General features: G+C 40.7%; 5 protein-coding genes across 5 annotated transcripts in view; 2 read left to right on the plus strand and 3 right to left on the minus strand.

Annotated features, from left to right (window-relative positions):
• Positions 1 to 5,473: 5,473 nt before the first annotated feature.
• Positions 5,474 to 13,647, minus strand: LOC133640619 (gastrula zinc finger protein XlCGF57.1-like). The gene is made up of 2 exons (XM_062034142.1): positions 13,405 to 13,647; positions 5,474 to 8,494 (listed from the first exon to the last, which is right to left on the minus strand). Exon 2 carries the CDS (start codon positions 8,477 to 8,479, stop codon positions 6,677 to 6,679), a length of 1,803 nt encoding a protein of 600 aa, XP_061890126.1. The 5' UTR covers positions 8,480 to 8,494; positions 13,405 to 13,647; the 3' UTR covers positions 5,474 to 6,676.
• Positions 13,648 to 13,730: 83 nt separating this feature from the next.
• LOC133640873 (zinc finger protein 569-like) lies at positions 13,731 to 51,037 on the plus strand. The gene is made up of 5 exons (XM_062034557.1): positions 13,731 to 13,853; positions 20,832 to 21,940; positions 39,040 to 39,072; positions 39,146 to 39,365; positions 49,042 to 51,037. Exons 2-5 carry the CDS (start codon positions 20,882 to 20,884, stop codon positions 50,283 to 50,285), a joined length of 2,556 nt encoding a protein of 851 aa, XP_061890541.1. The 5' UTR covers positions 13,731 to 13,853; positions 20,832 to 20,881; the 3' UTR covers positions 50,286 to 51,037.
• Positions 29,944 to 36,920, minus strand: LOC133640612 (gastrula zinc finger protein XlCGF57.1-like). Its single transcript, XM_062034132.1, has 2 exons — positions 36,590 to 36,920; positions 29,944 to 32,229 (listed from the first exon to the last, which is right to left on the minus strand). Exon 2 carries the CDS (start codon positions 32,177 to 32,179, stop codon positions 30,341 to 30,343), a length of 1,839 nt encoding a protein of 612 aa, XP_061890116.1. The 5' UTR covers positions 32,180 to 32,229; positions 36,590 to 36,920; the 3' UTR covers positions 29,944 to 30,340.
• Positions 51,038 to 59,807: 8,770 nt separating the features above from the next.
• Positions 59,808 to 66,950, minus strand: LOC133640613 (gastrula zinc finger protein XlCGF57.1-like). The gene is made up of 2 exons (XM_062034133.1): positions 66,648 to 66,950; positions 59,808 to 62,093 (listed from the first exon to the last, which is right to left on the minus strand). Exon 2 carries the CDS (start codon positions 62,041 to 62,043, stop codon positions 60,205 to 60,207), a length of 1,839 nt encoding a protein of 612 aa, XP_061890117.1. The 5' UTR covers positions 62,044 to 62,093; positions 66,648 to 66,950; the 3' UTR covers positions 59,808 to 60,204.
• A 21-nt stretch (positions 66,951 to 66,971) lies between these two features.
• The window catches only part of LOC133640683 (zinc finger protein 771-like), a 9,488-nt gene continuing 4,370 nt past the window's right edge, over positions 66,972 to 72,089 (plus strand). Inside the window, exons 1-3 of the mRNA XM_062034243.1 lie at positions 66,972 to 67,096; positions 69,113 to 69,145; positions 69,219 to 69,453. Coding sequence (XP_061890227.1) covers positions 69,231 to 69,453 — 223 coding nt within the window. The 5' untranslated portion in view covers positions 66,972 to 67,096; positions 69,113 to 69,145; positions 69,219 to 69,230. The remainder of the gene's footprint in view (positions 67,097 to 69,112; positions 69,146 to 69,218; positions 69,454 to 72,089) is intronic.

Consider the following 72,089-nt stretch of genomic DNA (forward strand, 5'->3'; position numbering starts at 1 on the left):
AAAACTTATTCGGGTGTTACCATGTAGTGGTCAATTGTACGGAATATATACTTCACTGTGCAACCTACTAATAAAAGTCTCTATCAATCAATAAATGTCGTTTTATATAGGCTACCTTTTATTTTGTTTCCCGAGTATCCTGGTTCCTTGATTTTTGTAAGTAAAAATAATCTTCAATTGCGCTGCTGGATCAGTTTAAATTACTGGATGGATAGCGGGAGAAGGAACAATATGTGACAAGGAAGGCTGTGCATGGTGCGAGTCAGACAAGATGCCAAGTGGAACAAACATTTGAACAAAGGGGTTATAGGAACAATGGTAAAAGGGTTATACTTGTATAGTGCTTTTCTAACTTCAAGGTACTCAAAGGGCTTTGACACTTTCCACATTCACTCATCAGGAGCAAGGGTGAAGTGTCTTGCCTAAGGACACAACGGACGTGACGAGGTTGGTAGAAGGTGGGGATCGAACCAGGAACCCTCAGGTTGCTGGCACGGCCACTCTCCCAACCGCACCAATCCCTTTCAGTGTTTTATGCAACTGACTCTGACTTTGTCTTACCTCTCTATTTTTGGAGGTAAAACTCTGGAGCATGGGTGTCAAACTCTGGCCCAACTCCAACACCGGCTGTGTTGTGTTGCTGACTTCCCTCGCAAAATACTCCGCTTCGCACCGAAAACTTTCTTCTTTGCTTGCTCAGCTTCTTTCTCCATAATGCAATGAACAAATTGCAACAGATTCACCAACACAGATGTCCAGAATACTGTGGAATAATGAGATGAAAACAGAGCTAATTTGTATTGGCTCCAATGGGTTATCCATACCTCTGTTTCACTGGCTACGTCACGCGCATACGTCATCATCCAAAGGAGTTTTCAACCGGAAGTTTAGCGGGAAATTTAAAATTGCACTTTATAAGTTAACCCGGCCGTGTTGCAATGTTAAGATTTCATCATTGATATATAAACTATCAGACTGCGTGGTCGGCAGTAGTGGCTTTCAGTAGGCCTTTAATGTAGTATTGAGTGAGGAACTAAAAGCTGTGCATGACTGGACAGTATGTTACACACTTGTCCTTAACACCTCAAAAACCAAAAGTATTATATTGGGGACTAGGCAAGGGTTATCTTGTGACCCAAAGTTGGATTTGAGGCTAGGTATTTCAACAGTTCAACAGGTCAGAAGTGCCAAGCTCCTTGGAGTGATGCTGGACTGCACCCTATCCTGGTCAAATCATATCAGTGATATAGTTACAAAGATGGGAAGGGCTGTTGGTATTTCCAGGAAATGTGCTGCTTTTGTTAACCCACCTCTTCTTTGTCAAATTGTTAAGAGTTTAGTCTTGTGTCATATTGACTATTGTTCTACAGTCTGGGTGTCTGCTGCAAGTGGTGAGATCAGTAAGCTCCAGATTGTCCAGAATAGGGCAGCAAGGCTGGTTTTTGGTTGTTCAACAAGAACCAATGTGAACCAAATGCATGCTTCTCTTTCCTGGCTAACAGTGCAGAACAGGTTGTCGGCTAATACTCTTATATTGCTCAAATCAGTAACCGGTAGTAAAACTCCTGCTTTTCTCATGGCCCAAATAGTTCACAGTAGCACTATACATAATCACAATACCAGGGCGTCCAGTGAGGGGCATTTTGTACTCCCTCGTCCCCGGAAGAATGCTTTGCAGAAATCTTTTATTTATAGATCTTTATCGCTCTGGAATAACCTGCCTCGAATTCTCACCAGCTTTGAAAGTAAACACGTTTTTAAAAAGAGAGTAATATTTTATCTGAGTCTTTAAATTAGTTTGCTCGTTGATGATTTGTTTGGTTTTATATTGTGTAGTTATATTTATATGGTAATTATTATTTTGTGACTGTAAATTGTTTGCTTGTCTTTTTATTGATGCTTTTATTTTTTTAATGTATTGTGTAGTTATAATTATATGCTTTTACTTGTAATTGTATTGAATTGTGGGCCCCAGGAAGACTAGTGCGTTGTTGAGGCAACCAGCTAATGGGGATCCTTGATAAAAATCAAAATCAAATCAAAATCAAATTTTATCTTATCATGTGCTCAAACTGAAATACCACTGTTTACTCAAACCTGATGGTTTGCTTTCTCCGAGATGAATATGAACATTCACCAAGTGTAGAACATGATATGAGTCAATTAATACACTTCATTTTAAATACTCAGGAGTTTGCACTTAACCTGCTCTCTGGAATATTCCCCCGGTGACTGTGTGAGTTTTGTGTAAACATGTTGATACACATTGTTACAAACTGAGAGGAACATCAACTTTTCATAAATATTGTGTGTCTGAAACTGTCTCGTTTTTATGAACAATGTAAAACAATAAGTTCATCATCCTCACATGACAATTCATCTTCCTATATGTTTGGATTGTTTTTGTGAGTAGATTTCCGCAGTAAAAGTGTCATGTCTGTGATTATGTTTTGTTTTAGTCATGTTCGGTTTTGGGTTTGGACTTTTTTTGCACTTTTATTTGTCACCATAGCAACCATTAGTTTCACCTGGTTCACATCGTCATGTCACGCACCTGTTCACGTTTAGAGTCACGCACCTGTTTTCACTGATCATGTCACTATATAAGTTTTTCTGTTTCTGTTGTTCGTCCTGGCGACATCACACATTCACTCCTGCCACTCTGTTCACGCTCATGATCCATGCTGTTCTTTTTCATGTCCTGTTCTCATGCCAAGTAAGTTTTTGTTATTGTTCATAGTTTTTTGCCTTTGTGCTAGTGTTTTGTTTTCATAGTCTAGTTTTGTACTTCCGCCATTGTGCGCGCCTTTTGTTTTCATAATCAAGTTTTTTTTCCTCCGCTGTGAGCGCTTTTTGTTTATCCCCTTTTTGAGCCTTTTTGAGTTAATATATTAAACATGTCCTCACCTGCACGCCACGTTTGGTCCAATTCCTTTGCACCACGGGAGAACAAACCACGCCACAGACGAAGTCTTGACAGATGTCGCCAGCAAAAAAGTTGTCCCGCAAGATTGGACGAAGGAACGTGGGAGGTCCTGCGCGCCATGGAAGCCGAGACACTTCGCTATTCCCCCATGGAGCGCAAGGACCTCATGTGGGGTTCGAACGGCAAACTGGTGCCGATCAGCTCCGTTTGGCCCGGGGACGTTGGCGCGTCATCCCTGTCCCGGAAGCACCGCTCCAGACCGAGAACGTCAGGGAAGGTGAGCGGACAGCACGCGGCGCTCCCGCAAGCTCCTCCCCCTCCGGGCGGAAATGGGCCGCAGCCTGCCCGGCTTACCCAGGATGACATCACAGACCAGGATTTTTTTTTTCAATACTTTTTCTTTTGATCACTCACCTCCAGCAAAAGACTGTAAAAACATGATAAGACATTATCAGGACATGTTTTTACAAATTAGATCCTGTCAGTCACAGTCACCCAGTTTTCATGCCCCGCCCCCCCAGAACTCAAGCCACGCCCAAGTCACACAATTATTTTTTTTCACCCACTCAATCCCAGGAAGAAAGACTTTTTGGACAGTTTGGAGGGGAAGATTCTGCCCCCCTCCTGACCTCCCTCCACCCACCCCAATAGACGGTTCCAGACCGCAGGGAGCGCGTCTGGGATCCGCTCCTTGAGGGGGGGGAGGCTAGGGCTGGGGACTGTTTAGGTGGGGTCGTTCTTCGGTCTGCCAAGCCACAGCCTCCAGCTCGGCCACCAACACCTGAATTTCGTCACGCCAAGCCACAGCCACCAGCACGGCCGCCACCACCAGTCTTTCGACCGGCCAAGCCACAGCCTCCAGCTAGGCCACCTCCACCTGCACCACGCCAAGCTCCACCACGACAAGCTCCACGCCAAGTGCCGCCAGTCGCAGCTCCACGACGCCAAGTGCCGCCAGTCGCAGCTCCACGACGCCAAGTGCCGGCAGTCGCAGCTCCACGACGCCAAGTGCCGGCAGTCGCAGCTCAACGACGCCAAGTGCCGCCAGTCGCAGCTCCACGACGCCTAGTGCCGCCAGTCGCAGCTCCACGACGCCAAGTGCCGCCAGTCGCAGCTCCACGACGCCAAGTGCCGCCAGTCGCAGCTCCACGCCAAGACCAAGCACCCCCAAGCCAAGACCAAGTCCAAGCACCGCCACGCCAAGACCAAGTCCAAGCACCGCCACGCCAAGACCAAGTCCAAGAACTGCCACGCCAAGACCAAGTCCAAGAACCGCCACGCCAAGACCAAGTCCAAGTCCAAGACCAACCACGCCACGACCAAGTCCAAGACCAACCACGCCAAGTCCAAGACCAACCATGCCAAGACCAAGTCCAAGACCAACCACGCCAAGACCAAGTCCAAGACCAACCACGCCAAGACCAAGTCCAAGACCAACCACGCCAAGACCAAGTCCAAGACCAACCACGCCAAGACCAAGACCAAGACCAACCATGCCAAGACCAAGACCAACCATGCCAAGACCAACCATGGCCACGCCAAGCTTCGCCGCCCGACGTGCCACGCCAAGCTTCGCCGCCCGACGTTCCACGCCAAGCTTCGCCACCTGCTTCATCTGCAGTTTCCACGTCTGCCACGATGACGACTCATCCACCTCGTCGGCCATGGATGTGGCCAGTCCATGGGCGTCCGCAACGCCAGGTACGCCGACCTCCTCGTCGGCCACGGATGCGGCCACTACCTGGTCGGCCGCCACGCCAAGTGCGCCCACCTCCTCGTCGGCCATGGATATGGCCATTCCTGGGTCGCCCACCTCGTCAGGTACAGCGGCGGTCTACGCGTCGCCGCCACCTGATCCTGCCCCGGTGGTTTCGGGGACACCTGGTCGGGCGACCCACCGCCATGTCCCCCTCCCGCCATCCCATGACTCTCGATCCTGCCTTGTTTTGGACATCTGGGATCTGTCCCTAAGGGGGGGGGCTCTGTCATGTCTGTGATTATGTTTTGTTTTAGTCATGTTCGGTTTCGGGTTTGGACTTTTTGTGCACTTTTATTTGTCACCATAGCAACCATTAGTTTCACCTGGTTCACATCGTCATGTCACGCACCTGTTCACGTTTAGAGTCACGCACCTGTTTTCACTGATCATGTCACTATATAAGTTTTTCTGTTTCTGTTGTTCGTCCTGGCGACATCACACATTCACTCCTGCCACTCTGTTCACGCTCATGATCCATGCTGTTCTTTTTCATGTCCTGTTCTCCTGCCAAGTAAGTTTTTGTTATTGTTCATAGTTTTTTGCCTTTGTGCTAGTGTTTTGTTTTCATAGTCTAGTTTTGTACTTCCGCCATTGTGCGCGCCTTTTGTTTTCATAGTCAAGTTTTTTTCCTCCGCTGTGAGCGCTTTTTGTTTATCCCCTTTTTGAGCCTTTTTGAGTTAATATATTAAACATGTCCTCACCTGCACGCCACGTTTGGTCCAATTCCTTTGCACCACGGGAGAACAAACCACGCCACAGACCAAGTCTTGACAAAAAGAAGCGTTTTACTCAGCGTCCTGCGCATCTTTGGGTTCCTCTCTACTGTGTTGAACAGCACTCTGACAGAAGGAGTTTCTCCAAAACGCAACACCCTTTGGCTGACAAGTTTGTGATTAAAGGCTATAGATATAAAATCAAAGGGACAAGTGATAGAAAAAATGGATGGATGTACAGTAAAGCTCTGTGGGATGATGTACATTATTGACTTTTCCCTAACATTCCAAACTTTCCTATGTTTTCTGAAATTGTTATTGTTTGAGGGACAAATCATGAACAACTTTAAAAAACAATTGTCATGTGTAGTTTTTTAATAAGAAATGTAGATTATTAAAAATAAAACTATCCTTCATAACCTTCCACATATAATGTTGCCATTTTCTCTAATCTACATATTGCATAAAGGGGACATACATATAAAACAATATTCATATTACACAAGAGAGTAATAAAGACAATTAAAATAATGGATTATTGAGACCCAACAAATGATTCATAAAGTCACAAATTTTAAAAGTAAATGATCTTGTATAAATTACAACTGTTCAAATGATGTATAAAGTAAATAATAATATGCTTCCAGAAGTGGTCCAGAAGATGTTTCAGATGTGAACCAGTAAATATTAAATAAGAGGGATTTATGTGTACTCAAAAGCAAATCTATGAACACATGTAAAACAAATATGTACATCATATAAATGAGTTCATCGAAAACATCATTAATAATTCAAAATTATTTCTGAATATCTCTATACACATAATAAGTATTTGTATCATGTTTTGTCCTGTTTATTCTCACCTTAACAGTCAAAGTGTTGTGTTAATGTTAAAATAAAAGTACACAATGTTGTATATTAAAATATGTACTTGACTGAAAAAAGCAATAATCTAAAATATCTAATCTATAAATGTTAGAATCTATGTGCTGATTTTGTTAGAAGTTAGAGTTAAAGTTTTGACAGTTTATTTCAAATCCTGCATCTTCATTTGCTGCTGCTGTTCTCACCAGCACACTTGTGTTTCTTACACTGGTACTTAGAAGAGAATATTTCACTACACACACTGCAACTCAACACTTTCTCACCAGTGTGTGTTCTCATGTGTCTTTTCAATTGCTGTCTATGTATAAAACTTTTACAACATACTGAACATGAAAAAGGTTGTTCTCCAGTGTGTGTTCTCATGTGTGCTTTGAAATGGTGCTTTTGAGTTAATTATTTACCGCAGATTGAACATAAAAAAGGTTGTTCTCCAGTGTGTATTCTCATGTGTGCTTTGAAATGGTGCTTTTGAGTAAAATCTTTACCGCAGATTGAACATAAAAAAGGTCTTTCTCCAGTGTGTATTCCCATGTGTGCTTTGAAATGGTGCTTTTGAGTAAAATCTTTACCGCAGATTGAACATGAAAAAGGTCTTTCTCCAGTGTGTGTTCTCATGTGCTTTTTGAAATGGTCCCTTCGAGTAAAATCTTTACTGCAGATTGAACATGAAAAAGGTTGTTCTCCAGTGTGTGTTCTCAAGTGTGTTTTGAAATAGTACCTTTGAGTAAAATCTTTACCGCAGATTGAACATGAAAAAGGTCTTTCTCCAGTGTGTGTTCTCAGGTGTATTTTGAAATGGTCCATTCGAGTAAAATCTTTACTGCAGATTGAACATGAAAAAGGTTTTTCTCCAGTGTGTATTCCCATGTGTGCTTTGAAATGGTGCTTTTGAGTGAAATCTTTACCGCAGATTGAACATGAAAAAGGTCTTTCTCCAGTGTGTGTTCTCATGTGTTTTTTGAAATGGTCCCTTCGAGTAAAATCTTTACTGCAGATTGAACATGAAAAAGGTTGTTCTCCAGTGTGTGTTCTCAAGTGTGTTTTGAAATAGTACCTTTGAGTAAAATCTTTACCGCAGATTGAACATGAAAAAGGTCTTTCTCCAGTGTGTGTTCTCATGTGTTTTTTTAAATGGTCCCTTCGAGTAAAATCTTTACTGCAGATTGAACATGAAAAAGGTTTTTCTCCAGTGTGTGTTCTCATGTGTGCTTTTAAACTTTGATATCTTAAAAAACTTTTACCACATTCTGAGCAGGAAAAATGTTTTTCTCCAGTGTGTATTCTCATGTGTCTTTTCATATTGCGACGGTCATTAAAAGTTTTGTCGCAGTGAGGACATGTGAAGTGTGTGTTGTCAGTGTGACATGTCTTATCATCTTGTGATCCTCCACAGTGGTCTCCATCAGCTTCTGTTGTCATGTGTTGAGTTGAGCTGCTGCTTGGAGGCTCCGCCTCTCTCTTCTCTTCACTTTCACCTTTGACCTCATCATCTTCACTCTTCACAGGGACACCAATCACTGGGAACTCCTCCAACCATTCAGGATGCTCTCCCTCCTGACTGATGCCGTGTTCCTCCTCTTCCTCTTTAATGTGAGGGGTCAGTGGATCCACCGCTTTCTCTTTAAAATTGGGTGTCAGTGGGTCCTCCTCTTCCTCTTTAAAATGGGTGGTCAGTGGGCCCTTCTCTTCCACTTTAAAATGGGGTGTCAGTGGATCCATCTCTTCCTCCTTAATGTGAGGGTTCAGTGGATCCACCGCTTCCTCTTTAAAATGGGGTGTCAGTGGGTCCTCCTCTTCCTCTTTAAAATGGGGTGTCGGTGGGTTCTCCTCTTCTTTTTTAAAATGGGGTGTCAGTGGATCCATCTCTTCCTCCTTAATGTGAGGGTTCAGTGGATCCACTGCTTCCTCTTTAAAATGGGGTGTCAGTGGTTCCTCCTCTTCCTCTTTAAAATGGGGTGTCAGTGGGTCCTCCACTTCCTCTTTAAAATGGGGTGTCAGTGGGTCCATCTCTTCCTCCTTAATGTGAGGGTTCAGTGGATCCACCGCTTCCTCTTTAAAATGGGCTGTCAGTGGGTCCTCCTCTTCCTCTTTAAAATGGGGTGTCAGGGGGTCCTCCTCTTCCTTTTTAAAATGGGGGATCAGTGGGTATTCCACTTCCTTCTTAATGTGGGAGGGCTGTGGTTCCTCGGTCCGCATCTGGAAGTTCCACTTCTGTTAATAATAATAATAATGGATTAGATTTATATAGCGCTTTTCTAGACACTCAAAGCGCTTCACAGAGAAGTGAGAACCCATCATTCATTTTTACAACTCATTCATTCATCATTCATTCTCCGGTGTGAGCGGCACCGGGGGCAAGGGTGAAGTGTCCTGCCCAAGGACACAACGGCAGCGATTTTTGGATGGTAAGAGGCGGGGAGCGAACCTGCAACCCTCAGGTTTCTGGCAAGGCCGCTCTACCCACTACGCCATGCCGCCCCCCCTCTGTGAAGAACATCTTCGCCCTGTTGCTCAGGGCGAAGATGTTCTTCACAGACGTCTGCAAGACGAACACACCATCTCTGCTCAGTCACACAATGCATTCAGTACTTTTACATGCACTTAGGAAAAACAAGTTATCGTTTGAACTGTCTTGAAATCTCAGTGACGCACAAACACGCTGCTCTTTACAACATTATTCACAGGAAAAGAAAAACAAACCAGGACGACAGGACAATATGGTTTAAAATTGATTTTGTCATCTATTATTTCATATAGAATTACTAATAGAACCATTTTAAAACAGGCTACACAGGCTCCTAATTTAGTTGCTGAAATATGCAGTAAAATATTACATAATTTCTAGTATTATTGTCTCAAATAAAGTAACCAGATATTAACAGTAAATAAACAAGTACATTAATAATAATTGTTTCGACAAAATAATACAATTAGAAATGACACAATATGTTACTGCTTATATCAGCTGCCAAATTAGGAGCTTTTGTAACCCGCTTTGAAATTATGCTATTATCAATCATATACCAAATTATATATTGTTTTATATATTGTTATTAGGATATAGATTTTAAGTCATATCCCCCATACCAAACATTGGTTCGCCGAGTCATTTTGTTTGGCCCACCAAATATATTTATTTCTATATTCTTCAGATGTGTGTGTATGTTTAAAATGTTGTACTACTGTTCTACATCACGTGGAAGTGTCATGTCATGGGGTTGGTGGGCTTTCAACTAGGGGTGTGACGATACGGTCAGCTCACCAAAGGATACTCGATATTGACTTTAGGAGAACGAGACAATATTTTAGTGGTTAACATGATTCTTACACAAAAACGTGTACTTCATGTGTGTATGAATGTACTTTCCCTTGTGTGCTTAGTTTTACTGTAACTTGACCTGAAGAAAGATGTGGGAGCAGGTACTCATTCACACTCATTCGCACAAAAGGGTTGTTTCTTTCTGTTATTAATATTTCTGGTTCCTACATTATATATAAATATAGATCAATGCAGTCTGCAGGGATACAGTTCGTAAGCACACATAATTGTATTTTTTTATGACAAAAAAAACAAAAAAACAACCCTGGTCCGTGGGACAAATTTTCAAGCGTTGACCGGTCCGCAGTTACAAAAAGGTTGGGGACCACTGATTTAGAACACTTTATAGGCAGAATAGAGTGGCTACCAATGACTCAATTGTTAGCTAACTTTTGCTAAGGTTTATTTTCTATTGAGGATGCATTAACCATTGACCTGCTCAGTGGCCTTGTGGTTAGAGTGTCCGCCCTAAGACTGGAAAGTCGGGAGTTCAAATCCTGGCCGAGTCATACCAAAGACTATACAAATGGGACCCATTGCCTCCTTGCTTGGCACTCAGAGTCAAGGGTTGGGGGTTAAATCACCAAATGATTCCTGAGTGCGGCCTCCGCTGCCCTCACCTCCCAGGGGGTGAACTTGGGGATGGGTCAAATGCAGGGAATAATTTCACCACACCTAGTGTGTGACTACCGTTGGGACCTTAACTTTTACTTACATACTGTGAATGATTCCAAAAAGTGCAGTTCTCCTTGAAATTAGAAAATAGAACAAGATATCATGTGAAGTTAATTATATTTATATAGCGCTTTTCTCTAGTGACTCAAAGCACTTTACATTGTGATACCCAATATCTCAGTTTCATTTTAACCAATGTGGGTGGCACTGGGAGCAGGTGGGTAAAGTGTCTTGTCCAAGGACACAACGGCAGTGACAAGGATGTCAGAAGCTGGGATCGAACCTGGAACCCTCAAGTTGCTGGCACGCCCACCCTACCAACCGAGCTATACCGCCCCAAGTAACAACAACATAATATATTAATAATAAAATGCCTCATAGCAAATGTGATGACTTCATCTTAATACTGTCCTTTTTGGGGCTTTCCCTTTTAACGGGCAAAGTCCTCGCAGGGTCTTTTGTCCTAATGACTGTCTGGTTAAAGTGAAGAGACTATAATTTAGGAAAACAATTTATTTACAAATGGACTAGGATAACTCACTCATTTTTACAGGTAGCTAAAGTCGGGATATAATTAAGATAATGAAGGATGAAGTGATTAAGAAATGTTTAATATAGATTAGAATAGGCCGTGCAACTAATCATATGTCCTGAGTTCCAGTTGAAACTGGGTGCAAGTTCATGCCCACGCACATACACTCTTATCGCCCACATTCTTGCCACAGTTTACGTGGCTTCTTGGCCGATGTCTGAAGGACAACCCAAGATATGAAGTCGGAGTCCAGGGAGAAAAAAGCACCAGTCAATATCGCACAGAAGGAACCTTCCTGGTGTTACCTGACGGCACGACCACCAAGCTGCGACACCACTACAAAGGCTCCTCCATGCTCGTGCTTGCACCACAGCCTGAAGTACCAGCACTGGCTGACATCTACTGGGTACGCCTCCTCTCGGGAAGGAGTGAAGGACAAGGACTGATCCAACTGTTCTATCAGTGAAAGCCCTGGCTGACTGAGCTGCGTCCGTATGTTCCGCCACCTGTTATGATCACCAGTCAGACGACTCATACCAGGAGGCCTTTGACTCCTATATATGTTGGAACTCAGGGTGTGGTTGATCATGTTGACCTTTTATTGCAACAACTAGCATGGTATAAGATGGACACCATTGCTGTCCCACATTGTTCCCTTGCTCTCTGTCCCGCCTACCAAGCCAAAGACTTAGGTCTAATGACGAAACAGGGCGTAGCTGCCGCTGATTGGACCGACATGCAAATATCACATTTTCAAAACTCTCCGTTGTCGGTTAAAAACATAGCTATGGGCTGCACTTTGGACACACCTGCTGTAGGCTATGAGGAGCTAGCAGCTACACAACAGCTAAGCTAAAACAGCACATTTAAGCATATCAAATAATTATGGTTGCTTAATACGTACACAAAGTCTCCAAAACATAAGTCTGACAGAAAGTATCCAGTAACAAACGTGTCCGCATCGTTCAACTTTCTGCGCCATGAACTTGACTTATTGAATTATTGTGGCCACTAGGTGTTGTGAAAGATCAAATTGAACAATTGCAAAAGCATCCGTCATAAGGTTAGTGTTTGTATTATATTTGTGTCAATATGTATAAGCATCTTTAGCCTTCCCGGGAAGGTCTATTCAGGTGTACTGGAGAGGAGTTTACGCCGGATAGTCGAACCTCGGATTCAGGAGGAACAGTGTGGTTTTCATCCTGGTCGTGGAACTGTGGACCAGGTCTATACTCTCGGCAGGGTCCTTGAGGGTGCATGGGAGGTTGCCCAACAGGTCTACATGTGCTTTGTGGACTTAGAGAAGGCATTCGACCATGTCCCTCGGGAAGTCCTGTGGAGAGTGCTCAGAGAGTACGGGGTATCGGACTGTCTGATTGTGGCGGTCCGCTCCCTGTATGATCAGTGTCAGAACTTGGTCCGCATTGCCGGCAGTAAGTCGGACACGTTTCCAGTGAGGGTTGGACTCCGCCAAGACACTGATTCTGTTCATAACTTTAATGGACATAATTTCTAGGCGAAGTCAAGGTGTTGAGGTGATCTGGTTTGGTGGCTGCAGGATTAGGTCTCTGCTTTTTGCAGATGATGTGGTCCTGATCTTCAGCTCTCACTGGATCGGTTCGCAGCCGAGTGTTAAGCGACTGGGATGAGAATCAGCACCTCCAAGTCAGAGTCCAAGGTTCTCGCCCGGAAAAGGGTGGAGTGCCATCTCTGGGTTGGGGAGGAGACCCTGCCCCAACTTGAGGAGTTCAAGTACCTCGGAGTCTTGTTCACGAGTGAGGGAAGAGTGGATCGTGAGATCGACAGGTGGATCGATGCGGCGTCTTCAGTAATACGGACACTGTATCGATTCGTTGTGGTGAAGAAGGAGCTGTGCCTGAAGGCAAAGCTCTCAATTTACCGGTCGATCTACGTTCCCATCCTCACCTATGGTCATGAGCTGTGGGTTATGACCGAAAGGACAAGATCACGGGTACAAGCGGCCGGAATGAGTTTCCTCCGCCGGGTGGCGGGGCTCTCCCTTAGAGAGAGGGTGAGAAACTGTCATCCAGAAGGAGCTCAAAGTAAAGCCGCTGCTCCTCCACATCGAAAAGAGCCAGATGAGGTGTTTCGGGCATTTGGTCAGGATGCCACCCGAACGCCTCCCTAGGGAGGTGTTACGGGCACGTCTGACCGGTAGGAGGCCACGGGGAAGACCCAGGACACGTTGGGTAGACTATGTCTCCCGGCTGGCCTGGGAACGCCTCGGGATCCCCCGGGAAGAGCTGGACGAAGCGGCTAGGGAGAGAAAACTTTGGGCTTCCCTGCTTAGGCTGCTGCCCCCGAGACCCGACCTCAGATAAGCAGAAAAAGATGGAAGGATGGATGGATGTGTAACACAACTTGATGTTTCTTGAAAACAGCGTCCAATAGTTGATGTTGTCGCTCCTTCTCCTCTTTTGTTGGACAAAGTTCCTCCTCGTACTCTGCTATCGTTTTTTTTCTTTCTAACATCACAAATATTTCTTCAACGGCAGCAGTTAGTAGCTGATTCAGCAACGCTCACATCATTTGTAATGTAGACATGTTCACACAATAATAACACTTTACACTTACATTGGATCTCTGCTTTGATGTGTCGATCACTTCCGCCTCTCTTTGTTAGCAGCTAACAAGCTAAGCTAACCAGCAGGCTAGGCTAGCACGTCAAAGTGCCCTCAGACTAATGTATCCGCATACTAACAATTAATAACGACGTTTACTCTGTTAAACGACACACATGTGCACATGTACGTTGTAATTAAGACAAAGAAACCATAATAACCAAAACAACGTATTCTCCGTCAGACGCCATCTTGTTTTGTTCTTCCTCCTGTGTGACATCATCGAGGTGTTCTCAACCACGGAACAATTGTTGGCCAAACACGTGTTTCACTGGGACAATAGTGAGTGGTGCACACTTCCTTCGCCCAGACACAGAACAAAAAAAAGTCCCCTTTAAGAGTTGCTGGTGTAACATTAGGAAGAATATATTCCACTCCTCTCTTGTAAATGCGGCTTATGAGGTAATATAAATTATATATTTTTATATTATTTATCTTATTTACCTGATATGTTGTTCGAAGCTAACGTGCTAGCGTTAGCCCGCTAGCAGGCCTTTGTAGCAAATGCGAGCGTTTTTTTGAGGAGTGTATTTTATATGTTCTCTATGAGAATTACATTGACTTATTTAATACTTTAACTGTTTGTTTTTTGCTGTAAAGTACAGTCACGCTTAACATCATTAAATATTTGTTACTAGAAAGGAACGAACGTCTCGTAATTTAAGTCTGGAATAAGTCACATGGTATAATAATAATAATACATTTTATTTGGTATAGCGCTTTTCAGTCTACTCAAAGACGCTTTACAGGATACAAATTATTATTATGACAGTTTAATATAATGTATTACACATACATTGCAGTAGTCTACTTTGTGTCGGTGCTAACTTTATTAGCAATAAATACAAATTATGTTGTTTGCACGCACTTCTATTACCTTGATGACATCCATCCATTTTCCTACCGCTTGTCCCTTTTTGGGGTTGTGGGGGGGGGGGGGGTGCTGGAGCCTATCTCAGCTGCATTCGGGCGGACATATCATGGAAATTAAATCAACTGATGCCTGTTATTACGAATACACTATTTGCACAATTGTAAGTGATTACATATGTAAGTGAATATTTAATGAAATAAATGTTAAATATTAAAAATGGCTTTAATATGCTGTACACAAATTGAACATGCATCAATATTTTGTTTGTAATCGAAGCATGAGGTACCCAAATATTCTCAAAAAATATATATATATATACACTATATTGCCAAAAGTATTTGGCCACCTGCCTTTACTCACATATGAACTTGAATTGCCATCCCATGGAATTGTCCAAAATGTTTTGGTATCCTGGAGCATTCAAAGTTCCTTTCACTGGAACTAAGGGGCCAAGCCCAACTCCTTGGAAAAACAACCCCACACCATAATTCCTCATCCACCAAATTCCACACTCGGCACAATGCAGTCCGAAATGTAGCGTTCTCCTGGCAACCTCCAAACCCAGACTGGTCCATCAGATTGCCAGATGGAAAAGTGTGACTCATCAGTCCAGAGAAGGTGTCTCCACTGCTCTAGAGTCCAGTGGTGACGTGCTTTACACCACTGCATCCCACGCTTTGCATTGGACTTGGTGATGTATGGCTTAGATGCAGCTGCTCGGCCATGGAAAGCCATTCCATGAAGCTCTCTGCGTTCTGTACGTGGGCTAATTGGAAGGTCACATGAAGTTTGGAGCTCTGCAGCAACTGTCTTTGCACTATGCGCTTCAGCATCCGCTGACCCCTCTCTGTCAGTTTACCTGGCCTACCACTTGGTGGCCAGGAGCGAGAGAGATTCGGACCGAGAAAGCGACGATTACCCCATTAATTTGAGAGAGGATGAAAGATTCGTGGATGAGGAACATTAGAGTGAAGAACTAGAGAGGCAGTGCAGGGTGTATCTTTTTTCGCTCTGACTGTAACTTAGGTACAAGGTCTCATTGGATTCCACACACTCTCCTTCCTACACTACAAAGACAAGATATTTGATGTTCAAATTCGTAAACGTTATTTTTTTTTGCAAATAATTAACTTAGAATTTCATGGCTGCAACACGTGCCAAAGTAGTTGGGAAAGGGCATGTTCACCACTGTGTTACATTACCTTTTCTATTAACAACACTCAATAAACGATTGGGAAAGGAGGAAACTATTTGTTGAAGCTTTGAAAGTGGAATTCTTTCCCATTCTTGTTTTATGTAGAGCTTCAGTCGTTCAACAGTCCAGGGTCTCCGCTGTGGTATTTTACGCTTCATAATGTGCCACACATTAAGTACCCGCACTCTTTTTTTACGAAGCCACGCTGTTGTAACACGTGCTGAATGTGGCTTGGCATTGTCTTGCTGAAATAAGCAGGGGCGTCCATGAAAAAGACGGCGCTTAGATGGCAGCATATGTTGTTCCAAAACCTGTATGTACCTTTCAGCATTAATGGTGCCTTCACAGATGTGTAAGTTACCCATGTCTTGGGCACTAATACACCCCCATACCATCACAGATGCTGGCTTTTTAACTTTGCGTCGATAACAGTCTGGATGGTTCGCTTCCCCTTTGGTCCGGATGACACGAAGTCGAATATTTCCAAAAACAATTTGAAATGTGGACTCGTCAGACCACAGAACATTTTTCCACTTTGCATCAGTCCATCTTAGATGATCTCGGGCCCAGAAAAGCCGGCGGCGTTTTTGGATGTTGTTGATAAATGGCTTTCGCTCTGCATGTGTAACCTATACGTGCTACAAATCAATGCAATATATATGGGGTTTTATGGACTAGGAATAGAAGACTACAGTTTTGACTCGGAGAGAGAAGGCAGAGCTTAAATTGCAGTTTGGTTGACAATTTGTGAGGGACAGCAGATATATACACACAATAAGTTGAATGGCCATTCAGCATGAAAGTAATTTGTAAAACAACAGCTCCTATATACATATGTACTATTCTAATTCCATTATTAGTGTCTCTGGATCTTGAATAAATCTCAGTTCAGACTTAGAGTTCTTGAAAAAAAGGATGGCAGTACAGTCCATGTACTGCAGGTTAAAGATGAAAAAAATCTAAAGGGTCGGCTCGAGAGCCTCCTACCTGCCCAGACAGAACAGGTGGTGGGGTTCCTGGCTGGAATCTTCCAAGAACGATCCTTGGACTAGATGTTTTTTCCTTAGCTCGCCATCAAAAAGAGAAGCCTGGCCTGTGTAAGAGCCAGGACCATCCTTATAAATCCATGTGTACACAAAATATCTTCATTAAATAACACTAATTGTATTATAAAGTATTCAGAATATGTTCTAGTTCTTTCCTCAATATTGTACGATATAAATCAATAAACATGTCAGAATCACAATATGCAATATAATGCTAAAATAACTATTAGCAGCATAAATATGACCTATACCAGGGGTCACCAACGTGGTGCCCGCGGGCACCAGGTAGCCCGTAAGGACCATATGAGTAGCCCGCTGGCCTGTTCTAAAAATAGCTCAAATAGCAGCACTTACCAGTGAGCTGCCTCTATTTTTTAAATGTTATTTATTTACTAGCAAGCTGGTCTCGCTTTGCCCGACATTTTTAATTCTAAGAGAGACAAAACTCAAATATGATTTGAGAATCCAAGAAAATATTTTAAAGACTTGGTCTTCACTTGTTTAAATAAATTCATTAATATTTTTACTTTGCTTCTTATAACTTTCAGAATGACAATACAACCTTTAAAATGATTTTAGGATTTTTAAACACATATACCTTTTTACCTTTTAAATTCCTTCCTCTTCTTTCCTGACAATTAAAATCAATGTTCAAGTAAATTAATTTTTTTTATTGTAAAGAATAATAAATACATTTTAATTTAATTCTTAATTTTAGCTTCTAATTTTTCGACAAAGAATATTTGTGAAATATTTCTTCAAAGTTATTATGATTAAAATTCAAAAAAAATATTCTGGCAAATCTAGAAAATCTGTAGAATCAAATTAAAATCTTATTTCAAAGTCTTTTGAATTTATTTTAAAATTTTTGTTCTGGAAAATCTAGAAGAAATAATGATTTGTCTTTGTTAGAAATATAGCTTGGTCCAATTTGTTATATATTCTAACAAAGTGCAGATTGGATTTTAACCTATTTAAACCATGTCATCAAAATTCTAAAATTAATCTTAATCAGGAAAAATTACTAATGATGTTCCATAAATTATTTTTTTAATATTTTCAAAAAGATTAAAATTAGCTAGTTTTTCTCTTCTTTTTTCGGTTGAATTTTGAATTTTAAAGAGTCAAAATTGAAGATAAACTATGTTTCAAAATTTAATTGCCATTTTTTTTCGTGTTTTCTCCTCTTTTAAACCGTTTAATTAAGTGTAAATATCATTTATTATTAATAATAACATAGAGTTAAAGGTAAATTGAGCAAAATGGCTATTTCTGGCAATTTATTTAAGTGTGTATCAAACTGGTAGCCCTTCGCATTAAACAGTACCCAAGAAGTAGCTCTTGGTTTCAAAAAGGTTGGTGACACCTGACCTATACAAAGCAGTCGGTGCACTAAACGTGCTTATTATCAAAACACATTTAAAAGTACATTCAATACACAAATAGTTATCAAAGGTTTAAGTCATAAACCTTGTATATGGACGATTGAGAATATGCTACAAAGACTGTTGCAATGAAACAATCGAAGAAAGATAAATGCTAAAGGTGCTATTTTCATAAATATGAACTCACCAACTCTTCTACAGTCACACACAGCTCAATGACAAAAACTCCGGCGCTGGTAGTCGGCTCTATAAAGTTACAAAATAGGCATTTTAGTTTAGACCCAGTCAGCACAATATTACAGGTAAAAACGAGAATAAAAACTTACCTTGAGCAGAAATACAATCGGTCTGTCTATTGGCCACTTCCTGCTACCGGCTTATAAGCACAGCTAATTGGACCGCGGCGGTCACGTGACTAGGAAGCACACACAGCAAGCAAGAGCATACCAGTCACTTCCTGCTACCGGCATATAACCAAAGGTGATTGGACTGTGGCGGTCACGTGACTAGGAAGAGCGCAAAGAGTAATAAAAAGCAAGATAATACCAGTCACTGCAAAAGGTATGGTTTTGACACATGCGTTACACATAGTAGAGCTTTAACTTGCACTTACAGATGTAGCCACCAACTGTATTTAGTGACAGTGGTTTTCTGAAGTCTTCCTGAGCCCATGTGGTGATATCCTTTAGAAATTTATGTCGGTTTTTGATACAGTGCCGTCTGAGGAATCGAAGGTCACGGTCATTCAATGTTGGTTTCTGTCCATGCCGCTTACGTGGAGTGATTTCTCCAGATTCTCTGAAACTTTTGATGATATTATGGAGCGTAGATGTTGAAATCCCTAAATTTCTTGCAATTGCACTTTGAGAAACGTTGTTCTTAAACTGTTTGACTATTTGCTCACGCAGTTGTGGACAAAGCGGTGTACCTCGCCCCATCCTTTCTTGGGAAAGACTGAGCATTTTTTGGGAAGCTGTTTTTATACCCAATCATGGCACCCACCTGTTCCCAATTAGCCTGCACACCTGTGGGATGTTCCAAATAAGTGTTTGATGAGCATTCCTCAACTTTATCAGTATTTATTGCCACCTTTCCCAACTTCTTTGTCATGTGTTGCTGGCATCAAATTCTAAAGTTAATGATTATTTGCAAAAAAACTTTTTTTTATCAGTTTGAACATCAAATATGTTGTCTTTGTAGCATATTCAACTGAATATGGGTTGAAAATGATTTGCAAATCATTGTATTCCGTTTATATTTACATCTAACACATTTTCCCAACTCATATGGAAATGGAGTTTGTATTTGGTGGGCCTAACAAAATGACTCGGCGAACCAATGTTTGGTATGGGCGATATGACCTAAAATCTATATCAATCAATCAATCATCAATCAATGTTTATTTATATAGCCCTAAATCACAAGTGTCTCAAAGGGCTGTACAAGCCACAACGACATCCTCGGTACAGAGCCCACATACGGGCAAGGAAAAACTCACCCCAGTGGGACGTCGGTGAATGACTATGAGAAACCTTGGAGAGGACCGCATATGTGGGTAACCCCCCCCCCTCTAGGGGAGACCGAAAGCAACGGATGTCGAGTGGGTCTGACATAACATTGTGAAAGTCCAGTCCACAGTGGATCCAACACATCAGCGGGAGTCCAGTCCACAGCGGGGCCAACAGGAAACCATCCCGAGCGGAGACGGGTCAGCAGCGCAGAGATGTCCCCAACCGATGCACAGGCTAGTGGTCCACCCGGGGTCCCGGCTCTGGACAGCCAGCACTTCATCCATGGCCACCGGACCTATGCGACTCCCCCTCGCAAGGGACAGGGGAGAAGAGGAGAGAAGAAAAGAAACGGCAGATCAACTGGTCTAAAAAAGGGGGGGTCTATTTAAAGGCTAGATTATACAAATGAGTTTTAAGATGGGACTTAAATGCTTCTACTGAGGTAGCATCTCTAACTGTTACCGGGAGGGCATTCCAGAGTACTGGAGCCCGAATAGAAAATGCTCTATAGCCCGCAGACTTTTTTTTGGCTCTGGGAATCACTAATAAGCCGGAGTTCTTTGAACGCAGATTTCTTGTCGGGACATATGGTACAATACAATCGGCGAGATAGGCTGGAGCTAAACCGTGTAATATTTTATACGTAAGTAGTAAAACCTTAAAGTCGCATCTTAAGTGCACAGGAAGCCAGTGCAAGTGAGCCAGTATAGGCGTAATATGATCAAACTTTCTTGTTTTTGTCAAAAGCCTTGCAGCCGCATTTTGTACCAACTGTAATCTTTTAATGCTAGACATAGGGAGGCCCGAAAATAATACGTTACAGTAATCGAGATCCTAATAACAATATATGTCACGATATATCATTTGGTATATGATTGATAATAGAAGAATTTCAAAGCGGGTTACAAAAGCTCCTAATTTGGGAGCTGACATATGCAGTAACATATTGTGTCATTTCTAATTGTATTATTTTGTCGAAACAATTATTATAATGTACTTGTTTATTTACTGTTAATATCTGGTTACTTTATTTGAGAAAATGATACTGGAAATAATGTAATATTTTACTGCATATTTCAGCAACTAAATTAGGAGCCTGTGTAGCCTGTTTTAAAATGGTTCTATTAGTAATTGTATACGAAATAATATATCGCAAAATCAATTTTAAACCATATCGTCCATCCATAGTAAAAAGTCCTGTCGTCTTTGTTTGTTTTTATTTTCCTGTGAATAATGTTGTAAAGAGCAGCGTGTTTGTGCGTCACTGAGATTTCAAGACAGTTCATATGATAACTGGTTTTTCCTAAGTGCATGTAAAAGTACTGAATGCATTGTGTGACTGAGCAGAGATGGTGTGTTTGTCTTGCAGACGTCTGGGAAGAACATATTTACCCTGAGCAACAGAAGTGGAGTTTCAGGATGCGGACGGAAGAGCCCTCCCACATTAAGAAGGAAGAGGTTTATACTCAGATCCCCCATTTTAAAAAGGAAGAGGAACACCCACTGATCCCCCATTTTAAAGAGGAAGAGGAGGACCCACTGACCCCCCATTTTAAAGAGGAAGCGGTGGATCCACTGACCCCTCACATTAAGGAGGAAGAGGAGGAACACAGCATCAGTCAGCAGGGAGAGCATCTTGAAGGACTGGAGGAGGTTGATGTCACCAAGATGCCAGTGACTGGTGTCCCTGTGAAGAGTGAAGGTGATGAGGTCAAAGGTGAGAGTGAGGAGAAGAGAGAGGCGGAGCCTCCAAGCAGCAGCTCAACTCAACACATGACAACAGAAGCTGATGGAGACCACTGTGGAGGATCACAAGCAGACAAGCTCTTAGCTCCACTATCAGATAGTGAGGACACAACGTCACACTCTCCTGACACTGATGATGAACACTCTAAAGATGATAAGACATGTCACACTGACAACACACACTTCACATGTTCTCACTGTGACAAAACTTTTAAATACCATTGTCATCTGATAGAACACATGAGAATACACACTGGAGAAAGACCTTTTTCGTGTTCAATCTGCGGTAAAGCTTTTACGCAAAGGCCCAATTTCAAAGCACACATGAGAATACACACTGGAGACAAAAAATTTGCCTGCTCAGAATGTGGTAAAAGTTTTGTAAGAAATGGAAATTTGAAATCACACATGAGAACACACACTGGAGAAAAACCTTTTTCCTGCTCAGAATGTGGTAAAAGTTTTGTAATAAATCATAGTTTGAAAGTACACATGAGAATACACACTGGAGAAAAACCTTTTTCGTGCTCAGAATGTGGTAAAAGTTTTAAAACAATTACAAATTTAAAATTACACATGAGAACGCACTCTGGTGAAAAACCATACTGCTGTTCAAGCTGCAACAAAAGCTTCCGTCGCCTAATAACTCTTACAGTTCACATGAGAACACACACAGGAGAGAAAGTGTGGAGTTGCAGTGTGTGTGGTGAAAGATTCTCTTATAAGTACCAGTGTAAGAAACACAAGTGTGCTGGTGAGAACAGCAGCAGCAAATGAAGATGCAGGATTTGAAATAAACTGTCAAAACTTTAACTTTGACTTTCTAACAACATCAGCACATATAACATGTGTGACATCATTGTTGTGTGTGTAACACAATCTTGTTATTATGCTTATAACATACATAGAGTAAATACTTCAGATTAGTGTTTTTATTTCAGTCAAGTACATGAGTTAATATACACATTTGTGTACTTTAAAATGAACAGAACAATTTGACTGTAAAGGTGAGAATAAAGAGTACATAAAATATGTTACATACGATATTCATAATTCACTTTTATACTTATTCATAATAGTGTTTTATAAATGCTTTTTAAAATAGTGAAGGGTTCTATAGATGAACTCCTTTATATTATGTACATATTTGTTTTACATGTGTTCAAACCTTTGCTTTTGAGTACTCATAAATCCCTCTTAGTTCATATTTACTGGTTCACATCTGAAACATCTTCTGGACCACTTCTGGAAGCATATTATTATTTACTTTATACATCATTTGAGCAGTTGTCCTTTATACAAGATCATTTACTTTTAAAATGTGTTACTTTATGAATCATTGTTTGGGTCTCTATAATCCATTCTATTAATTGTCTTTATTACTCTCGTGTAATATGAATATTGTTGTGTGATTGTTTTATATGTATGTCCCCAGACCTTTATGCAATAAACAATGTATGCTTCAACTAAAGTTGGGTACAATAAATGTAGTTAATGTTTGTGGGTATGTATTTTATTCTATTTATTATCGCAGTCAATTTTTTAAATGTTTTCTTTATATGACTCACATGTAGTTTCCAGCTTACATGTAAGTTACTCATCTAGACTAACTCAGCCTGGAGGATGTGTGTAATGTTGAGATGTATTGGAGATGACTTGGTTTGTTTGGATGTTGTCAACCTGTCAATTGTTCTATTTAAACATGTTGTCAGATCTCGCGAGAGAAACAAGCAACCAGCTCTATTACTTCTTCTTCTTACTGGCAGTTTGCAGCCATGACTTGAAAGGTTCATACTGCCACCTACTGGACTGTAGAATGTAGTGTGGGCCATAGGACAGAAGGAGGAAATCCCGTTAAGAACCTGTGGAGGGCAGCAATATACCTAAGATGTTCTACTAGTCTGCTGGAAATAGAAAGAAGAAGAAGAAGGAGGAAAAAGCAAGATGGCGTTTGATGGAGAAAGTCTAAACGTGGGCATTATAGTTCTGTATTTTTAATCAGTGCATACATGTGCACATATATGTCGTTTTATATAGGCTACCTTTTATTTTGTTTCCCGAGTATCCTGGTTCTTGATTTTTGTAAGTAAAAATAATCTTCAATCGCGCTGCTGGATCAGTTTGAATTACTGGATGGATAGCGGGAAAAGGAACAATATGTGACAAGGAAGGCTGTGCATGGTGCGAGTCAGACAAGATGCCAAGTGGAACAAACATTTGAACAAAGGGGTTATAGGAACAATGGTAAATGGGTTATACTTGTTTGGCGCTTTTCTACCTTCAAGGTACTCAAAGGGCTTTGACACTATTTCCACATTCACCCATTCACACACACATTCACACACTGATGGCGGGAGCTGCCATGCAAGGCAATAACCACGACTCATCAGGAGCAAGGGTGAAGTGTCTTGCCCAAGGACACAACGGACGTGACGAGGTTGGTAGAAGGTGGGGATCGAACCAGGAACCCTCAGGTTGCTGGCACGGCCACTCTCCCAACCGCGCCAATCCCTTTCAGTGTTTTATGCAACTGACTCTGACTTTGTCTTACCTCTCTATTTTTGGAGGTAAAACTCTGGAGCTTTTGAAGTGTATTTCTGGTCTTGTCCTCGTCGTCCGGACAGAAGGGCGACACGGCAGTGCGGCTGGATCAAAAGAGACGTCGAAGACGCTTTGCTGAAGCAAAAGTTGCTTTATTACCAGCGAGCGTCATTTACACAGGACTGCAGTTCCTGGGAGGAGGTCAGGTCAAATATGGAGGACTCCTCTCCCGGAGAAGCCAAACCATCGTTTTATATATTCCTTCTTTCACTGTCTGGGTGTGCGCTAAAGCTAAACAGCACCACCTGACCACGAAAGGAGATGTTGGTGTGTAAGTGTCTGGAAAACAACTGCTTTAAGTCATAACTTAAAGGTTGGCGTTTGAGCTAGACAGGTAGTCTCCTTTCAAGGATATGGTTGTCACTTTTGCATTCCGAAGTCCCAATTAGGGCCTCTTTTCCTACGAGAAGTGATCCAATCCACCTGCGAGTATCAAACTAAGGGGCCTTATCTTATCATGTGCTCAAACTGAAATACCACTGTTTACTCAAACCTGATGGTTTGCTTTCTCCGAGATGAATATGAACATTCACCAAGTGTAGAACATGATATGAGTCAATTAATACACTTCATTTTACATACTCAGGAGTTTGCACTTAACCTGCTCTCTGGAATATTCCCCCGGTGACTGTGTGAGTTTTGTGTAAACATGTTGATACACATTGTTACAAACTGAGAGGAACATCAACCTCTCATAAATATTGTGTGTCTGAAACTGTCTCGTTTTTATGAACAACATAAAACAATCAGTGCATCATCCTCACATGACAATTCATCTTCCTGTAGACAATTTATTCAAAAATAGTGTTAATGATGGAATATAAAGTTAGTAAACATGTGAGAGTAAGAAGTAAACAAACCTGTTCTGTGTAACACAACTTGATGTTTCTTGCGCTCAGACTAATATAACCGGATGCAAACAGTTATTAACGATGTTTACTCTATTTAATAGAGTCTAATAAAGGACATATATGTGTACATGGACGCACAGATTAAGAACACTGAACTGTGACGACTGCAATAACGTCTTCTATGCCACATCAATGTGGAATGCGCTCCCGACACGTGTAAAAGAAAGGGCATCTCTATCCTCCTTCAAAACCGCAATAAAAGTTCACCTCCAGGCAACTTCAACCCTAAACTAACACCCTCCCCGGATTGTTAATAATCAAATGTAGATACTTTTTCTTATGCTTTCTGATCTCTCTCTCTCTCTCTCTCTCTCTCTCTCTCTCTCTCTCTCTCTCTCTCTCTCTCTCTCTCTCTCTCTCTCTCTCTCTCTCTATGTCCACTACTTGCTGTCCATATCCTACCAAGTCAGACCTACACTGTTTCAATGTCCATTTCTGTGTTCTCAATTATTGATGACTGAGTCGGCCAGTTGTTGGGGTAGCGACCTTGTGTGTCAGCATGTCTGTGGTCTTCTTTTAATTATTTTTTTATTTATTTATTTTTTATTTTTTTATATAAATAGATTTAATTATTTTTATTTATTTATTTTTTCCTTTTTTTTTTTTTTTTCTTTTTCCTTTTTTTGTTTTTTTTTAAAAATATATTTTATTAATATTATTATTATTATGTATTTATTTATTTATTCCCCTACCTCAGGGGGGGGGACTCGGCGGGGTGGTTGCTGGTTGTTCCATCTCCATCGTTGGGGTCCCTGCGGGTGGGGTGGGTGGTTCCTGTGGCCCCGTGCTGGGTGGTCCTGTGGCGGCCGGCTTGGGTGGGGTGGCCGTGGGCTGGCCTCGCCGCGCTCTCCGGGGGGGGGCCGGGGGGGGGGGGGGGGGGCTCGTGGGGGCCCTGTTGCCGGTGGGGCGGGGGCGGTCTTCCCGTCCGGTTGCGGGGGGTCTCCGGGCCCCTCGGGCGGGGCGTCCCGCCTTTCTGTCCGTGTGGGGTGTGGTCTCTCGCTGGCTTAGGGTCTGGCTGCCCCCTGTTTTTCTCGTGCCTTGTCCTCTGCCGGGTGCGTCTGTCTGCGGCCTGCTGCTGGCCCTTGTGGGCGGCGCGGTGGGCCAGGCTCTGGGGTTCCTGTCGCTGTCCGGCTTGGCTGCGTGGGGGCGGTGGCCCCTGGTTCCCTGGGCACCACACCTACTGTTTGTGGGATGGGTTCTCGGGGAGGCTGGGGCCGTACTCTGGCTCCCGCACACACTGGGAGTCAAATGTATTGTACATGCAAATTCACATATACTCACACACATACATACAGACATACATAGGTACCTACGCTCCCACATACATATACAAATAAATACAGTACATATTTACACACTCAAAGTTCGTACATCCACACGCACATTCATTATACAAACATACTGTATACACATACTGTACATATACATTCACTGTAAAAACATACATATACACATACTGTACATATACATTCACTGTACAAACACACACATACACATACTACACATACATTCACTGTACAAACACACACATACATATACTGTACATATACATTCACTGTACAAACACACATTTACACATACTGTACATATACATTCACTGTTCAAACACACATACTGTATACACATACTGTACATATACATTCGCTGTACACACATATACACATACTGTACATATACATTCACTGTACAAGCACACATACACATACTGTACATATACAAGTACATGTGCACACATACACTCATGCACATAATCACGTTTCATCAAACATATATTAACGTTGTTGCCCTAGGGTAAACTGGGTATAACACATGGCACACTGACAAAGCTTAACCTATTGTTACTATAACAATCTACAAGGTTAATGTAGGTTGCTTCTCTTTCTTCCCCTCCATTTTTCTGCATTCTTTCGTATCTCAGTTATCATTACGTATATGTATTGTTGCATTTGAACAATTGTATTGTTGATAATAAAGGTAAAGTACTGGTATTGTTTATTATCAATAGCACTATTTCTATTGGTATTCATATTGCTCCATTTTTAGTGTAATAATGCTCATTGTCATTTCTGTATTTTTTTTTTTTTAATTTTCGCTAACTGCTTATTTGCTATTACTTTTACCATCATATTTGTACATGTCGTATTTGCTGATGTTGCTCTGTTGTTGTTGTTGTTGTTGTTGTTGTGTTTGCTGTTGTTGTTTTTGTCTCTCTGTCTAATCCCCCTCTTGTCCCCACAATTCCCCCCTCTGTCTTCCTTTTTCTCTCTTTCTATCCCCTCCTGCTCCGGCCCGGCTGCACCAAATGATAATATAAATACATTTAATAAAGTCAAAATACAAGTAAGGCAACAAGAGAAGTATCCTACACTTCTCTTTTGTAAAGTAAATCTGAACAGCCGATATGGGCATCTACATCTGCTATATGATTTGCCCAAGAAGCTGGGCAGGACATTATAAAAAAAAATAAAAAAAATAATTGATGACTGAAGTGATGATAACAACCAAACCTCTTCCCGTCCACATCCCACACCCCGGATTGTAAATAATGTAAATAATTCAATGTATATACCCTGATGCTTATCTTGTGTGATGACTGTATTATGATGATAGTATATATCTGTATCATGAATCAATATAAGTGGACCCCGACTTAAACAAGTTGAGAAACTTATTCGGGTGTTACCATTTAGTGGTCAATTGTACGGAATATGTATTTCACTGTGCAACCTACTAATAAAAGTCTCAATCAATCAATCAATCAACCGTCAGACGCCATCTTGCTTTATCCTCGCCGTGTTTGGTTCGCGCGCAGTGTTGTCAGATCTCGCGAGAGAAGCAAGTATTTATTTTGGCTTTATACATTATTTGTGCAGTTTGATACAAAATAATATCATTAAATTTCAATATTTTTGACTGTAAGAATAGTGAGTGAGTATGGTCCAGATATCCAACCTTGTTGATGATGCGTACAGCTCTTTTCTGAAGTATAGTCATTGAATTTAATGAGCTTTTATAATTATTCCCCCAGACTTCCTCACAGTAGGTTAAATATGGTAAAACTAATGAACAGTAAAGAATGGGGAGTGATTTGTGATCCAGAACCTGCTTTGCTTTATTTATTACTGAGATGCTTCTTGACAGCTTAGATTGTACATGTTTTATATGTGATTTCCAGTTAATTTGATCGTCAATTTTAACTCCAAGGAATTTTATTTCAAAAACCCTTTCAATATCCACCCCATCTATTTGTATCTGCACCCTTGTTTCACGTGTCCTCTTTCCAAACAGCATTAACTTAGTCTTAGTCAGGTTTAATGACAATTTATTATAGTCAAACCAAGTTTTTAGTTTACTCATTTCTTCCATAATGACTTCCTGCAATTGATTTAAGTCATCCCCTGAACAAAAAATATCAGTGTCATCAGCAAATAACACTAATTTCAATAATGTAGACACTTTACATATATCATTGATATACAGGATGAACAGTTTTGGCCCCAACACTGACCCCTGGGGGACACCACAAGCAATATCCAAACATGATGAACAACAATCCCCCAACTTCACAAACTGTTGTCTCTTATTTAAGTAACTTTTAAGCCAATCTAATACAACTCCCCTGATTCCATACTTTTCCATTTTATTGATTAATATATCATGGTTAATTGTGTCAAATGCTTTTTTTAGATCAATAAATATTCCCGTTGCATATTGTTTCTTTTCTATGGCATTTGTGATTTCCTCTACTGTTTCAACTATTGCCATTGATGTAGATCTGTTTGATCTAAACCCATATTGACAGTCAGAGAGTAATTTATGCTTTTCTATAAATGCATCTAACCTGTAATTGAATAGTTTTTCTAATATTTTAGAGAATTGTGGAAGTAAAGAGACGGGTCTATAGTTTGTGAAGTGGTGTTTGCTCCCAGTTTTAAACAGAGGTATAACTTTAGCTATTTTCATTTCATTTGGAAATGCGCCAGTTTGAAATGACAAATTACAGATATATGTTAATGGTTTTGATATCCCTGTAATGACCTTTTTCACCAACGCCATACTAATGTCATTGGAGTCAGTGGACATTTTGTTCTTACATTTTTTTACAATATCCAACACTTCTTCTTCACCCACTGCATTTAAAAACATAGAATTGGGATTTCTCTCCAACAATCCCTCCATATTTTTACCAGTTGTCCGTGGATCTGGGATTTTTTCTGCAAGTTCAGGTCCAATACTTACAAATAATTTATTGAAGGCATTAGCCACATCTTCAATATTATCATTTTCTTTACCATCATTTGTGAAATACGTTGGATAGTTATTTGAAGAGGTACTGTTTCTTATAATACTGTTTAATAAATTCCATATTCCTTTGATATTGTTTTTATTATCATCTAGTAATTTCTTATAATAATCTCTCTTATTTGACCTTATAAGTTGAGTTAATTTGTTTTTATATTTTTTATATTTATTTTCTGCTTCTTTTGTTTTCAATCTTATAAATTCCCTGTAAAGAGTGTTTTTCTTTTTGCAAGCATTTTGCAATCCCTTTGTGATCCAAGGACAATTGGTATATTTTCTTCTACTGGTGCATTCTTTTATTGGGCAATTTTTATCATATAATGACCTAAATATTCTCAAGAATATATTGTAAGCACTATTAACATCACTATTTTCATAAATTACATCCCAATTCTGCTCCAGTAAATCATGTTTAAATGAACTATTGGATTCCTCTGATCTCGTTCTTCTGTATTGGGTTGGCTTTTCTAGTTTTTTTGCCCTGTAGTTTCTATTAAATATCAGAAAAACTGGGAGGTGGTCAGTGATATCTTTGATCAATAGCCCACTTACGGTCTTATTCTCAATATCATTAGTGAATATGTTGTCGATTAGAGTGGCAGAGTGAGACGTAATTCGACTGGGTCTGGTGATTTTGGGATATAGACTCATACTGTACATTGTGTCAATGAAATTATCTATATCTTTAGTTTTACTGGGATTTAACATGTCAATATTAAAGTCTCCACAAATGAAGACAGTTTTACTAACGTTACTCTCCTTTGAAAACAGGCATTCCATCCAATCTGTAAATTGTTCAATGCTTGTACCTGGCGATCTGTATATACAACTAATAATGACATTTCTACTTTTTTCCATACAAATTTCAACTGTTAGACATTCAAGTAGGTTATCAACCACAGTTGTCATATCATCCAGACGTTTGAATCTCAAGGTGTTATCCACATTATCATAATATGAACTAAGAGGGAATTATGTGTACTCAAAAGAAAAGCTTTGAACAAATGTAAAACAAATATGTACATCATATAAATGAGTTCATCTATAACATCAATAATAATTAAAAATTATTTCTCAATATCTCAATACACATAAAAAGTATTTGTAACATGTTTTGTCCTGTTTATTCTCACCTTTACAGTCAAAGTGTTGTGTTCATTTTTAAATAAAAGTACACTATAGTGTATATTAAAACATGTACTTGACTGAAAAAAGCAATAATCTAAAATATCTAATCTATAAATGTTAGAATCTACGTGCTGACGTTCTTAGAAAGTCAAAGTGAAAGTTTTGACAGTTTATTTCAAATCATGCATCTTCATTTGCTGCTGCTGTTCTCACCAGCACACTTGTGTTTTTTACACTGGTACTTATAAGAGAATCTTTCACCACACACACTGCAACTCAACACTTTCTCTCCTGTGTGTGTTATCATGTGTCTTTTCAAATGCTGTCTATGTATAAAACTTTTACAACATACTGAACATGAAAAACGTTTTTCTCCAGTGTGTATTCTCATGTGTGCTTTGAAATGGTTCTTTAGAGTAAAATCTTTACTGCAGATTGAACATGAAAAAGGTTTTTCTCCAGTGTGTGATCTCATGTGTTTTTTTAAATGGTCCCTTTGAGTAAAATCTTTACCGCAGATTGAACATGAAAAAAGTTGTTCTCCAGTGTGTATTCTCATGTGTGCTTTGAAATTGTGCTTATGAGTAAAATCTTTACCACAGATTGAACATGAAAAAGGTTTTTCTCCAGTGTGTGTTCTCATGTGTGCTTTGAAATGGTGCTTTTGAGTAAAATCTTTACAGCAGATTGAACATGAAAAAGGTTTTTCTCCAGTGTGTGTTCTCATGTGTTTTTTGAAATGGTCCCTTCGAGTAAAACCTTTACTGCAGATTGAACATGAAAATGGTTTTTCTCCAGTGTGTATTATCATGTGTGCTTTGAAATGGTGCTTTTGAGTAAAATCTTTACAGCAGATTGAACAAAAAAAAGGTTTTTCTCCAGTGTGTGTTCTCATGTGTACTTTTAAACTTTGATTTCTTACAAAACTTTTACCACATTCTGAGCAGGAAAAAGGTTTTTCTCCAGTATGTACTCTACTGTGTATTTTCAAATATTGCCTATGAGTAAAATCTTTACCGCAGATTGAACATGAAAAAGGTTTTTCTCCAGTGTGTGTTCTCATGTGTGCTTTTAAACTTTGATTTCTTAAAAAACGTTTACCACATTCTGAGCAGGAAAAAGGTTTTTCTCCAGTGTGTTTTCTCATGTGGCTTTTCAGATGACAATGGTATTTAAAAGTTTTGTCACAGTGAGAACATGTGAAGTGTGTGTTGTCAGTGTGACATGTCTTATCATCTTTAGAGTGTTCATCATCAGTGTCAGGAGAGTGTGACGTTGTGTCCTCACTATCTGATAGTGGAGCTAAGAGCTTGTCTGCTTGTGATCCTCCACAGTGGTCTCCATCAGCTTCTGTTGTCATGTGTTGAGTTGAGCTGCTGCTTGGAGGCTCCGCCTCTCTCTTCTCCTCACTTTCACTTTTGACCTCATCACCTTCACTCTTCACAGGGACACCAATCACTGGGAACTCCTCCAACCATTCAAGATGCTCTCCCTGCTGACTGATGCAGTGTTCCTCCTCTTCCTCCTTAATGTGAGGGTTCAGTGGATCCACCGCGTCCTTTTTAAAATGGAGTGTCAGTGGGTCCTCCTCTTCCTCCTTAATGTGAGGGTTCAGTGGATCCACCGCTTCCTCTTTAAAATGGGGTGTCAGTGTGTCCTCCTCTTCTTTTTTAAAATGGGGTGTCAGTGGATCCATCTCTTCCTCCTTAATGTGAGGGTTCAGTGGATCCACCGCTTCCTTTTTAAAATGGAGTGTCATTGGGTCCTCCTCTTCCTCTTTAAAATGGGGTGTCAGTGGGTCCTCCTCTTCTTTTTTAAAATGGGGTGTCAGTGGATCCATCTCTTCCTCCTTAATGTGAGGGTTCAGTGGATCCACCGCTTCCTTTTTAAAATGGAGTGTCAGTGGGTCCTCCTCTTCCTCTTTAAAATGGGGTGTCACTGGGTCCTCCTCTTCTTTTTTAAAATGGGGGATCGGTGGGTATTCCACTTCCTTCTTAATGTGGGAGGGCAGTGGTTCCTCCGTCCGCATATGGAAGTTCCACTTCTGTTGCTCAGAGTGAAGATGTTCTTCACAGACGTCTGCAAGACGAACACACCATCTCTGCTCAGTCACACAATGCATTCAGTACTTTTACATGCACTTAGGAAAAACAAGTTATCGTATGAACTGTCTTGAAATCTCAGTGACGCACAAACACGCTGCTCTTTACAACATTATTCACAGGAAAATAAAAACAAACCAGGACGACAGGACAATATGGTTTAGAATTGATTTTGTGATCTATTATTTCATATAGAATTACTAATAGAACCATTTTAAAACAGGCTACACAGGCTCCTAATTTAGTTGCTGAAATATGCAGTAAAATATTACATCCTTTCCAGTATTATTGTCTCAAATAAAGTAACCAGATATTAACAGTAAATAAACAAGTACATTAATAATAATTGTTTCGACAAAATAATACAATTAGAAATGACACAATATGTTACTGCATATGTCAGCTGCCAAATTAGGAGCTTTTGTAACCCGCTTTGAAATTATTCTATTATCAATCATATACCAAATGATATATTGTGATATATATTGTTATTAGGATATAGATTTTAAGTCATATCCCCCATACCAAACATTGGTTCGCCGAGTCATTTTGTTTGGCCCACCAAATATATTTATTTCTATATTCTTCAGATGGGTGTGTATGTTTAAAATGTTGTACTACTGTTCTACATCATGTGGAAGTGTCATGTCATTGGGTTGGTGTGCTTTCAACTAGGGGTGTGACGATACGGTCAGCTCACCAAAGGATACTCGATATTGACTTTAGGAGAACGAGACAATATTTTAGTGGTTAACATGATTCTTACACAAAAACGTGTACTTCATGTGTGTATGAATGTAATTTCCCTTGTGTGCTTAGTTTTACTGTAACTTGACCTGAAGAAAGATGTGGGAGCAGGTACTCATTCACACTCATTCGCACAAAAGGGTTGTTTCTTTCTGTTATTAATATTTCTGGTTCCTACATTATATATAAATATAGATCAATGCAGTCTGCAGGGATACAGTTCGTAAGCACACATAATTGTATTTTTTTATGACAAAAAAAACGAAAAAACAACCCTAGTCCGTGGGACAAATTTTCAAGCGTTGACTGGTCCGCAGTTACAAAAAGGTTGGAGACCACTGATTTAGAACACTTTATAGGCAGAATAGAGCGGCTACCAATGACTCAATTGTTAGCTAACTTTTGCTAAGGTTTATTTTCTATTGAGGATGCATTAACCATCGACCTGCTCAGTGGCCTTGTGGTTAGAGTGTCTGCCCTGAGACTGGAAAGTCGGGAGTTCAAACCCTGGCCGAGTCATACCAAAGACTATACAAATGGGACCCATTGCCTCCTTGCTTGGCACTCAGAGTCTAGGGTTGGAGGTTAAATCACCAAATGATTCCTGAGTGCGGCCTTCGCTGCCTTCACCTCCCAGGGGGTGAACTTGGGGATGGGTCAAATGCAGAGGATCATTTCACCACACCTAGTGTGTGACTACCATTGGGACCTTAACTTTAACTTACATAGGGACTGTGAATGAGTCCAAAAAGTGCAGTTCTCCTTGAAATTAGAAAATAGAACAAGATATCATGTGAAGTTAATTATATTTATATAGCGCTTTTCTCTAGTGACTCAAAGCACTTTACATTGTGATACCCAATATCTCAGTTTCATTTTAACCAATGTGGGTGGCACTGGGAGCAGGTGGGTAAAGTGTCTTGTCCAAGGACACAACGGCAGTGACAAGGATGGCAGAAGCTGGGATCGAACCTGGAACCCTCAAGTTGCTGGCACGCCCACCCTACCAACCGAGCTATACCGCCCCGAGTAACAAGAACATAATATATTAATAATAAAATGCCTCATAGCAAATGTGATGACTTCATCTTAATACTGTCCTTTTTGGGGCTTTCCCTTTTAACGGGCAAAGTCCTCACAGGGTCTTTTGTCCTAATGACTGTCTGGTTAAAGTGAGGAGACTATAATTTAGGAAAACTATTTATTTACAAATGGACTAGGATAAGTCACTCATTTTTACAGGTAGCTAAAGTTGGGATATAATTAAGATAATGAAGGATGAAGTGATTAAGAAATGTTTAATATAGATTAGAATAGGCCGTGCAACTAATCATATGTCCTGAGTTCCAGTTGAAACTGGGTGCAAGTTCATGCCCACGCACATACACTCTTATCGCCCACATTCTTGCCACTGTTTACGTGGCTTCATGGCCGAGGTCTGAAGGACAACACCTGATATGAAGTCGGAGTCTAGGGAGAAAAAAGCACCAGTCAATATCGCACAGAAGGAACCTTCCTGGTGTTACCTGACGGCACGACCACCAAGCTGCGACACCACTACAAAGGCTCCTCCATGCTCGTGCTCGTACCACAGCCTGAAGTACCAGCAATGGCTGACATCTACTGGGTACGCCTCCTCTCGGGAAGGAGTGAAGGACAAGGACTGATCCAACTGTTCTATAAGTGAAAGCCCTGGCTGACTGAGCTGCGTTCGTATGTACTGCCACCTGTTATGATCACCAGTCAGACGACTCATACCAGGAGGCCTTTGACTCCTATATATGTTGGAACTCAGGGTGTGGTTGATCATGTTGACCTTTTATTGCAACAACTAGCATGGTATAAGACAGACACCATTGCTGTCCCACATTGTTCCCTTGCTCTCTGTCCCGCCTACCAAGCCAAAGACTTAGGTCCAATGACGAAACAGGGCGTAGCTGCCGCTGATTGGACCGACATGCAAATACCACATTTTCAACACTCTCCGTTGTCGGTTAAAAACATAACTATGGGCTGCACTTTGGACACACCTGCTGTAGGCTACGAGGAGCTAGCAGCTACACAACAGCTAAGCTAAAACAGCACATTTAAGCATATCAAATAATTATGGTTGCTTAATACGTACACAAAGTCTCCAAAACAGAAGTCTGACAGAAAGTATCCAGTAACAAACGTGTCCGCATCGTTCAACTTTCTGCGCCATGAACTTGACTTATTGAATTATTGTGGCCACTAAGTGTTGTGAAAGATCAAATTGAACAATTGCAAAAGCATCCATCATAATGTTAGTGTTTTTATTATGTTTGTGTCAATATGTATAAGCATCCTCAGCCTTCCAGGGAAGGTCTATTCGGTTATGACCGAAAGGACAAGATCACGGGTACAAGCGGCCGAAATTAGTTTCCTCCGCCGGGTGGTGGGTCTCTTCCTTAGAGATAGGGGGAGAAGCTCTGTCATCCGGGAGGAGCTCAAAGTAAAGCCGCTGCTCCTCCACATCGAAAAGAGCCGATGAGGTGGTTCGGGCATTTGGTCAGGATGCCACCCGAACGCCTCCCTGGGGAGGTGTTATGGGCACGTCCGACCGGTAGGAGGCCACGGGGAAGACCCAGGACACGTTGGGTAGACTATGTCTCCCGGCTGGCCTGGGAACGCCTCGGGATCCCCCGGGAAGAGCTGGACGAAGCGGCTAGGGAGAGGAAAGTCTGGCCTTCCCTGCTTAGGCTGCTGCCCCCGAGACCCGACCTCAGATAAGCAGAAGAAGATGGATGGATGGATGGATGGATGGATGTGTAACACAACTTGATGTTTCCTGAAAACAGCGTCTAATAGTTGATGTTGTCGCTCCTTCTCCTCTTTTGTTGGACAAAGTTCCTCCTCGTACTCTGCTATCGTTTTTTTTCTTTCTAACATCACAAATAACCACGTTAAACACAGATTCCGAACTAACAAAGGTCTTAACTCATTCTCCTTCTATGCCACATCAATGTGGAATGCGTTCCCAACAGGTATAAAAGAAAGGGCCTCCCTATCCTCCTTCAAAACCGCAATAAAAGTTCACCTCCAGGCAGCTACAACCCTAAACTAACACCCTCCCCGGATTGCTATTAATCAATTGCTAATAATCAAATATAAACAATTAAATGCAGATACTTTTTCTTATGCCTTCTGATCTCTCTCTCTCTCTCTCTCTCTCTCTCTTTCTCTCTCTCTCTCTCTCTCTCTCTCTCTCTCTTTCTCTCTCTCTCTCTCTCTATGTCCACTACTTGCTCCACACCCCTGATTGTAAATAATGTAAATAATTCAATGTGATTATCTTGTGTGATGACTGTATTATGATGATAGTATATATCTGTATCATGAATCAATTTAAGTGGACCCCGACTTAAACAAGTTGAAAAACTTATTCGGGTGTTACCATTTAGTGGTCAATTGTACGGAATATGTACTTCACTGTGCAACCTACTAATAAAACTCTCAATCAATCAATCAATCAATATTTCTTCAATGGCAGCAGTTAGTCGCTGATTCACCAACGCTCACATCATTTGTGATGTAGACATGTTCACACAATAATAACACTTTACACTTACATTGGATCTCTGCTTTGATGTGTCGATCACTTCCGCCTCTCTTTGTTAGCAGCTAACAAGCTAAGCTAACCAGCAGGCTAGGCTAGCACGTCAAAGTGCCCTCAGACTAATGTATCCGCATACAAACAATTAATAACGACGTTTACTCTGTTAAACGACACACATGTGCACATGTACGTTGTAATTAAGACCAAGAAACCATAATAACCAAAACAACGTATTCTCCGTCAGACGCCATCTTGTTTTGTTCTTCCTCCTGTGTGACGTCATCGAGGTGTTCTCAACCGCGGAACAATTGTTAGCCAAACACGTGTTTCAGTGGGACAATAGTGAGTGGTGCACACTTCCTTCGCCCAGACACAGAACAAAAAAAAGTCCCATTTAAGAGTTGCTTGTGTAACAATAGGAAGAATATATTCCACTCCTCTCTTGTAAATGCGGCTTATGAGGTAATATAAATTATATATTTGTATATTATTTATCTTATTTACCTGATGTTGTTCGAAGCTAACGTGCTAGCGTTAGCCCGCTAGCAGGCCTTTGTAGCAAATGCGAGCGTTTTTTTTGAGGAGTGTATTTTATATGTTCTCTATGAGAATTATATTGACTTATTTAATACTTTAACTGTTTTTTTGCTGTAAAGTACAGTCACGCTTAACATCATTAAATGTTTGTTACTAGAAAGGAACGAACGTCTCGTAATTTAAGTCTGGAATAAATCACATGGTATAATAATAATAATACATTTTATTTGGTATAGCGCTTTTCAGTGCACTCAAAGACGCTTTACAGGATACAAATTATTATTATGACAGTGTAATATAATGTATTACACATACATTGCAGTAGTCTACTTTGTGTCGGTGCTAACTTTATTAGCAATAAATACAAATTATGTTGTTTGCACGCACTTCTATTACCTTGATGACATCCATCCATTTTCCTACCGCTTGTCCCTTTTTTGGTTTTTGGGGGGGGGGGGGTGCTGGAGCCTATCTCAGCTGCATTCGGGCGGACATATCATGGAAATTAAATCAACTAATGCCTGTTATTACGAATACACTATTTGCACAATTGTAAGTGATTACATATGTAAGTGAATACTTAATGAAATAAATGTTAAATATTAAAAATGGCTTTAATATGCTGTACACAAATTGAACATGCATCAATATTTTGTTTGTAATCGAAGCATGAGGTACCCAAATATTCTAAAAAAATATATATATATACACTATATTGCCAAAAGTATTTGGCCACCTGCCTTTACTCACATATGAACTTGAATTGCCATCCCATGGAATTGTCCAAAATGTTTTGGTATCCTGGAGCATTCAAAGTTCCTTTCACTGGAACTAAGGGGCCAAGCCCAACTCCTTGGAAAAACAACCCCACACCATAATTCCTCATCCACCAAATTCCACACTCGGCACAATGCAGTCCGAAATGTAGCGTTCTCCTGGCAACCTCCAAACCCAGACTGGTCCATCAGATTGCCAGATGGAAAAGTGTGACTCATCAGTCCAGAGAAGGTGTCTCCACTGCTCTAGAGTCCAGTGGTGACGTGCTTTACACCGCTGCATCCCACGCTTTGCATTGGACTTGGTGATGTATGGCTTAGATGCAGCTGCTCGGCCATGGAAAGCCATTCCATGAAGCTCTCTGCGTTCTGTACGTGGGCTAATTGGAGGGTCACATGAAGTTTGGAGCTCTGCAGCAACTGTCTTTGCACTATGCGCTTCAGCATCCGCTGACCCCTCTCTGTCAGTTTACCTGGCCTACCACTTGGTGGCTGAGTTGCTGTTGTTCCCAAACTCTTCACTTTTCTTATAATAAAGTTGACTTTGAAATATTTAGGAGCGAGGCAATTTCACGAATGGATTTGTTGCACAGGTGGCATCCTATGACAGTTCCACACTGGAAATCACTGAGAGCGACCCATTCTTTCACAAAATGTTTGTACAAACAGTCTCCATGCCGAAGTGCTTGATTTTATAAGTGATTAGGACACCTGATTCTCATCATTTGGATGGGTGGCCAATTACTATTGGCAATATAGTGCACGTATATTCTCACGCCAGCACATTTTTAAGGTGTGACATACTATCGCACGGCCACACTCGCTACACGTGCTTCGCTGCACTTCTGTTTGTTTTCTGTTGGTTTTAAGAATGTTGCTTTCGCAGAAGGATGAACGAGGAGAGGATATTGCGTGTAAAAGTAAAGCCAACTAATCACACTTTGCAGTCCTGGTCACCATTGATGTGAGGTCGGACTATTTTGGAGGAGCACGTCAAGGTTGGCTGGTAGGTTGGTAGTGGGAGGAGCGAGTTGGCGTCACTTGATACTGCAGCACAATGAAACTTTTATACGTGCAGCCTGACTTAATGCAGTCAAGATCATTTACACAACTCATAATAATCAATTAATGATGATTATTCCATGTGTAGAAGAACATCACCGCAAAGTCTCTCAGTCCACTTGGATAATATTGTATTTGAGAGACTAAAAAATATTTGACACATCTGAGCTGAAGTTTGTTTGTGTTGTCTTGCAGACGTCCAACAGATGAACGCTCGTCAAGAAGAACGTCCCCTTCAGCAGCAGGAGGATCCACAGCCCCCCCACGTTAAAGAGGAAGAGGAGGATCTCTGGGTTACTCAGGAGGAAGAGTGTCATCCAGGGCAGGAGGAGTTTCCACTGACTGTTGTCTCTGTGAAGACTGAAGAGCGTGAAGACAAACCACCTGAGTCCTCACAGCTTCATCACAGTCCAAGTAAGCACAACATCCAGATGTCATCCAATATGTATGCTAAATAGTAAAAAACTGCTAGTACAAGGCGGCTAACATTACAGGTAATGGTAGTCCTCTATTGTGCCTTTAAAATCACCAACATTACTCCTTTTACTTGTAGTGACCTGTATATTAACCAAGTATTAGCAGCATTGTAATTGTAAGAGCTAACTTCGAGGAACTACTTTTAGTCAAACGGCTCCTTGCTCGCAGAGAGGTAAGACTAGCTACTGAGCTGCTGCTGCATCGCCGCTGAGTTGGTAAAAGTTTGTTCTAGATTATAATCATGCCTCACGCTCGTATCGGCGCAGGTCGTGGCCATAGACCGAGAAGTTGGTCAAATTACTTTCAAACCCAAAGACGTCGCTAGGAAGACACGGCAAGATGCTCATTTCTTCCCAGCAGTCTTGACCCAAGGAGTGAGGATTATGCTCAATACACCAGCGAAACAGAGAGAACGTGTCTTGTGCTGAAAGATATAAACATCCCATCAGTCAGCATCCCGGTGAGAGCAGACATTGAACAGTAAGTGATAGATTTTTTTTTTATGTTGATAGTTTGTATTATCTTGTTTAGCATTTAACAATACTGCTACATGGATAGATAGATAGTACTTTATTGATCCCTTCAGGAAAATTAAAATGATGCTTAGTGTTTCACTAAAGCTGCATCTGTTTAGCAATCAGCTTCTAAAACTTGTAGCTCATCCTCCAAAAACATAATTTTCTGTTTTTTAATTGTGTAACCTATACGTGCTACAAATCAATGCAATATATATGGGGTGTTATGGGCTAGGAACAGAAGACTAGAGTTTCGACTCGGAGAGAGAAGGCAGAGCTTGAATTGCAGTTTGGTTGGCACCGTGTATTAAAGGCCTACTGAAATTTTAAAAAAATATTTAAACGGGGATAGCAGACCCATTCTATGTGTCATACTTGATCATTTCGCGATATTGCCATATTTTTGCTGAAAGGATTTAGTATAGAACGTCGGCGATAAAGTTTGCAACTTTTGGTCGCTGATTAAAAAAAAGCCTTGCCTGTACCGGAAGTAGCGTGACGTCACAGGAGGAAGGATTCCTCACAATTCCCTGTTGTTTACAATGGAGCGAGAGAGATTCAGACCGAGAAAGCGACGATTACCCCATTAATTTGAGCGAGGATGAAAGATTCGTGGATGAGGAACGTTAGAGTGAAGAACTAGAGAGGCAGTGCAGGGTGTATCTTTTTTCGCTCTGACCGTAACTTAGGTACAAGGTCTCATTGGATTCCACACACTCTCCTTCCTACACTACAAAGACAAGATATTTGATGTTCAAACTCATAAACGTTATTTTTTTTTGGCAAATAATTAACTTAGAATTTCATGGCTGCAACACGTGCCAAAGTAGTTGGGAAAGGGCATGTTCACCACTGTGTTACATCACCTTTCTATTAACAACACTCAATAAACGATTGGGAACTGAGGAAACTATTTGTTGAAGCTTTGAAAGTGGAATTCTTTCCCATTCTTGTTTTATGTAGAGCTTCAGTCGTTTAACAGTCCGGGGTCTCCGCTGTGGTATTTTACGCTTCATAATGTGCCACACATTAAGTACCCGCACTCTTTTTTTACGAAGCCACGCTGTTGTAACACGTGCTGAATGTGGCTTGGCATTGTCTTGCTGAAATTCTACTACATACCCGCCTTCCAGGGTCTTAAAGGCCTACTGAAACCCACTACTACCGACCACGCAGTCTGATAGTTTATATATCAATGATGAAATCTTAACATTATAACACATGCCAATACGGCCGGGTTAACTTATAAAGTGACATTTTAAATTTGCCGCTAAACTTCCGGTTCGAAACGCCTCTGAGGATGACGTATGCGCGTGACGTAGCCCGGGGAACACGGATATGCCTTCCACATTGAAGCCAATACGAAAAAGCTCTGTTTTCATTTCATAATTCCACAGTATTCTGGACATCTGTGTTCGTGAATCTGTTGCAATCATGTTCATTGCATTATGGAGAAGGAAGCTGAGCAAGCAAAGAAGAAAGTTGTCGGTGCGAAATGGACGTATTTTTCGAACGTAGTCAGCAACAACAGTACACAGCCGGCGCTTCTTTGTTTACATTCCCGAAAGATGCAGTCAAGATGGAAGAACTCGGATAACAGAGACTCTAACCAGGAGGACTTTTGACTTGGATACACAGACGCCTGTAGAGAACTGGGACAACACAGACTCTTACCAGGATTACTTTGATTTGGATGACAAAGACGCAGATGTGCTACTGTGAGTATGCAGCTTTGGCTTCTAAACATTTGATCGCTTGACCGTATGTGCGCAACTTTTTTTTGCGTATGTACGTAACTTTTTTTAAATATATAAGCTTTATGAACCTTGGGTTAGGTGAACGGTCTTTTGGGCTGAGTGATTGTGTGTGTTGATCAGGTGTTTGAATTGTATTGGCGTGTTCTATGGAGCTAGGAGCTAGCATAGGAGCTAGGAGCTAGCATAACAAACACGCAGGTGTTTTTATGCAGGATTAATTTGTGGCATATTAAATATAAGCCTGGTTGTGTTGTGGCTAATAGAGTATATATATGTCTTGTGTTTATTTACTGTTGTAGTCATTCCCAGCTGAATATCAGGTCACCCCCGGCTCTCACAGCATCTTCCCTATCTGAATAGCTTCAACTCCCCACTAGTCCTTCACTTGCACTTTACTCATCCACAAATCTTTCATCCTCGCTCAAATTAATGGGGAAATTGTCGCTTTCTCGGTCCGAATCTCTCTCACTTCATGCGGCCATCATTGTAAACAATAGGGAACTTTGCGTATATGTTCAACTGACTACGTCACGCTACTTCCGGTAGGGGCAAGCCTTTTTTTTATCAGATACCAAAAGTTGCAATCTTTATCGTCGTTGTTCTATACTAAATCCTTTCAGCAAAAATATGGCAATATCGCGAAATGATCAAGTATGACACATAGAATAGATCTGCTATCCCCGTTTAAATAAAAAAAATTCATTTCAGTAGGCCTTTAAGACCCTGGACCAAAACAATTTCTGATGTAGACCACTAATCTCTACCACAGATAGAGGCAAAAACCTCAATGTTTTTATACGAGGCAAAAATTCCGTCTATGACCCTCCTTCAGAGCGATCGCTGTTACCAGCCTGCAGTAAAACCATCTCACAGAACACAATTAGTGGCCTACCCTTTGATTTAGTAAAGGAATAACAAATACTTTGATCATGAACATCATTGAACATAAATAGATGAATGTATATAGACTTATGACTGTAAGACATTTGCAAAAATATTTTTCCCGGCATTTGCAATGGATGTAGTTACCAATATTGTTAATTACCAATTAATTTTGAACACACAACTGAATTTCGTATGAGTCCATGTTCGATTAGTGCTCGTATAGATGGCTCGGTGGTGCCTCAGGCTGGTGGCCTGCCGACACCTCGTTGGGCTTTTGGCTGCCTTGGTGAAGAAAGAGATCCACTCAAACAGTCTGTCTCTTCTTGGGGTGTGGTTCAGTTCATTGGGCAGACTGTGCAATGGCATGTGCGCGCTGGCCGCTTTGGGGAAAACTAAGGTAGAGTTTGAGCTGTGGGGGCTTTGGGGAAGGCTGGGGCAGAGTATGGGGCGTGGGGCTTTGGTCCAGGCCCTCGGCTTACTTCAGGCCTCCTCGCTGCTTCGGCACTCCCGACACTTCTTTCCACAGCTGCTGGAGTCCCGGTGGACACATTGCCTGGCAACCTTAGTTGTTCTCGTCATCGCTGGCAAGGTGTTGTCTCTCCTCTCGGTTCCTTCCAGTCGGGTATCGGGTGTTGGTCCTGGATCGGCTTTGACCGTGCCCCTCTTAGCGAGTGCAAGGGAATCTGGAGTGGCTGCTTTCATCCTCAAATCTGCACAGAGGAACTGGCACACAAATTCTACATTTTGAAAACTTACCATTTTGGTCTCATGGTCTTTCCACCTTCCTAGGAAGCTGCTGGTCCTGAGAAGTGCTGATCTTGTGACTGAAGAAGATTAACCTGTTTTCTTAAAATAGGTGCCATTGTTTGACCTAATCTTTTTGGGGAAACCATGTCGGGATATTAGATCATTCACAAAACATTTAATTACTGAATTGGCACCCTCCTTTGAGGTTGGGGTTGCTTTCGCCAACCACTGCAATTGTCAATCTAAATCATTACGTTCCTTTATCCTTGTACCGGGTTGATCATATTGATTAAATAAAACCTCAACACGCTCAAACTTGACCCAATCCAAACTCACCTCCCCCCTCTGTCCCTCTCACAGGGACAGTGTTAGTCGTAGTAATAGTAATAGTAATAGTAATAGTAATAGTAGTAGTAGTATTAGTATTAGTAGTTTCAGAAACATCCAAGAAAAAGAAAAGACAGCTGATAGTCATGCGCAGCAAGAACAGAGGCGGAGGACAGGTCATGTTTGAGGTCACTGTTCGCTTTTGCAATAGTACTTTGATATTTTACAACACCTAGTGAATTATTGTGGCCTCAATAATTCACTAAATAGTTGTATTTAATTTAGTCTATCTATGATGGGACAATGCACAGAAACATTAAGTTCAGAAACAGATATGTTCTGTACCAGATTATATCTAAATAGCTACTTTCCATCTGTAGTCCCTGGCTACCTAAATTAAAGGGATCCAAAAATCAAGCAATAAAATTATGACACTAATTAATCATAATAAATATATACATTCATAATAATCAATAATTAATCAAAAATAATCATACTGTAGCATGTAATCAATTATAAGAAAAGTCACCAAATGCCCCTTCATGGACACATACTTACCATACAATACAACCACACCTTATTTACATCATCACACAAAGACCATACATGCTCTTGTTCACATCTGTCATCATTCATAACAACAACCAAGCTTTTAACAGCCATACCTCACAATTTACAACAAAATGCTCTCATGGATAAATATACTACACATTAAGTTGATGTGTCAACATAATGCCCCTCTTAGTGACCGTGTGAGCAGCCTTGATTGCTCCAAAGCCACTTTTTAATTTAAAATGTTCTATTCCTTTTGTTATAACGTGGAGAAGGCTAATTGGTCTGTACATGTTCTGGTCTTCTTTATTTCCTGCTTTATGGATTTAATCATAGTAGCAGTTTCTCGACGTGGTAGGGAAAGTGTTTTCCGTTATTGATTTTTTTTCCAATTGTTATACGAGCAATAATACAATCCTTATATGTTTTTAGGAAGATAGTGTCCAACCCATATATATATCTCTAGATCGTGAGTCTGATAAAGATTGAAGTGAAGATTTTGTTTAACTTTGTTTCATTTGTTAATTCTAAAATTAGTCCATCCTGAATAAATGACAATTATTTGCACTGATTTTGAGGGACTTTTTATTCAGGGTTTGTACAGACTGGATGAAATGTTCATTAAAATTATTACTTATGTCCAGACTGTCTGCGATAGTAGCGCCATTGATATTTAATGTTATAGTGTTGTTTCTTGTTTGCTCTCTTCCCGTAAGTTTGTATCTGGTTTTCCATAACTTTCTAATGTTCCCTTTTGCAGCTTTGATTAATTCTAAGTGAAAGTCAGCCTTAGACTTCCGCATAAACATTGTAACTTTGTTCCTCCAAACTTTTAAATCATACGATCTGTATTTAGAACTGTTATAATTGCTCTTATGAGAGCTGAGTCCTCATGTCTTTATTAGAATCCAATGGTATTTTTATTTTAGCACTCTTCTTTCTGGTTTTGTATTTGTGTATTTACAGATGTTCTCTTTGATTTTTGTCATCCAATTGTAATTCTAGTAGGGCTGCTTATCATTTGTATCATGTAGAAGCCGTTTATAATATCCTTAAGTTTCTTTCTACGTGTTTTATTTAACCAGTCCAGATTAACGTCCCCCCATGACGTTACTTCTTTCATACTATGCTGTTTGAGGATGTCTGAAAATGAGTCAAGAAAAATGTCTTTAGCTGTGGTCGGTCGGTATACTACAATTACCTTGAAATACATTTCTGAGGAAAATGTGATTTTAATTTCAACATACTCAAATGGATCTACTTTTAATGTTTTCCCTTTCATAAATCATAATTCCTCCCCCCTTTGTCACTCGATGTGTATTTTCTGTAATCTTGTCCCCCGGGACATTAATTAGAACAAAAGTTGTTGTGGGTTTTAACCATGTCTCTGATAGACACGGTAATCCGGATTAGAGTCTGACAGTAACTGCTGTATTTGTTCAGTATATTTCCTGTGGTAGAAAGTTTAATAATGCGGACACGTTTGTTACTGAATACTTTCTACAGACTTCTGTCTCTCTGCGACTTTGTGTATGTAATAAGCAACTATAAATATTTGATATGCTTAAATTTTATTTTAGCTCAACTGTTGTGTAGCTGCTAGCTCTTTGTAGCCTACAGCAGGAATGTCCAAATTGCAAATTGTTTTTAACAGACAACCGAAATAATTGAAGATGTGGTATTTGCGTATCGGTTCAATCAGCGGCAGCTACGCCCTGTTTTATCATTTGACCTATATTTTTGGTTTCGTAGGCAGGACAGAGAGCAAAGGAACAATGTGGGTCATTAGTTGTCCATCTTATACCATTCTAATTGTTGTAAGGATAGTTCACATGAGCGGCCATACCTTGAGTCCCACCATATATAAGAGTCAAAAGGCTCCTATTATGAGTCGTCTAATTGGTGATCATACACTTTGGCGGTTTGGGTGGCAGGACACACGGACGCACCTCAAACAGCCAGTGCTAGGACAGTTGGAGCAGTCCCCGTCCTCCACTCGTTCCTGGGAGGCGTCCCCAGTAGTTGTCAGCTGATGTCGTGCTGTCAGGCAACATCAGGAAGTTCCTTCTGTGCAGTATTGAATGTCAGGGCACAGTTCGTAAGCAGGTCATTACAAGGTGTGTGCAGGTTGACCACAAAGGAATGCTTCAAAGATTGTGTTGAACATTGTCCGTTGACACTTATGTCCAGCAGGGGTCTGTTTGTATCCTGCTGTTCGTCCTGCTGTCACACCTGTATTTTTTATGAGCATGTTCTGGCTACAACTTTGGAGCTTGTCTTGTTCAGATTGGCAGTCCCCCTGCTGCATATCCTTTCCACCCTCGCTTGACCTAGCACAACCGTGGCTACCACCCAAGTCCGTCTGTATGGTTTTACGTTTTGTTGAGGTTTTTTCCTCCAGAACTTGGAACTCAAAACATGTACACCCATCGTTTTCATATCCTCTCGGTTAGTTCAATTTTGCATATCACGTTTTAAAATTACAGTCTTAACTATCCCATTAATTGCTAATCAATAACCTTAATTCAAAGATTATACATACTACTTCATGTGTATTTAAGTACCCTTTTAATTCACTTAAAGATTATCTATGAGTTAATTTAAACTATCATTTGTCTATCAGTAGGCGCGAGCAAGCTGTCATGCTTGCACTCTGACCTCCTGCTGTACGTGATATTCTCCAAAACAAAATAATGTATTTATTCACGTTTCTCCTTATCTTTCAGCTAAATCTTTTAATCTTTTAACTTTTAACGTCCGCACTGTTTTTATTTTTATTGTCTGCATTTTAATTATGCTTTTATTTTCTTTCATTTCACTTTGTTGTCTGTGAAGCACTTTGAGTCTGCCCTCTCCTGGAAAAACGCCACACAAACAAAGCTGCCCCTTCTGGGTCGCCAAAGGGGGGAGGTGAGGAAAAGGAAGGGGGGGGGGGGGAATTAAACCAGATAAGAAACCAGGTGCTACACAAAAGTTATTAAATTACGCATATATCTAAATGTACCAACATAAACTGACTCACTCAATACACACACATTTCAGCATTCATCATTATACACACACATTGTTAATATACCATACCACCCCATTGTCCGGACAAATATAAACAACTAATGCACGCGTGCTTTTGTGGAATCGGCCGTCTCATATCACAAAAACCAGGTTCCATCATTGCTCATAAAACGGCGATTAACCCGTTTCATTGGAGCAACACCTGCGTTATCCCTGACCAACACGGAAAAACCTGGCCTAACGCCCAGTAGGACCAGTGAAAATCACCCAGCAATCCTACAGACTCGTGTCTGGTCAGTCCATACAGTTTCACCAAGTTTCACCAAAGCTCTACCATATGCAGCCCGATCAATACCTGTCTGTTTGCAGCAAATTTCCCAATTCGTCGTGACAGCTATACGCTCAGTTGATCTCCTTTACCGGAGTCAATGAGCGGTCACCTATAAGAGGCTTTTCCCACCGCTGCAGTTTCCACATAAACAGATATGTCGCACCTTCATAGACGTCATCAATTTATATGGGCCAAATGTCACACCAGTTAGCAAATCTTGCCTATAATTTAGTTGTATCCAACTCTGACTAATCTGATGCACTTGCAGTAAGAAGCATCCTCTGCCAGCAACGACAGAGGATGAAGAGGTTAAAAGAAATTTTTCGTCTCACATAGTCTACGCTTCAAAAACACTCCAAACCACCAAAATTCTATCAACAATCCCCTTATGTTAAAAACAAGAAATCACAAGTTTTCAACAAACACACAGACAAATGATCACATATAAAACAACTCAATCCAACCATAATTTACCCCATTCCAGGTTGTTTATGGAGAACTTGACTAAACCTATCTTTTATCAAAAATAGATTCAGCAATTAGTCTTATCGATCCGGCTCTCTCCAGGCGGAAAATGTTTACACTTTAAGCAAAACGCTTACCTTGTTATGCGCGCGTGCAGCACACTGTCTGCCTGACAGAGAGAGCGGGAGCGGCTGTCGACCTGTAGCTTCTAAACCATCCTGTTCGTGACGCCAATTTGTGTAGTGGATTGTCCGAAGCTTAAACAGGCAACAAAAGTAGTTTAGTACAACAAATTTATTTACCCATTATCAGAAGTGCAGGTTGAATTAAATTAGCCGTGCAGACAGACCACATGTTACTCCGGAGTAAACACACAAAAGCCAAAATCACTGTCGAGTTCCGGTCTTCTGCCATTTTTTATATGTCTCTTGTGCGTCATTGTTTGTTATCTAATGCGCCACGATTGTTTTGTTTTGGTTTTGTCTGTTCCAAAACAACCTTGTATCTCCTAGTCATATTTGGAAAATCTAAACATTCTGTAGACAGGTTGGCATAACTCCATATTCACCTTTGTGAACAACTGGTCCATTCAATGGCACAAAATAGAAGAGAATTGAAAATGAGCGGACATTCTTAAAAGACAAGAAATATAGGTCAAAGGTCAGAAATTCTACTACACTTTCTTTGAGAAAATGATACTGGAAATAATGTAATATTTTACTGCATATTTCAGCAACTAAATTAGGAGCCTGTGTAGCCTGTTTTAAAATGGTTCTATTAGTAATTCTATATGAAATAATATATCGCAAAATCAATTTTAAACCATATCGTCCATCCATAGTAAAAAGTCCTGTCGTCTTTGTTTGTTTTTATTTTCCTGTGAATAATGTTGTAAAGAGCAGCGTGTTTGTGCGTCACTGAGATTTCAAGACAGTTCATACGATAACTTGTTTTTCCTAAGTGCATGTAAAAGTACTGAATGCATTGTGTGACTGAGCAGAGATGGTGTGTTTGTCTTGCAGACGTCTGGGAAGAACATCTTTACCCTGAGCAACAGAAGTGGAGCTTCAGGATGCGGACGGAGGAGCCACAGCCCTCCCACATTAAGAAGGAAGAGGTTTATCCTCAGGTCCCCCATTTTAAAAAGGAAGAGGAACACCCACTGATCCCCCATTTTAAAGAGGAAGAGGAGGACCCACTGACCCCCCATTTTAAAGAGGAAGCGGTGGATCCACTGACCCCTCACATTAAGGAGGAAAAGGAGGAACACAGCATCAGTCAGCAGGGAGAGCATCTTGAAGGACTGGAGGAGGTTGATGTCACCAAGATGCCAGTGACTGGTGTCCCTGTGAAGAGTGAAGGTGATGAGGTCAAAGGTGAGAGTGAGGAGAAGAGAGAGGCGGAGCCTCCAAGCAGCAGCTCAACTCAACACATGACAACAGAAGCTGATGGAGACCACTGTGGAGGATCACAAGCAGACAAGCTCTTAGCTCCACTATCAGATAGTGAGGACACAACGTCACACTCTCCTGACACTGATGATGAAGACTCTAAAGATGATAAGACATGTCACACTGACAACACACACTTCACATGTTCTCACTGTGACAAAACTTTTAAATATCGTTGTCGTCTAAAAACACACATGAGAATACACACTGGAGAAAAAGCTTTTTCATGTTCAATCTGTGGTAAAGGTTTTACTCAAAGGCACCATTTCAAAGCACACATGAGAACACACACTGGAGAAAAACCTTTTTCATGTTCAATCTGCAGTAAAGATTTTACGCAAAGGCCCAATTTCAAATCACACATGAGAATACACACTGGAGAAAAAAAAATTTCCTGCTCAGAATGTGGTAAAACTTTTGTAAGAAATGGAAATTTGAAATTACACATGAGAACACACACTGGAGAAAAACCTTTTTTCTGCTCAGAATGTGGTAAAAGTTTTGTATTAAATCATAGTTTGAAAGTACACATGAGAATACACACTGGAGAAAAACCTTTTTCCTGCTCAGAATGTGGTAAAAGTTTTAAAACAAATACAAATTTAAAATTACACATGAGAATGCACTCTGGTGAAAAACCATACTCCTGTTCAAGCTGCAACAAAAGCTTCCGTCGCCTAATAACTCTTACAGTTCACATGAGAACACACACAGGAGAGAAAGTGTTGAGTTGCAGTGTGTGTGGTGAAAGATTCTCATATAAGTACCAGTGTGAGAAACACAAGTGTGCTGGTGAGAACAGCAGCTGCAAATGAAGATGCAGGATTTGAAATAAACTGTCAAAACTTTAACTTTGACTTTCTAACAACATCAGCACATATAACAGGTGTGACATCATTGTTGTGTGTGTAACACAATCTTGTTATTATGCTTATAACATACATAGAGTAAATACTTCAGATTAGTGCTTTTATTTCAGTCAAGTACATGAGTTAATATACACATTTGTGTACTTTAAAATGAACAGAACAATTTGACTGTAAAGGTGAGAATAAAGAGTACATAAAATATGTTACATACGATATTCATAATTCACTTTTATACTTATTCATAATAGTGTTTTATAAATGCTTTTTAAAATAGTGACGGGTTCTATAGATGAACTCCTTTATATTATGTACATATTTGTTTTACATGTGTTCATACCTTTGCTTTTGAGTACACATAAATCCCTCTTAGTTCATATTTACTGGTTCACATCTGAAACATCTTCTGGACCACTTCTGGAAGCATATTATTATTTACTTCATACATCATTTGAGCAGTTGTCCTTTATACAAGATCATTTACTTTTAAAATGTGTTACTTTATGAATCATTGTTTGGGTCTCTATAATCCATTCTATTAATTGTCTTTATTACTCTCTTGTGTAATATAAATATTGTTGTGTGATTGTTTTATATGTATGTCCCCAGACCTTTATGCAATAAACAATGTATGCTTCAACTAAAGTTGGGTACAATAAATGTAGTTAATGTTTGTGGGTATGTATTTTATTCTATTTATTATCGCAGTCAATTTTTTAAATGTTTTCTTTATATGACTTACATGTAGTTTCCAGCTTACATGTAAGTTACTCATCTAGACTAACTCAGCCTGGAGGATGTGTGTAATGTTGAGATGTATTGGAGATGACTTGGTTTGTTTGGATGTTGTCAACCTGTCAATTGTTCTATTTAAAGGCCTACTGAAACCCACTACTACCGACCACGCAGTCTGATAGTTTATATATCAATGATGAAATCTTAACATTATAACACATGCCAATACGGCCGGGTTAACTTATAAAGTGACATTTTAAATTTGCCGCTAAACTTCCGGTTCGAAACGCCTCTGAGGATGACGTATGCGCGTGACGTAGACCGGGGAACACGGGTATGCCTTCCACATTGAAGCCAATACGAAAAAGCTCTGTTTTCATTTCATAATTCCACAGTATTCTGGACATCTGTGTTCGTGAATCTGTTGCAATCATGTTCATTGCATTATGGAGAAGGAAGCTGAGCAAGCAAAGAAGAAAGTTGTCGGTGCGAAATGGACGTATTTTTCGAACATAGTCAGCAACAACAGTACACAGCCGGCGCTTCTTTATTTACATTCCCGGAAGATGCAGTCAAGATGGAAGAACTCGGATAACAGAGACTCTAACCAGGAGGACTTTTGACTTGGATACACAGACGCCTGTAGAGAACTGGGACAACACAGACTCTTACCAGGATTACTTTGATTTGGATGACAAAGACGCAGACGTGCTACTGTGAGTATGCAGCTTTGGCTTCTAAACATTTGATCGCTTGACCGTATGTGCGCAACTTTTTTTTGCGTATGTACATAACTTTTTTTTAAATATATAAGCTTTATGAACCTTGGGTTAGGTGAACGGTCTTTTGGGCTGAGTGATTGTGTGTGTTGATCAGGTGTTTGAATTGTATTGGCGTGTTCTATGGAGCTAGGAGCTAGCATAGGAGCTAGGAGCTAGCATACCACGTACCGTACCGTACGTGCGCGTCACGTACGTAACTTTTTAAAAATATATAAGCTTTATGAACATTGGGTTAGGTGAACGGTCTTTTGGGCTGAGTGATTGTGTGTGTTGATCAGGTGTTTGAATTGTATTGGCGTGTTCTATGGAGCTAGGAGCTAGCATAGGAGCTAGGAGCTAGCATAACACGTACCGTACGTGCGCATCACGTACGTAACTTTTTAAAAATATATACGCTTTATGAACCTTGGGTTAGGTGAACGGTCTTTTGGGCTGAGTGATTGTGTGTGTTGATCAGGTGTTTGAATTGTATTGGCGTGTTCTATGGAGCTAGGAGCTAGCAGAGGAGCTAGGAGCTAGCATAACAAACACGCAGGTGTTTTTATGCAGGATTAATTTGTGGCATATTAAATATAAGCCTGGTTGTGTTGTGGCTAATAGAGTATATATATGTCTTGTGTTTATTTACTGTTGTAGTCATTCCCAGCTGAATATCAGGTCACCCCCGGCTCTCACAGCATCTTCCCTATCTGAATAGCTTCAACTCCCCACTAGTCCTTCACTTGCACTTTACTCATCCACAAATCTTTCATCCTCGCTCAAATTAATGGGGAAATTGTCGCTTTCTCGGTCCGAATCTCTCTCACTTCATGCGGCCATCATTGTAAACAATAGGGAACTTTGCGTATATGTTCAACTGACTACGTCACGCTACTTCCGGTAGGGGCAAGCCTTTTTTTATCAGATACCAAAAGTTGCAATCTTTATCGTCGTTGTCGTTGTTCTATACTAAATCCTTTCAGCAAAAATATGGCAATATCGCGAAATTATCAAGTATGAGACATAGAATAGATCTGCTATCCCCGTTTAAATAAAAAAAACTTCATTTCAGTAGGCCTTTAAAAATGTTGTCAGATCTCGCGAGAGAAACAAGCAACCAGCTCTATTACTTCTTCTTCTTACTGGCAGTTTGCAGCCATGACTTGAAAGGTTCATACTGCCACCTACCGGACTGTAGAATGTAGTGTGGGCCATAGGACAGAAGGAGGAAATCTCGTTAAGAACCTGTGGAGGGCAGCAATACACCTAAGATGGTCTATTAGTCTGCTGGAAATAGAAAGAAGAAGAAGAAGGAGGAAAAAGCAAGATGGCGTTTGATGGAGAAAGTCTAAACGTGGGCATTATAGTTCTGTATTTTTAATCAGTGCATACATGTGCACATATATGTCGTTTTGTATAGGCTACCTTTTATTTTGTTTCCCGAGTATCCTGGTTCTTGATTTTTGTAAGTAAAAATAATCTTCAATCGCGCTGCTGGATCAGTTTGAATTACTGGATGGATAGCGGGAAAAGGAACAATATGTGACAAGGAAGGCTGTGCATGGTGCGAGTCAGACAAGATGCCAAGTGGAACAAACATTTGAACAAAGGGGTTATAGGAACAATGGTAAATGGGTTATACTTGTTTGGCGCTTTTCTACCTTCAAGGTACTCAAAGGGCTTTGACACAATTTCCACATTCACCCATTCACACACACATTCACACACTGATGGCGGGAGCTGCCATGCAAGGCAATAACCACGACTCATCAGGAGCAAGGGTGAAGTGTCTTGCCCAAGGACACAACGGACGTGACGAGGTTGGTAGAAGGTGGGGATCGAACCAGGAACCCTCAGGTTGCTGGCACGGCCACTCTCCCAACCGCGCCAATCCCTTTCAGTGTTTTATGCAAGTGACTCTGACTTTGTCTTACCTCTCTATTTTTGGAGGTAAAACTCCGGAGCTTTTGAAGTGTATTTCTGGTCTTGTCATCGTCGTCCGGACAGAAGGGCGACACGGCAGTGCGGCTGGATCAAAAGAGACGTCGGAGACGCTTTACTGAAGCAAAAGTTGCTTTATTACCAGCGAGCGTCATTTACACAGGACTGCAGTTCCTGGGAGGAGGTCAGGTCAAATATGGAGGACTCCTCTCCCGGAGAAGCCAAACCATCGTTTTATATATTCCTTCTTTCACTGTCTGGGTGTGCGCTAAAGCTAAACAGCACCACCTGACCACGAAAGGAGATGTTGGTGTGTAAGTGTCTGGAAAACAACTGCTTTAAGTCATAACTTAAAGGTTGGCGTTTGAGCTAGACAGGTAGTCTCCTTTCAAGGATATGGTTGTCACTTTTGCATTCCGAAGTCCCAATTAGGGCCTCTTTTCCTACGAGAAGTGATCCAATCCACCTGCGAGTATCAAACTAAGGGGCCTTATCTTATCATGTGCTCAAACTGAAATACCACTGTTTACTCCAACCTGATGGTTTGCTTTCTCCGAGATGAATATGAACATTCACCAAGTGTAGAACATGATATGAGTCAATTAATACACTTCATTTTACATACTCAGGAGTTTGCACTTAACCTGCTCTCTGGAATATTCCCCCGGTGACTGTGTGAGTTTTGTGTAAACATGTTGATACACATTGTTACAAACTGAGAGGAACATCAACCTCTCATAAATATTGTGTGTCTGAAACTGTCTCGTTTTTATGAACAACATAAAACAATCAGTGCATCATCCTCACATGACAATTCATCTTCCTGTAGACAATTTATTCAAAAATAGTGTTAATAATAAATATAAAGTTAGTAAACATGTGAGAGTAAGAAGTAAACAAACCTGTTCTGTGTAACACAACTTGATGTTTCTTGCGCTCAGACTAATATAACCGGATGCAAACAGTTATTAACGATGTTTACTCTATTTAATAGAGTGTAATAAAGGACATATATGTGTACATGGACGCACAGATTAAGAACACTGAACTGTGACGACTGCAATAACGTCTTCTATGCCACATCAATGTGGAATGCGCTCCCGACACGTGTAAAAGAAAGGGCATCTCTATCCTCCTTCAAAACCGCAATAAAAGTTCACCTCCAGGCAACTTCAACCCTAAACTAACACCCTCCCCGGATTGTTAATAATCAAATGTAGATACTTTTTCTTATGCTTTCTGATCTCTCTCTCTCTCTCTCTCTCTCTCTCTCTCTCTCTCTCTCTCTCTCTCTCTCTCTCTCTCTCTCTCTCTCTCTCTCTCTCTCTCTCTCTCTCTCTCTCTCTCTCTCTCTCTCTCTCTCTCTCTCTCTCTATGTCCACTACTTGCTGTCCATATCCTACCAAGTCAGACCTACACTGTTTCAATGTCCATTTCTGTGTTCTCAATTATTGATGACTGAGTCGGCCAGTTGTTGGGGTAGCGACCTTGTGTGTCAGCATGTCTGTGGTCTTCTTTTAATTATTTTTTTATTTTTTTTTATTTTTTTTTATATATATAAATAGATTTAATTATTTTTATTTATTTTTTTTTTCCTTTTTTTTATTTTTTTCTTTTTCCTTTTTTTTATTATTTTTTTTTTTTTTTAAATATATTTTATTATTATTATTATTATTATTATGTATTTATTTATTTATTCCCCTACCTCAGGGGGGGGGGGACTCGGCGGGGTGGTTGCTGGTTGTTCCATCTCCATCGTTGGGGTCCCTGCGGGTGGGGTGGGTGGTTCCTGTGGCCCCGTGCTGGGTGGTCCTGTGGCGGCCGGCTTGGGTGGGGTGGCCGTGGGCTGGCCTCGCCGCGCTCTCCGGGGGTGGGGGGGGGGCTCGTGGGGGCCCTGTTGCCGGTGGGGCGGGGGCGGTCTTCCCGTCCGGTTGCGGGGGGTCTCCGGGCCCCTCGGGCGGGGCGTCCCGCCTTTCTGTCCGTGTGGGGTGTGGTCTCTCGCTGGCTTAGGGTCTGGCTGCCCCCTGTTTTTCTCGTGCCTTGTCCTCTGCCGGGTGCGTCTGTCTGCGGCCTGCTGCTGGCCCTTGTGGGCGGCACGGTGGGCCAGGCTCTGGGGTTCCTGTCGCTGTCCGGCTTGGCTGCGTGGGGGCGGTGGCCCCTGGTTCCCTGGGCACCACACCTACTGTTTGTGGGATGGGTTCTCGGGGAGGCTGGGGCCGTACTCTGGCTCCCGCACACACTGGGAGTCAAATGTATTGTACATGCAAATTCACATATACTCACACACATACATACAGACATACATAGGTACCTACGCTCCCACATACATATACAAATAAATACAGTACATATTTACACACTCAAAGTTCGTACATCCACACGTACATTCATTATACAAACATACTGTATACACATACTGTACATATACATTCACTGTTCAAACACACATACTGTATACACATACTGTACATATACATTCGCTGTACACACATATACACATTCTATACATATACATTCACTGTACAAGCACACATATACACATACTGTACATATACAAGTACATGTGCACACATACACTCATGCACATAATCACGTTTCATCAAACATATATTAACGTTGTTGCCCTAGGGTAAACTGGGTATAACACATGGCACACTGACAAAGCTTAACCTATTGTTACTATAACAATCTACAAGGTTAAGGTTGCTTCTCTTTCTTCCCCTCCATTTTTCTGCATTCTTTCGTATCTCAAGTTATCATTACGTATATGTATTGTTGCATTTGAACAATTGTATTGTTGATAATAAAGGTAAAGTACTGGTATTGTTTATTATCAATAGCACTATTTCTATTGGTATTCATATTGCTCAATTTTTAGTGTAATAATGCTCATTGTCATTTCTGTATATTTTTTTTTTTTAATTTTCGCTAACTGCTTATTTGCTATTACTTTTACCATCATATTTGTACATGTCATATTTGCTGATGTTGCTCTTTTGTTGTTGTGTTTGCTGTTGTTGTTTTTGTCTCTCTGTCTAATCCCCCTCTTGTCCCCACAATTCCCCCCTCTGTCTTCCTTTTTCTCTCTTTCTATCCCCTCCTGCTCCGGCCCGGCTGCACCAAATGATAATATAAATACATTTAATAAAGTCAAAATACAAGTAAGGCAACAAGAGAAGTATCCTACACTTCTCTTTTGTAAAGTAAATCTGAACAGCCGATATGGGCATCTACATCTGCTATATGATTTGCCCAAGAAGCTGGGCAGGACATTATAAAAAAAAATAAAAAAAATAATTGATGACTGAAGTGATGATAACAACCAAACCTCTTCCCGTCCACATCCCACACCCCGGATTGTAAATAATGTAAATAATTCAATGTATATACCCTGATGCTTATCTTGTGTGATGACTGTATTATGATGTTAGTATATATCTGTATCATGAATCAATATAAGTGGACCCCGACTTAAACAAGTTGAGAAACTTATTCGGGTGTTACCATTTAGTGGTCAATTGTACGGAATATGTATTTCACTGTGCAACCTACTAATAAAAGTCTCAATCAATCAATCAATCAACCGTCAGACGCCATCTTGCTTTATCCTCGCCGTGTTTGGTTCGCGCGCAGTGTTGTCAGATCTCGCGAGAGAAGCAAGTATTTATTTTGGCTTTATACATTATTTGTGCAGTTTGATACAAAATAATATCATTAAATTTCAATATTTTTGACTGTAAGAATAGTGAGTGAGTATGGTCCAGATATCCAACCTTGTTGATGATGCGTACAGCTCTTTTCTGAAGTATAGTTATTGAATTTAATGAGCTTTTATAATTATTCCCCCAGACTTCCTCACAGTAGGTTAAATATGGTAAAACTAATGAACAGTAAAGAATGGGGAGTGATTTGTGATCCAGAACCTGCTTTGCTTTATTTATTACTGAGATGCTTCTTGACAGCTTAGATTGTACATGTTTTATATGTGATTTCCAGTTAATTTGATCGTCAATTTTAACTCCAAGGAATTTTATTTAAAAAACCCTTTCAATATCCACCCCATCTATTTGTATCTGCACTCTTGTTTCACGTGTCCTCTTTCCAAACAGCATTAACTTAGTCTTAGTCAGGTTTAATGACAATTTATTATAGTCAAACCAAGTTTTTAGTTTACTCATTTCTTCCATAATGACTTCCTGCAATTGATTTAAGTCATCCCCTGAACAAAAAATATCAGTGTCATCAGCAAATAACACTAATTTCAATAATGTAGACACTTTACATATATCATTGATATACAGGATGAACAGTTTTGGCCCCAACTCTGACCCCTGGGGGACACCACAGAACATGATGAACAACAATCCCCCAACTTCACAAACTGTTGTCTCTTATTTAAGTACCTTTTAAGCCAATCTAATACAACTCCCCTGATTCCATACTTTTCCATTTTATTGATTAATATATCATGGTTAATTGTGTCAAATGCTTTTTTTAGATCAATAAATATTCCCATTGCATATTGTTTCTTTTCTATGGCATTTGTGATTTCCTCTACTGTTTCAACTATTGCCATTGATGTAGATCTGTTTGATCTAAACCCATATTGACAGTCAGAGAGTAATTTATGCTTTTCTATAAATGCATCCAACCTGTAATTGAATAGTTTTTCTAATATTTTAGAGAATTGTGGAAGTAAAGAGACGGGTCTATAGTTTGTGAAGTGGTGTTTGCTCCCAGTTTTAAACAGAGGTATAACTTTAGCTATTTTCATTTCATTTGGAAATGCGCCGGTTTGAAATGACAAATTACAGATATATATTAATGGTTTTGATACCCCTGTAATGACCTTTTTCACCAACGCCATACTAATGTCTTTGGAGTCAGTGGACATTTTGTTCTTACATTTGTTTACAATATCCAACACTTCTTCTTCACCCACTGCATTTAAAAACATAGAATTGGGATTTCTCTCCAACAATCCCTCCATATTTTTACCAGTTGTCCGTGGATCTGGGATTTTTTCTGCAAGTTCAGGTCCAATACATACAAATAATTTATTGAAGGCATTAGCCACATCTTCAATATTATCATTTTCTTTACCATCATTTGTGAAGTACGTTGGATAGTTATTTGAAGAGGTACTGTTTCTTATAATACTGTTTAATAAATTCCATATTCCTTTGATATTGTTTTTATTATCATCTAGTAATTTCTTATAATAATCTCTCTTATTTGACCTTATAAGTTGAGTTAATTTGTTTTTATATTTTTTATATTTATTTTCTGCTTCTTTTGTTTTCAATCTTATAAATTCCCTGTAAAGAGTGTTTTTCTTTTTGCAAGCATTTTGCAATCCCTTTGTGATCCAAGGACAATTGGTATATTTTCTTCTACTTGTGCATTCTTTTATTGGGCAATTGTTATCATATAATGACCTAAATATTCTCAAGAATATATTGTAAGCACTATTAACATCACCATTTTCATAAATTACATCCCAATTCTGCTCCAGTAAATCATGTTTAAATGAACTAATGGATTCCTCTGATCTCGTTCTTCTGTATTGGGTTGGCTTTTCTAGTTTTTTTGTCCTGTAGTTTCTATTAAATATCAGAAAAACTGGGAGGTGGTCAGTGATATCTTTGATCAATAGCCCACTTACGGTCTTATTCTCAATATCATTAGTGAATATGTTGTCGATTAGAGTGGCAGAGTGAGACGTAATTCGACTGGGTCTGGTGATTTTGGGATATAGACTCATACTGTACATTGTGTCAATGAAATTATCTATATCTTTAGTTTTACTGGGATTTAACATGTCAATATTAAAGTCTCCACAAATGAAGACAGTTTTACTAACGTTACTCTCCTTTGAAAACAGGCATTCCATCCAATCTGTAAATTGTTCAATGCTTGTACCTGGCGATCTGTATATACAACTAATAATGACATTTCTACTTTTTTCCATACAAATTTCAACTGTTAGACATTCAAGTAGGTTATCAACCACAGTTGTCATATCATCCAGACGTTTGAATCTCAAGGTGTTATCCACATTATCATAATATGAACTAAGAGGGAATTATGTGTACTCAAAAGAAAAGCTTTGAACAAATGTAAAACAAATATGTACATCATATAAATGAGTTCATCTATAACATCAATAATAATTAAAAATTATTTCTCAATATCTCAATACACATAAAAAGTATTTGTAACATGTTTTGTCCTGTTTATTCTCACCTTTACAGTCAAAGTGTTGTGTTCATTTTTAAATAAAAGTACACTATAGTGTATATTAAAACATGTACTTGACTGAAAAAAGCAATAATCTAAAATATCTAATCTATAAATGTTAGAATCTACGTGCTGACGTTCTTAGAAAGTCAAAGTGAAAGTTTTGACAGTTTATTTCAAATCATGCATCTTCATTTGCTGCTGCTGTTCTCACCAGCACACTTGTGTTTTTTACACTGGTACTTATAAGAGAATCTTTCACCACACACACTGCAACTCCACACTTTCTCTCCTGTGTGTGTTATCATGTGTCTTTTCAAATGCTGTCTATGTATAAAACTTTTACAACATACTGAACATGAAAAACGTTTTTCTCCAGTGTGTATTCTCATGTGTGCTTTGAAATGGTTCTTTAGAGTAAAATCTTTACTGCAGATTGAACATGAAAAAGGTTTTTCTCCAGTGTGTGATCTCATGTGTTTTTTTAAATGGTCCCTTTGAGTAAAATCTTTACCGCAGATTGAACATGAAAAAAGTTGTTCTCCAGTGTGTATTCTCATGTGTGCTTTGAAATTGTGCTTATGAGTAAAATCTTTACCACAGATTGAACATGAAAAAGGTTTTTCTCCAGTGTGTGTTCTCATGTGTGCTTTGAAATGGTGCTTTTGAGTAAAATCTTTACAGCAGATTGAACATGAAAAAGGTTTTTCTCCAGTGTGTGTTCTCATGTGTTTTTTGAAATGGTCCCTTCGAGTAAAACCTTTACTGCAGATTGAACATGAAAATGGTTTTTCTCCAGTGTGTATTATCATGTGTGCTTTGAAATGGTGCTTTTGAGTAAAATCTTTACAGCAGATTGAACAAAAAAAAGGTTTTTCTCCAGTGTGTGTTCTCATGTGTACTTTTAAACTTTGATTTCTTACAAAACTTTTACCACATTCTGAGCAGGAAAAAGGTTTTTCTCCAGTATGTACTCTACTGTGTATTTTCAAATATTGCCTATGAGTAAAATCTTTACCGCAGATTGAACATGAAAAAGGTTTTTCTCCAGTGTGTGTTCTCATGTGTGCTTTTAAACTTTGATTTCTTAAAAAACGTTTACCACATTCTGAGCAGGAAAAAGGTTTTTCTCCAGTGTGTTTTCTCATGTGGCTTTTCAGATGACAATGGTATTTAAAAGTTTTGTCACAGTGAGAACATGTGAAGTGTGTGTTGTCAGTGTGACATGTCTTATCATCTTTAGAGTGTTCATCATCAGTGTCAGGAGAGTGTGACGTTGTGTCCTCACTATCTGATAGTGGAGCTAAGAGCTTGTCTGCTTGTGATCCTCCACAGTGGTCTCCATCAGCTTCTGTTGTCATGTGTTGAGTTGAGCTGCTGCTTGGAGGCTCCGCCTCTCTCTTCTCCTCACTTTCACTTTTGACCTCATCACCTTCACTCTTCACAGGGACACCAATCACTGGGAACTCCTCCAACCATTCAAGATGCTCTCCCTGCTGACTGATGCAGTGTTCCTCCTCTTCCTCCTTAATGTGAGGGTTCAGTGGATCCACCGCGTCCTTTTTAAAATGGAGTGTCAGTGGGTCCTCCTCTTCCTCCTTAATGTGAGGGTTCAGTGGATCCACCGCTTCCTCTTTAAAATGGGGTGTCAGTGTGTCCTCCTCTTCTTTTTTAAAATGGGGTGTCAGTGGATCCATCTCTTCCTCCTTAATGTGAGGGTTCAGTGGATCCACCGCTTCCTTTTTAAAATGGAGTGTCATTGGGTCCTCCTCTTCCTCTTTAAAATGGGGTGTCAGTGGGTCCTCCTCTTCTTTTTTAAAATGGGGTGTCAGTGGATCCATCTCTTCCTCCTTAATGTGAGGGTTCAGTGGATCCACCGCTTCCTTTTTAAAATGGAGTGTCAGTGGGTCCTCCTCTTCCTCTTTAAAATGGGGTGTCACTGGGTCCTCCTCTTCTTTTTTAAAATGGGGGATCGGTGGGTATTCCACTTCCTTCTTAATGTGGGAGGGCAGTGGTTCCTCCGTCCGCATATGGAAGTTCCACTTCTGTTGCTCAGAGTGAAGATGTTCTTCACAGACGTCTGCAAGACGAACACACCATCTCTGCTCAGTCACACAATGCATTCAGTACTTTTACATGCACTTAGGAAAAACAAGTTATCGTATGAACTGTCTTGAAATCTCAGTGACGCACAAACACGCTGCTCTTTACAACATTATTCACAGGAAAATAAAAACAAACCAGGACGACAGGACAATATGGTTTAGAATTGATTTTGTGATCTATTATTTCATATAGAATTACTAATAGAACCATTTTAAAACAGGCTACACAGGCTCCTAATTTAGTTGCTGAAATATGCAGTAAAATATTACATCCTTTCCAGTATTATTGTCTCAAATAAAGTAACCAGATATTAACAGTAAATAAACAAGTACATTAATAATAATTGTTTCGACAAAATAATACAATTAGAAATGACACAATATGTTACTGCATATGTCAGCTGCCAAATTAGGAGCTTTTGTAACCCGCTTTGAAATTATTCTATTATCAATCATATACCAAATGATATATTGTGATATATATTGTTATTAGGATATAGATTTTAAGTCATATCCCCCATACCAAACATTGGTTCGCCGAGTCATTTTGTTTGGCCCACCAAATATATTTATTTCTATATTCTTCAGATGGGTGTGTATGTTTAAAATGTTGTACTACTGTTCTACATCATGTGGAAGTGTCATGTCATTGGGTTGGTGTGCTTTCAACTAGGGGTGTGACGATACGGTCAGCTCACCAAAGGATACTCGATATTGACTTTAGGAGAACGAGACAATATTTTAGTGGTTAACATGATTCTTACACAAAAACGTGTACTTCATGTGTGTATGAATGTAATTTCCCTTGTGTGCTTAGTTTTACTGTAACTTGACCTGAAGAAAGATGTGGGAGCAGGTACTCATTCACACTCATTCGCACAAAAGGGTTGTTTCTTTCTGTTATTAATATTTCTGGTTCCTACATTATATATAAATATAGATCAATGCAGTCTGCAGGGATACAGTTCGTAAGCACACATGATTGGTTTTTTTTATGACAAAAAACAAAAAACAAACCCAGTGGTACAAATTTTCAAGCGTTGACCGGTCCGCAGTTACAAAAAGGTTGGGGACCACTGATTTAGAGCACTTTATAGGCAGAATAGAGCGGCTACCAATGACTCAATTGTTAGCTAACTTTTGCTAAGGTTTATTTTCTATTGAGGATGCATTAACCATTGACCTGCTCAGTGGCCTTGTGGTTAGAGTGTCTGCCCTGAGACTGGAAAGTCGGGAGTTCAAACCCTGGCCGAGTCATACCAAAGACTATACAAATGGGACCCATTGCCTCCTTGCTTGGCACTCAGAGTCAAGGGTTGGGGGTTAAATCACCAAATGATTCCTGAGTGCGGCCTTCGCTGCCCTCACCTCCCAGGGGGTGAACTTGGGGATGGGTCAAATGCAGAGGATAATTTCACAACACCTAGTGTGTGACTACCATTGGGACCTTAACTTTAACTTACATAGGGACTGTGAATGAGTCCAAAAAGTGCAGTTCTCCTTGAAATTAGAAAATAGAACAAGATATCATGTGAAGTTAATTATATTTATATAGCGCTTTTCTCTAATGACTCAAAGCACTTTACATTGTGATACCCAATATCTCAGTTTCATTTTAACCAATGTGGGTGGCACTGGGAGCAGGTGGGTAAAGTGTCTTGTCCAAGGACACAACGGCAGTGACAAGGATGGCAGAAGCTGGGATCGAACCTGGAACCCTCAAGTTGCTGGCACGCCCACCCTACCAACCGAGCTATACCGCCCCGAGTAACAAGAACATAATATATTAATAATAAAATGCCTCATAGCAAATGTGATGAATTCATCTTAATACTGTCCTTTTTGGGGCTTTCCCTTTTAACGGGCAAAGTCCTCACAGGGTCTTTTGTCCTAATGACTGTCTGGTTAAAGTGAGGAGACTATAATTTAGGAAAACTATTTATTTACAAATGGACTAGGATAACTCACTCATTTTTACAGGTAGCTAAAGTCGGGATATAATTAAGATAATGAAGGATGAAGTGATTAAGAAATGTTTAATATAGATTAGAATAGGCCGTGCAACTAATCATATGTCCTGAGTTCCAGTTGAAACTGGGTGCAAGTTCATGCCCACGCACATACACTCTTATCGCCCACATTCTTGCCACAGTTTACGTGGCTTCTTGGCCGAGGTCTGAAGGACAACACCTGATATGAAGTCGGAGTCTAGGGAGAAAAAAGCACCAGTCAATATCGCACAGAAGGAACCTTCCTGGTGTTACCTGACGGCACGACCACCAAGCTGCGACACCACTACAAAGGCTGCTCCATGCTCGTGCTCGCACCACAGCCTGAAGTACCAGCAATGGCTGACATCTACTGGGTACGCCTCCTCTCGGGAACGAGTGAAGGACAAGGACTGATCCAACTGTTCTATCAGTGAAAGCCCTGGCTGACTGAGCTGCGTCCGTATGTTCCCCCACCTGTTATGATCACCAGTCAGACGACTCATACCAGGAGGCCTTTGACTCCTATATATGTTGGAACTCAGGGTGTGGTTGATCATGTTGACCTTTTATTGCAACAACTAGCATGGTATAAGATGGACACCATTGCTGTCCCACATTGTTCCCTTGCTCTCTGTCCCGCCTACCAAGCCAAAGACTTAGGTCCAATGACGAAACAGGGCGTAGCTGCCGCTGATTGGACCGACATGCAAATACCACATTTTCAACACTCTCCGTTGTCGGTTAAAAACATAACTATGGGCTGCACTTTGGACACACCTGCTGTAGGCTACGAGGAGCTAGCAGCTACACAACAGCTAAGCTAAAACAGCACATTTAAGCATATCAAATAATTATGGTTGCTTAATACGTACACAAAGTCTCCAAAACATAAGTCTTGACAGAAAGTATCCAGTAACAAACGTGTCCGCATCGTTCAACTTTCTGCGCCATGAACTTGACTTATTGAATTATTGTGGCCACTAGGTGTTGTGAAAGATCAAATTGAACAATTGCAAAAGCATCCGTCATAAGGTTAGTGTTTGTATTATATTTGTGTCAATATGTATAAGCATCTTTAGCCTTCCCGGGAAGGTCTATTCAGGTGTACTGGAGAGGAGTTTACGCCGGATAGTCGAACCTCGGATTCAGGAGGAACAGTGTGGTTTTCATCCTGGTCGTGGAACTGTGGACCAGGTCTATACTCTCGGCAGGGTCCTTGAGGGTGCATGGGAGGTTGCCCAACAGGTCTACATGTGCTTTGTGGACTTAGAGAAGGCATTCGACCGTGTCCCTCGGGAAGTCCTGTGGAGAGTGCTCAGAGAGTATGGGGTATCGGACTGTCTGATTGTGGCGGTCCGCTCCCTGTACGATCAGTGTCAGAACTTGGTCCGCATTGCCGGCAGTAAGTCGGACATGTTTCCAGTGAGGGTTGGACTCCACCAAGACACTGATTCTGTTCATAACTTTAATGGACAGAATTTCTAGGCGCAGTCAAGGTGTTGAGGTGATCTGGTTTGGTGGCTGCAGGATTAGGTCTCTGCTTTTTGCAGATGATGTGGTCCTGATCTTCAGCTCTCACTGGATCGGTTCGCAGCCGAGTGTGAAGCGACTGGGATGAGAATCAGCAGAATCAAGGTTCTCGCCCGGAAAAGGGTGGAGTGCCATCTCTGGGTTGGGGAGGAGACCCTGCCCCAACTTGGAGTTCAAGTACCTCGGAGTCTTGTTCACGAGTGAGGGAAGAGTGGATCGTGAGATCGACAGGTGGATCGATGCGGCGTCTTCAGTAATACAGACACTGTATCGATTCGTTGTGGTGAAGAAGGAGCTGTGCCTGAAGGCAAAGCTCTCAATTTACCGGTCGATCTACGTTCCCATCCTCACCTATGGTCATGAGCTGTGGGTTATGACCGAAAGGACAAGATCACGGGTACAAGCGGCCGGAATGAGTTTCCTCCGCCGGGTGGCGGGGCTCTCCCTTAGAGAGAGGGTGAGAAACTGTCATCCAGAAGGAGCTCAAAGTAAAGCCGCTGCTCCTCCACATCGAAAAGAGCCAGATGAGGTGTTTCGGGCATTTGGTCAGGATGCCACCCGAACGCCTCCCTAGGGAGGTGTTACGGGCACGTCTGACCGGTAGGAGGCCACTGGGAAGACCCAGGACACGTTGGGTAGACTATGTCTCCCGGCTGGCCTGGGAACGCCTCGGGATCCTGGACGAAGCGGCTAGGGAGAGAAAACTTTGGGCTTCCCTGCTTAGGCTGCTGCCCCCGAGACCCGACCTCAGATAAGCAGAAGAAGATGGAAGGATGGATGGATGTGTAACACAACTTGATGTTTCTTGAAAACAGCGTCCAATAGTTGACGTTGTCGCTCCTTCTCCTCTTTTGTTGGACAAAGTTCCTCCTCGTACTCTGCTGTCGTTTTTTTTCTTTCTAACATCACAAATATTTCTTCAACGGCAGCAGTTAGTCGCTGATTCAGCAACGCTCACATCATTTGTAATGTAGACATGTTCACACAATAATAACACTTTACACTTACATTGGATCTCTGCTTTGATGTGTCGATCACTTCCGCCTCTCTTTGTTAGCAGCTAACAAGCTAAGCTAACCAGCAGGCTAGGCTAGCACGTCAAAGTGCCCTCAGACTAATGTATCCGCATACAAACAATTAATAAAGACGTTTACTCTGTTAAACGACACACATGTGCACATGTACGTTGTAATTAAGACCAAGAAACCATAATAACCAAAACAACGTATTCTCCTTCAGACGCCATCTTGTTTTGTTCTTCCTCCTGTGTGACGTCATCGAGGTGTTCTCAACCACGGAACAAATGTTGGCCAAACACGTGTTTCACTGGGACAATAGTGAGTGGTGCACACTTCCTTTGCCCAGACACAGAACAAAAAAAAGTCCCATTTAAGAGTTGCTGGTGTAACAATAGGAAGAATATATTCCACTCCTCTCTTGTACATGCGGCTTATGAGGTAATATCAATTATATATTTTTATATTTTTTATCTTATTTACCTGATATGTTGTTCGAAGCTAACGTGCTAGCGTTAGCCCGCTAGCAGGCCTTTGAAGCAAATGCGAGCGTTTTTTTTAGGAGTGTATTTTATATGTTCTCTATGAGAATTATATTGACTTATTTAATACTTTAACTGTTTGTTTTTTTTTGCTGTAAATTACAGTCACGCTTAACATCATTAAATGTTTGTTACTAGAAAGGAACGAACGTCTCGTAATTTAAGTCTGGAATAAGTCACATGGTATAATAATAATAATACATTTTATTTGGTATAGCGCTTTTCAGTGCACTCAAAGACGCTTTACAGGATAAAAATAATTATTATGACAGTGTAATATAATGTATTACACATACATTGCAGTAGTCTACTTTGTGTCGGTGCTAACTTTATTAGCAATAAATACAAATTATGTTGTTTGCACGCACTTCTATTACCTTGATGACATCCATCCATTTTCCTACAGCTTGTCCCTTTTTGGGGTTTTGGGGGGGCGGGGGGGGGGGGGTGCTGGAGCCTATCTCAGCTGCATTCGGGCGGACATATCATGGAAAGTAAATCAACTGATGCCTGTTATTACGAATACACTATTTGCACAATTGTAAGTGATTACATATGTAAGTGAATATTTAATGAAATAAATGTTAAATATTAATAATGGCTTTAATATGCTGTACAAAAATTGAACATGCATCAATATTTTGTTTGTAATCGAAGCATGAGGTACCCAAATATTCTCAAAAAATATATATATATACACTATATTGCCAAAAGTATTTGGCCACCTGCCTTTACTCACATATGAACTTGAATTGCCATCCCATGGAATTGTCCAAAATGTTTTGGTATCGTGGAGCATTCAAAGTTCCTTTCACTGGAACTAAGGGGCCATGCCCAACTCCTTGGAAAAACAACCCCACACCATAATTCCTCCTCCACCAAATTCCACACCCGGCACAATGCAGTCCGAAATGTAGCGTTCTCCTGGCAACCTCCAAACCCAGACTGGTCCATCAGATTGCCAGATGGAAAAGTGTGACTCATCAGTCCAGAGAAGGTGTCTCCACTGCTCTAGAGTCCAGTGGTGACGTGCTTTACACCACTGCATCCCACACTTTGCATCTGACTTGGTGATGTATGACTTGGATGCAGCTGCTCGGCCATGGAAAGCCATTCCATGAAGCTCTCTGTGTTCTGTACGTGGGCTAATTGGAAGGTCACATGAAGTTTGGAGCTCTGCAGCAACTGTCTTTGCACTATGCGCTTCAGAATCCGCTGACCCCTCTCTGTCAGTTTACCTGGCCTACCACTTGGTGGCTGAGTTGCTGTTGTTCCCAATCTCTTCACTTTTCTTATAATAAAGTTGACTTTGGAATATTTAGGAGCGAGGCAATTTCACGACTGGATTTGTTGCACAGGTGGCATCCTATGACAGTTCCACGCTGGAAATCACTGAGAGCGGCCCATTCTTTCACAAAATGTTTGTACAAACAGTCTCCATGCCGAAGTGCTTGATTTTATAAGTGATTAGGACACCTGATTCTCATCATTTTGATGGGTGGCCAATTACTTTTGGCAATATAGTGCACGTATATTCTCACGCCAGCACATTTTTAAGGTGTGACATACTATCGCACGGCCACACTCGCTACACGTGCTTCGCTGCACTTCTGTTTGTTTTCTGTTGGTTTTAAGAATGTTGCTTTCGCAGAAGGATGAACGAGGAGAGGATATTGCGTGTAAAAGTAAAGCCAACTAATCACACTTTGCAGTCCTGGTCACCATTGACGTGAGGTCGGACTATTTTGGAGGTGCACGTCAAGGTTGGCTGGTAGGTTGGTAGTGGGAGGAGCGAGTTGGCGTCACTTGATGTTGCAGCACAATGAAACTTTTATACGTGCAGCCTGACTTAATGCAGTCAAGATCATTTACACAATTCATAATAATCAATTAATGATGATTATTCCATGTGTAGAAGAACATCACCGCAAAGTCTCTCAGTCCACTTGGAAAATATTGTATTTGAGAGACTAAAAAATATTTGAGACATCTGAGCTGAAGTTTGTTTGTGTTGTCTTGCAGACGTCCAACAGATGAACGCTCGTCAAGAAGAACGTCCCCTTCAGCAGCAGGAGGATCCACAGCCCCCCCACGTTAAAGAGGAAGAGGAGGATCTCTGGGTTACTCAGGAGGAAGAGTGTCATCCAGGGCAGGAGGAGGCTGATCTAACCAAGTTTCCACTGACTGTTGTCTCTGTGAAGACTGAAGACCGTGAAGACAAACCACCTGAGTCCTCACAGCTTCATCACAGTCCAAGTAAGCACAACATCCAGATGTCATCCAATATGTATGCTAAATAGTAAAAAACTGCTAGTACAAGGCAGCTAACATTACAGGTAATGGTAGGCCTCTATTGTGCCTTTAAAATCACCAACATTACTCCATTTACTTGTAGTGACCTGTATATTAACCAAGTATTAGCAGCATTGTAATTGTAAGAGCTAACTTCGAGGAACTACTTTTAGTCAAACAGCTCCTTGCTCGCAGAGAGGTAAGACTAGCTACTGAGCTGCTGCTGCATCGCCGCTGAGTTGGTAAAAGTTTGTTCTAGGTTGTAAATCATGCCTCACGCTTGTATCGGCGAAGGTCGTGGCCATAGACCGAGAAGTTGGTCAAATTAGTTTCAAACCCAAAGACGTCGCTAGGAAGACACGGCAAGATGCTCATTTCTTCCCAGCATTCTTGACCCAAGGAGTGAGGATTATGCTCAATATATCAGCGAAACGGAGAGAACGTGTCTCGTGCTGAAAGATATAAACATCCCATCAGTCAGCATCCCGGTGAGAACAGACATTGTACAGTAAGTGATTTTTTTTTTTATGTTGATAGTTTGTATTATCTTGTTTAGCATTTAACAATACTGCTACATGGATAGATAGATAGTACTTTATTGATTCCTTCAGGAAGATCAAAATGATGCTTAGTGTTTCACTAAAGCTGCATCTGTTTAGCAATCAGCTTCTAAAACTTGTAGCTCATCCTCCAAAAACATAATTTTCTGGAACAGAAGACTAGAGTTTCGACTCGGAGAGAGAAGGCAGAGCTTGAATTGCAGTTTGGTTGGCACCGTGTATTAAAGGCCTACTGAAATTAAAAAATATATATTTAAACGGGGATAGCAGACCCATTCTATGTGTCATACTTGATCATTTCGCGATATTGCTATATTTTTGCTGAAAGGATTTAGTATAGAACAACGGCGATAAAGTTCGCAACTTTTGGTCGCTGATTAAAAAAAAGCCTTGCCTGTACCGGAAGTAGTGTGACGTCACAGGAGGAAGGATTCCTCACAATTCCTCGTTATTTACAATGGAGCGAGAGAGATTCGGACCGAGAAAGCGACGATTACCCCATTAATTTGAGCGAGGATGAAAGATTTGTGGATGAGGAACGTTAGAGTGAAGAACTAGAGAGGCAGTGCAGGGTGTATCTTTTTTCGCTCTGACCGTAACTTAGGTACAAGGTCTCATTGGATTCCACACACTCTCCTTCCTACACTACAAAGACAAGATATTTGATGTTCAAAGTCATAAACGTTTTTTTTTTTTTTGCAAATAATTAACTTAGAATGTCATGGCTGCAACACGTGCCGAAGTAGTTGGGAAAGGGGATGTTCACCACTGTGTTACATTACCTTTTCTTTTAACAACACTCAATAAACGATTGGGAACGGAGGAAACTATTTTTTGAAGCTTTGAAAGTGGAATTCTTTCCCATTCTTGTTTTATGTAGAGCTTCAGTCGTTCAACAGTCCGGGGTCTCCGCTGTCGTATTTTACGCTTCATAATGTGCCACACATTAAGTACCCACACTCTTTTTTTACGAAGCCACGCTGTTGTAACACGTGCTGAATGTGGCTTGGCATTGTCTTGCTGAAATAAGCAGGGGCGTCCATGAAAAAGACGGCGCTTAGATGGCAGCATATGTTGTCCCAAAACCTGTATGTACCTTTCAGCATTAATGGTGCCTTCACAGATGTGTAAGTTACCCATGTCTTGGGCACTAACACACCCCCATACCATCACACATGCTGGCTTTTGAACTTTGCGTCGATAACAGTCTGGATGGTTCGCTTCCCCTTTGGTCCGGATGACACGAAGTCGAATATTTCCAAAAACAATTTGAAATGTGGACTCGTCAGACCACAGAACACTTTTCCACTTTGCATCAGTCCATCTTAGATGATCTCGGGCCCAGAAAAGCCGGATTTGGCGTTTCTGGATGTTGTTGATAAATGGCTTTGGCTCTGCATATGTAACCTATACGTGCTACAAATCAATGCAATATATATGGGGTTTTATGGGCTAGGAACAGAAGACTAGGGTTTCGACTCGGAGAGAGAAGGCAGAGCTTGAATTGCAGTTTGGTTGACAATTTGTGAGGGACAGCAGATATATACACACAATAAGTTGAATGGCCATTCAGCATGAAAGTAATTTGGAAAACAACAGCTCCTATATACATATGTACAATTCTAATTCCATTATTAGTGTATCTGGATCTTGAATAAATCTCAGTTCAGACTTAGAGTTCTTGAAAAAAGGATGGCAGTACAGTCCATGTACTGCAGGTTAAAGATGAAAAAATGTAAAGGGTCGGCTCGAGAGCCTCCTACCTGCCCAGACAGAACAGGTGGTGGGTTTCCTGGCTGGAATCTTCCAAGAACAATCCTTGGACTAGATGCTTTTTCCTTAGCTCGCCATCAAAAAGAGAAGCCTGGCCTGTGTAAGAGCCAGGACCATCCTTATAAATCCATGTGTACACAAAATATCTTCATTACCGTAATTTCCGGACTATAAGCCGCACCTGACTATAAGCCGCACCAGCTAAATTTAGGGGAAAATACAGATTGCTCCATATATAAGCCGCACCCTTGTATAAGCCGCAGGGTT

Source organism: Entelurus aequoreus, linkage group LG23, assembly GCF_033978785.1.
Source record: "Entelurus aequoreus isolate RoL-2023_Sb linkage group LG23, RoL_Eaeq_v1.1, whole genome shotgun sequence".
Classification (NCBI taxonomy): Eukaryota; Metazoa; Chordata; class Actinopteri; order Syngnathiformes; family Syngnathidae; genus Entelurus; species Entelurus aequoreus.

What these genes read in the sequence shown, in the direction of transcription:
- LOC133640613 (XM_062034133.1), bottom strand. Translation starts at nt 62,043, where the DNA reads ATGCGGACGGAGGAACCACTGCCCTCCCACATTAAGAAGGAAGTGGAA.
- LOC133640612 (XM_062034132.1), bottom strand. Translation starts at nt 32,179, where the DNA reads ATGCGGACGGAGGAACCACTGCCCTCCCACATTAAGAAGGAAGTGGAA.
- LOC133640873 (XM_062034557.1), top strand. Translation starts at nt 20,882, where the DNA reads ATGCGGACGGAAGAGCCCTCCCACATTAAGAAGGAAGAGGTTTATACT. An exon ending in GATTCTCTTATAAGTACCAG is followed by an intron (nt 21,941 to 39,039) that starts TGTAAGAAACAC and finishes TTCCATGTGTAG; the next exon opens with AAGAACATCACCGCAAAGTC. An exon ending in CAAAGTCTCTCAGTCCACTT is followed by an intron (nt 39,073 to 39,145) that starts GGATAATATTGT and finishes TGTTGTCTTGCA; the next exon opens with GACGTCCAACAGATGAACGC.
- LOC133640619 (XM_062034142.1), bottom strand. Translation starts at nt 8,479, where the DNA reads ATGCGGACCGAGGAACCACAGCCCTCCCACATTAAGAAGGAAGTGGAA.